This window comes from Corythoichthys intestinalis, chromosome 5 (assembly GCF_030265065.1).
Source record: "Corythoichthys intestinalis isolate RoL2023-P3 chromosome 5, ASM3026506v1, whole genome shotgun sequence".
Classification (NCBI taxonomy): Eukaryota; Metazoa; Chordata; class Actinopteri; order Syngnathiformes; family Syngnathidae; genus Corythoichthys; species Corythoichthys intestinalis.
The window spans coordinates 26479253-26551341 of record NC_080399.1 but is presented as its reverse complement, the minus strand read 5'-3'; the positions used below and the strand labels follow the sequence as shown (position 1 = coordinate 26551341).

Genomic DNA, 72089 nt, shown 5'->3' with positions numbered 1-72089 from the left:
TGATGTGTCAACACCACACAAATGGGTGCATTTCAATAAATCAAAGTATGGTAGAAACGTTCATTTGAATAGTTACATTAAGTTACATTCATTATTCGCTGCTCACATTTTTTTCTCAGTTTATTTGATAGGGATCATGTGTAAATAACATGAGAGAGGAACATAATCTGTTCGAGCAAATTTTTCATCCATAAATTCTCCAACACATACAGTACTAGAAATTACTGTCAGTAAAAGACTCACTAAAAATCTGACCACCGCCCACCCTCAAACCCCTTCTTTTTGCATGGTTGTATTCTTAATTAAAACAGTTTTCTGTAATGAATATTTTTAGGACAAAAAAATGTGTTCAGTTGTTAGTCCACTGTGTCATCATATTTTTGCTTTTTTTCCCCCCTTTTTGAATTGAACCATTGAAATGCATTAAATTTCTCTAACATTCTTAGTCATTCAGGTACACTTGTACACAGAAAAAAAAATCTTTTCTAGGTTGCTCTCGGACTCCTGATTGAATTCCTGTATAGTTGAAAGGCATCCAGAAAGCAGGTAGAGACTATAAGTCGGTGACTGAATGTAACGTTGGATAAAGGGAAAAAAGGAACACACTGAAGCTTATTTGAGTTCACAAGGTCATTTCCAGCTCGAAGGATTAAGTAAACTAAACAAAAAACGACACAAGCTGCAACTTATCAGACTTTCTTGCATGCCAGAGCCTTATTTTTATCTCTGTGATGTTTGGGAGCAAACCACGAGAGACCTTGCTGTCTTCTCATACATTGCAAAAAAAAGAGCTTCTCCTATGCCAAGAATTCACTTTTCTATCCATACTGGTGAACAAAGTGTGCACAGTAATACTGTTATGTTTAAAATCTCACAATGTAGTTGATTATTCCTCTGAGAGGGCAGCAAATGATGTCCTCATCCGGTTTGGACATTGTACAGGAAATAGAAGCTCACGTTACATATCTGAACATATACAGACAAAATTATGGGGACTGCCAGCTATCAGGTCTTGATGGCTCACAATAACTACTACCAGTTTTCCTAATAACCTCAAATATCGTTCTTCCATAGCAAAGTGGTTTCATGCCCACCAATACCCCCTAGAACTCCACACCTGAAAACACTGAATTACACATTTATATAGCGGCCTTTACTGCTTCAGACTCACCTGTGGGGCCGGATGTATGGGGGGGGGAGGGGCGGGTTTGGCACGGCCCACCCAGACGTGAGTCGTGCCCACACAATCAAAATGTCGGGAATATCTATTGTAGCGTCGCACTGGATATAGAGAACGCACAGAGAGTTGGTCTCACCTACTTTTTTATTGCAGGATTAACGGTTACTGTTGGCCGTAACCGTGCCGAAGAAGCAGTCACCAAAGCAAGCTGTTTTTCCAACCTCGTTTGTTATCTGCCCGCTCCCTCGCAGTCGGACATCCGGGCATTAATGACGTCACTAGCCGCAACAAAGAGTCGCCATACTGAAATGGGGGCAAAACACGAGTCACAAGCAGTTGCTCTGTCGTGCATTGTAGTACAAACGCGTTGAACTTTTGTTTTATTTGCGGTCTTTTTTCCGTCAGAATGACTAAAAGTTGCCGTGTTGCGGGTTGTAACACAAGGAAGAGTTCGGAGCCGCTTTTAAGTTCTTCATTCTTCCTTGTGAGAAGAAAAGGACAATCAAAGAGTAATCAGTTGAGGAACAGTAAAAGAAGAACATTCTCGCCAGTGGGAACCTAAACCCAGGTATATTTACGTTTGCAGCCGACATTTTATTACTGGTGAGTAAACTTAAATCGATTTTTTTTTTTGCCCCAATTAGCTGCTATGATTGAATAGACTAGGCAGTGGTTATTATTACCGTAACCGACAACTCGCAAAGCGGTATTTTTCTTTTGCCGTAAACTGCTCTGATCGGTCAATCGGTATATTATTGGCCTGGTGGGAATTGGTTATTTTGCCGTTACGTGTTAATTCTAAATAACGCTTGGAGGCGAATTACCGGTTACGGCAGAAATAATCACTTCGTATATACTACCAGTTTTCTTAGTTCTACAAAGTACATATTCCACGTAATTGATAAAGGTCAACTTAATGGGTGACTTTATGCGGTAGTTGTAGATGTTTCCGAACCCCACTGCAGGCAATTCCTTTGGATTGTTTATCCAGCTTTCAGCTGCGACTTTGTATGGGCAGATTTGCTGGCCAACACACGTTAATTTTAAGTTGTATCGCCTCCTCGCATCTGTCGGCAGTGACTCGTGATAACAATAAGTCATGTTTAAGACGTTTTTTTTTTATGAAAAAAAGACGCAAAACACAGCTGAAATATATGAATTTCAGACAATGTTTGTCTACGGATGTTTACCTGTGCGTGCCCCCATCTCAAAATGGCGACATGTTGCTATGTGAGATGACATCATCGTGACATCACGCCGACTGCGAGAATAAGTAGATGAATGGAAAAAAAAAAAAATAATAAACCCCCCAAAAATTAATGCAGCCTCAACGGGACACAAGCCAGTGTCCTACTTGTGCCCAAGCCCAGAGAAATGCAGAGGGTAAAAAAATGCCTGCATTGGGGGTGTCCCCTCAAGATTTCTTAGTGCCCACTCTGGTGGGTAAACCTAGATCCGGGCCTGCTCACCTGTCTGAAAATCATGATAAGATGACTTGATAAATTCACACTGTGAGGTGGATAGATGATCACAGCAAAGGAGAAGTGCTCACAAACACAGATTTAGGTTTGATTAAACATTTTAAAACCAACTAGTTGAGCACAGTATTTTCAGACCAAAAATACATTAGTAAGAATAATGCTCATTTTTTAATACATGAAGAACTCCAGTGCGTTCCAAGACTTTTGTAATTTCTCACTTGATAATAGCTACTGTGAGTGAGTATAGGTAGTCCAGAGGTTCAACTCCAGTGATCCCTCGTTTTCCGGGGTTAATGGGGACCAGAACCCACCGCGATAAGTGAAAAACCGTGAAGTATCGACATAATTTTTTTTTTTTTTTTTACCTGTCCTGTTCAGTTCTTTGGATACAGGACAATTTTTTGTTTTTACACGGACAGTACGTACTGTATATATTTTTTGTGTATACAGTGCAGTTGTTTGAAACATGTAAATTGAATATTAATGTATGTAAATACAGTAACATGCATAAGATTAATAAAATGTACTCACCACACTGATGATCTTGATAAATGACGAAAAAACTGCAGAACGATGGCGATGATGGAGATAAAGATAATTCCCTGAGAACATTCTGCATGAGCCAGTCTCCTCAATGTGGAGATAGTCACCCTCTTCAATTAATTTAGAAAGTTGGTCCTCAACATAATGAACAGTTGCATCATGGTCCGCCGAGGAAGCCTCCCCATACAACGTAACGCTGCGAAGGCCGAACCTTTTTTTGGATTTCTCGAACCAGCTTTGCTGGCAACAAAACCGCAATTTTCTTCACTCGAGGCACTGGTACTAGGCTGTGGTTCATCTTCGTCGTAGTCGTCATCACCGCCATCTTCGTTCAACTCTGCTTCAGGAATGAGGCCATCATACAGCGCTTTGGCTTTTGCCCGAATAAAGTTTGTGTCGAAACTCACCTTCTTTTCCTGACAGTCCGATATCCACACTGTTAGTGCATTTTCCATTTTTACATTCCTCTTGTTGCGAGGAGTCACAACTCGCTTAGTATCCATGGAAAGCAACATTGAGGCCGTCTTACGGATTTTCGCTTCGTCTTTTTTATGTAGCAAACGGTTGATTCATTTGGTCCATCATGGCGTCCAACAGACACATAACTTTGGCCAACTTTAAGCATGTCCACAAATTGAACTTTCTCGTGCACTGTCATCATTTTTCTTTTCTTCTTGGGTTCGCTAGAGCATTTAGCAGGTGGACGACGTTTTGGAGCCGTTTTCAACGACGTGACAAGTACAAGAAGGCGAGTGAGAGCGGTCCCCTTCGATAGCAGACAGGTTAAACATCTCGGCAAATCACTTTGCGATATTCCTGAGTGATGCTGGCCAGCGAATTAAAGCAGTGGATTTTGAGTTGGGCGGGCTCTCCTTGCCTTCTGCTAGCGAACGGGCAGCTTTAACACTATATTTTCTCTTTTTTTTTTCCATTTTTTATGAATATATACAGTGGGGCAAATAAGTATTTAGTCAACCACCAATTGTGCAAGTTCTTCTACTTGAAAAGGTTAGAGAGGCCTGTAATATTATCAACATGGGTACACCTCAACCATGAGAGACAATGTGGGGAAAAAAAACAGAAAATCACATTGTTTGACTTTTAAAGAATTTATTTGCAAATCATGGTGGAAAATAAGTATGTGGTCAATACCAAAAGTTTATCTCAACACTTTGTTATGTACCCTTTTTGGCAATAACAGAGGCCAAACATTTTCTGTAACTCTTCACTCTTTGCTTGGTGTAAATAAATCCAATGTTGGAGCAATTATTAGAAAATGGAAGACATACAAGACCTCTGATAATCTCCCTCGATCTGGGGCTCCATGCAAGATCTCACCCCATGGTGTCAAAATGATAAGAAAAGTGAGCAAAAATCCCAGAACCACACGGGGGGACCTAGTGAATGACCTACAGAGAGCTGGAACCACAGTAACAAAGGCTACTATCCGTAACACCGTGCGCCGCCAGGGACTCAAATCCTGCACTGCCAGACGTGTCTCCCTGCTGAAGCCAGTACACATCCAGGCCCGTCTGCGGTTCGCTAGAGAGCATTTGGATGATCCAGAAGAGGATTGGGAGAATGTGTTATGGTCAGATGAAACCAAAATACAACTTTTTGGTAGAAACACAGGTTCTCGTGTTTGGAGGAGAAAGAATACTGAATTGCATCTGAAGAACACCATGCCCACTGTGAAGCATGGGGGTGGAAACATCATGTTTTGGGGCTGTTTTTCTGCAAAGGGACCAGGATGATTGATCTGTGTAAAGGAAAGAATGAATGGGGCCATGTATCGAGAGATTTTGAGTGAAAATCTCCTTCCATCAGCAAGGACATTGAAGACCAGACGTGGCTGTGTCTTTCAGCATGAAATGATCCCAAACACACAGCCAGGGCAACAAAGTAGTGGCTTCGTAGGAAGCATTTCAAGGTCCTGGAGTGGCCTAGCCAGTCTCCAGATCGCAACCCCATAGAAAATCTGTGGAGGGCGTTGAAAGTCCGTGTTGCCCAACGACAGTCCCAAAACATCACTGCTCTAGAGGAGATCTGCATGGAGGAATAGGCCAAAATACCAGCAACAGTGTGTCAAAAGCTTGTGAAGAGTTACAGAAAATGTTTGGCCTCCGTTATTGCCAACAAAAGGTACATAACAAAGTATTGAGATGAACTTTTGGTATTGACCAAATACTTATTTTCCACCATGATCTGCAAATAAAATCTTAAAAAATCAAACAATGTGATTTTCTGTTTTTTTTTTCCACATTCTGTCTCTCATGGTTGAGGTTTACCCATGTTGACAATTACAGGCCTCTCTAATATTTTCAAGTGGGAGAACTTGCACGATTAGTGGTTGACTAGATAATTTTTTGCCCCACCGTATATATATATATATATATTTTTTTTTTTAATTATTATTTTTTTTTTTTTTTTTTTTTGCTGAAAAAAATCTGCGATAGACTGAGGGTGCGAAATTCGAAGCGAGGGATCGCTGTAGTTTTATTTAAAAAAAAAAATTTTTTTTCAACTTTCAAAGTCCATTTCCATGTTTCCTTTTAAGTTTAGGCTGAGGCTAAATGTTTTACAGTTATATCAGTTAAGAATGTTAACATGAACAGTTAGAGTTGTAAACGAGATAAATCAAAATGTCTTAGGGTTTTTAAACTTAGAATTTTAATTGAATGAGGGCACAATTAGATCAACATATCACATGTTGAAAAACAAATGTGTTGAGCATTTCCATTAGTAAATAAATGCAGTACAATCATGCATAAATGAAATTTTGAAAATAAATAAATAGATAAATAAATAAATAACAGTTACTTTTTAGAAGGCTGGGGAAGTCAAGAAAGGGAAGGTCGTGTGGTTTCTACTAAGAAGATAACTGGTTTACTCTCGTAGCCTTTTTATTGGCCACTTTTACTGTTACTGTTACTGTTACTAGGGGGCGACCACAGACGCTCACTCCATCATCATCCAGTTGGCACAACATTAAAGGCCCTTAAACAGCCGCACGGGGCTTCCTTAATCAAAAACTAATTGTAACAGATATCGAGGAGCACTTTCACTCAGCTGGTATCACGGCTCAAGGTCTAGAGATGCCGTTAAATAAAGCCGACACGGCATGGCAAGCTGAAGCATGTGTGAAATGCAACATGTGTAGCTGAAAATGAACAGATATGGAGATACTATGAAACAGTGGGCTAAAGGAGTTCCGATCAGGTTGAATTATTCTGAGACAAAACATTAGATCTGCCAATTCCTGAAAGTGAATACGGCACAGACTGTCAGAAAATCAGGAACATATCAGGACTTTTTTTTTTACCTTGTGAAACCTTATATATAATATTGAAGATAGCCCTTCCTCAAAACCCAGTGAGGTGAATTCAGCAAGACTTGCAGTATGTACCAGTTTAAACACTGTTTAATCGATTGGCCTAATCTGACAAACAAGCAGCTACTGCCTTTAATCAAAAGGGCGTAGGCTGATTATCAGCATGTGTGTTTTCCACTTAAATTAACCTTTCCTCAAACACATACACTTAGCATATTATACTTTGTTACCAGTCTTTCTTCCCGAAGAAGGTGAGAGGAATGTTTTTAACAGAGTGATGCATGGTGTCATTTCTATGCGAGCTGGCGAACACACTTGTCTTGTTCACTGCGTCACACTCTTTGACAACACTCATGGTTTGTATGTGAGAGAGAAGGCTGCTTGATGAAGCTGTCCTCTAATTAATTCCAACACCCTCCTTGGATTTGAGCGACTGGTAATTTAGCTCTGAAAAATTATGAGAGCACATCTATTTACATTAGCCACAAATTTGAACAAATATTTTCCACCAAATCCCCAACAAATAATAAGACATGTATTAACTGGAGAGAATATACTTAGGTCATATAGAATTTCAACATTCTCAAGATTTTAAGGCACATTAAAATCTAAACATTTACAATTATGAGGACCAATCAAGAACATAAAGTCTAAAGCACACAAGAATAGTGCTGCAACGATTAATCGATTAACTCAAGTATTCGATTAGAAAAAAAGATTTGAATTAAATTTGGCTGCTTCGAGTATTCGTTTAATTAAAGTGGCGTTGTAATGGTTTGTTTTGAAAATGTTTGCATTTAGTTTTATTGATTTGGGTGGATACACGGCCCTCTACTCTACCTTATTTCACATGGCTGAATCCATCTGCTCCCCGTTAAGACCAACATAAGCTAAGTTTTTGTTTGAGCTAATGTTTTTTTTAATGTATTCGGAATTTAGTTTATTGGTGAATTTAGACATTTTATGTGGAAATATGTGTCTGAACCATTTGTTAAGAGCATTGTAAAAACATGTTAGCATTTTATAGCATTTAAGCTAGCGGAATTTGCCTATGTAAATTAGCCAACTGTTCTTTTGTTGTATATAGATCCTCATTTATTTATTTTTTTATACTGTTTGAGGCTCAGCTAAAGAATTTAAATTTTTTATGTTCCTTATCCTATTTCTCGATTATTCGAGCTAAGTAGTTAATCGATTAATCGACTACTAACATAATCGATAGCTGCACCCCTACACAAGTACATTATTTTGTTGTTTTTAGATTCATTATTATGGACTTAGCCACGTTGTATTGTCATGACAGCCATGGTTCTATGGTCATAAACATCGTATAATTTTGTAGTGGAAGAAAGCCACGTTGTATTGTCATGACAGCCATGGCTCTATGGTCATAAACATTGTATACTTTTGTAGTGGAAGTAAATGGGAAAAAAAGTCAAACAATAAGCAAACTTCTCTTGATGATCACTGCTCTCATAAGACATTCCAAGATTTTATGCAAGCTATGAGTTGCTATTCCATCTCAAAATGGACTACCTGCTAGGTAACTGACTTGACTTAAAGGTAGCAAAAAAGAAATTAAGTACTATAGTCCCAATGATACATATGTGTTGCTTGTTAATTAGTTTGAGCCTAAGCGGGTTTTCCTATCAATTGGTCCGAGGTGGTCTGATGTCTGTCCCAGAAATACCATCTCCATTATGCGCCTATAGAAGGTAATTGGTTAGAAAATGCATGCACCCTGCACCTAGCTGCACTCCCCACTTTCCATGGATAACAAATGGGCCTTTTCTGTGGGAATTGAGACTAAACGATGGTTTCACTTAGAGAGCAAAGTGATTGTCCGTCTTCATAAGGGCGCTCTCCATCAAAGAGCAGTGACTCCCATTCCCTTCCCGTGTGTCTTTGATTAAACACAGCCAATGGATACCCCCATTATTAAGGCCCCACGTCAAGTCTTGCACCTGTATCTGGCGGCTTCTCTACCTCTTGTAATGGAGACGCCCCACACATCTGGTCGAGGGGCGCAGCGACCGACTCTGGGTGACACACATTTTGCTTGATTCTCATCAACTGAGGCATTTCTTATTGGTGAGGTCACAAAGCTGACCTGTACAGGGACATCAGTGGTGCTTTGAACCTTTGCCATTCCTAATGACTGCTAGATTTTGTGTTTAAGTCATGTTTCTTAAAGTTATTTAACATTGTGATACTATTCATTTTTACCAGACAAATTCAATTAAATAAGGGGACGGAGATGATCAAAAACAAAAGTTGGAAATCTTCAATAACTCATCCAAATGTATCAGTATGTATCAACATTAAAAGTTTAAGTTTAAAAGACATTAAAGATCAACCTGGAAAACTCTGGGGAACGCAGTATTTACGTAGGTGTGCTCACTGCATTTAACCGTTCTCCCAACTTTCAATAAATAACTGAAAATTCAATTGTGGCTCTCCTTTCCCCCATGCAATGGCATTACAATAAGTTACTATGCTGTAAGGACCCATAAAAAGAGGTTTCCTTTTTTTTTTTTTTTTTTTTAATGCTTGTTTTGCACCGCATTATGACAGGGAAACGCTCACTAATTAAATAAGAAATTTAAAATTTTTATTTGCTTGTACAGTGAATCAACAGTGGATGACTGCACTAATATACAACATTTGAGTTTTTCATTACATATATCAACTAGAACCAGCTGTCCGCTTGGGACTTTATATACCCTTTGTTGCCAAATATGAACATATTATAAGTAAAGAAAATATTACGGTATAGTTCAGGAATGGTTTCTGGTTTACCAATAAAAAAAATAAAAACAACGCTAAATACGATGGTATAACATGGTGTTTGATGGTTGTTTGTTTGCTTTTTAATCGAACCTGAAGTTGCTCAATAAAAAGAATTTGGACAAACCAACTGTGAATAAAATAAAACTTTCCGAACAATCATACAGCTGGATTGCAGCCGCACTGCATTTATAGAAATAAAAGTGAACTGAAACAGAGTTCACATGCAGGCAGACCAAGGCAACCTCCTCATAGAGAGTGCGGGAATGATAACGTTCACTCCCAAGTGAACAATCCGCAAAAACACAGCAAAGGATGATGACAGAAGAATGTGACTCATGTTCATTGGATGATAACAATTCCAACTCCAAATCCAGCACCTCGCTTTCACTGTAGCAATATACTGTGTACACACCAGGCTCTTCTATTGTCCGTACATTGGCTAATGTCATTAGATTATCTGTGAACTCTGCAGGCCTAATCTGCTGTTATAGGATTTGCAGCCACCTAGACTGATCTCATCGGTTTGGCAGAGTGACAAAAAAGAAGAAAAGGATAAGCAACCACATTCTGTAAGTGTTATTGATGTACCAGTCGCAACCTGACACTTGAGAAAGTCTGAAAAGTGTCATACTATATGCCCCTTTGTTTAGTACTTTTTTTTTTTTAAATGAAGATATCCTCAATGAACGAGAAGTTATGCGTATCCTTAAATAATAGTTTGCACCAATAACCACATAAGTATTAAATGTTAATACTTAAGTTGCATTCTTTTATATGCATATAGTCTATGCAGGGGTCGCGTTAACCGAATATTTTCCGTCGTTGACCGGTTTTTTAAAACGGTGTCGGAAAAAACTGAAGTCCATCTGTCATTTTGACAGGTTGCAATTCACACCCCAGACCACAGGGTGGCGAGTGAGCATATTAATTAGCTATTGTCTCTCTTGATGCATGACATCGTTGGCCTTACTCGGAAAAATGTCAAGGCAACTGAGTGTCCGAAGTTGAACTAAGGCTACATTCATACTACAGGTCTTAATGCACAAATCCGATTTTTTCGTGTTTTTCCGACTCAAGTGAGGCATTAACTTGAAGGTCTGAACGTGACAAGTCGCATAGAACGGGACCATTTCAAATCCGATCTGGGTCACTTTCGTATGTGGTCTAAATCCGATCTGGGCCACATTTTTCCAGACTGTCGCGGCGGTCTGTACTGTCCAGTCCAGCAAATCGGATTTAATGCAGCAATTACGTTATCAAAAAGCGAGAGACGGTGCGGTAGCTACGGTAGCGATGCAGCTGTACGTTATTAGCGCCTAGCTTGCCTTGAACACGGCTTTTTAGGAAGGGTCGGACTTGACAACAGTCATAAAAAAATAAAAATAGGTTTGAGAATAAGCCTGAGAATGATTGGTTTTCTCTCTGCTCCATATAAGCAATATTTCAACATTGCTTACACGGCCGAGAGTCGGGGCAAACTGCCCGCATGTGTGTGTGACATGCACGAACAGTGCGTGCATGCTATTGATCCATATACTTTGAATATAAGCCTAAACGGGGATTATGTATGCCTGTAGAAGCATCAAAACAAATGACCATACAATCACACATGCTGGCTGTCATCCGTCATTCCAGGGATATCATATTTTGCTTATTAAAAAGAGGACACAAATAACAGGCATAAACAATCCCTGTATAGGCTTATATTCAAAGTATATGGATCGATAGCATGCACACACTGTTCGTGCATGTCACACACACATACGAGCAGTTTGCCCCGACTCTCGGCCGTGTAAGCAATGCTGAAATATTGCTTATATGGAGCAGAGAGAAAACCGATCATTCTCAGGCTTATTCAGGCTTATCCTCAAACCCTTTTTTAAAATTTTTTTTAATTTTTTTTTTATGACTGTTGTCAAGTCCGACCCTTCCTAAAAAGCCGTGTTCAAGGCAAGTTAGGCGCTAATAACGCACAGCTGCTTGATGTGTGATGGCGTGGTGCGGATTCTCTGTTAAGCTTGTTCGGATAGAATATTAATTAAAGATGAATGAAAACTAAATATTATTGAATATGTCATTATTATCATTTTAAAAATTTAAGTGACGGGTAAAAGTAGATTATGACCGGATTTTTATGACCCTGTCAGTCAAAATGACAGACAATGAAAAAGTCTAGCGCAACCTCTGAGTCTGTGTATATATTTACATATATCAGCTTGATTTAGGGAGAATATCTCAGATTACTCTTTTCAAATTCTCCACTCTGAAAAGATGATTATGTTATACTGTACATTAAGATAATTTTTTTCATCAACAACCTTCACAATAACTCATTTAAAAATGTGTTTTCGCTCTACCTTCAATTTCACTTAATAGTCAACCTGGGGGAAAGAAGTACTTTTCCACAAGAAGACCTTTATTAAAAGACCACAACGTTGTATTCTCTCATGGCCACACATGAATGGCAGTCTAAAGGAAGGTCCACCAGACATGACAAATTAAGTGTATTTATACTGAAGTGTAGATTTTTGGGACTCGAGGACACTGTATTTTTCCTCAGTCTGCAAGGTACTCCAATCAAGAAGCCCGGCACTGACTGCGAGGCTTAATTGACGACCGTCTTTATTGTAGCGAAGGAAGGTCACACGAGTTGGGAAAGCTTCCCTATTTCTAAGCTGGAAAACCTTGGACGGTCCCGTCTTGTTATTGTGTTGTCCGTGATTCCAATTTTCTGTAATAGCAAACACGGCAGATTCACCCATCTTGTCTCAGATACAGATACCTTTTTATTGCCACACCGTAATAATATGTCATGATCCAACCCACTGTGCTCGAGACACTGAAGTAGGGTTTTACTATATAGTCTGTTACAACACTCAGGCACCATTGTGCAATATGTCATTATTTACTCTTAATTATTAAATAATAATTGAGTGTAAGGGCCACATCTGGCTATCTACCACTGAATTGAATGTAATTTTCAGGGGGGAAAGTACAATATGGGGATGAACACTATATTGTTATCAGGATTTTGTCCCTATCGCATATCTCTACTCTGAAGGCATCCTGGGTATAAATGTCAGCTGGCCTTTGTGCAGCTTATACACATTACCACATTAGAATAAGCGCGATTGTTCTGTACGTAACGCTGGGAGTGAAAGAGAGCATTTGATTTCAGATAACGTAGAAGCAAACAATTAACTCTCAGACCGGATGAGGCTCTTTGTCCATAGTCCTGAATGTAAGACCTCGTCTCATTTCAGGGGTGGGCTTGAGGAGCTCAAAACTACACTAGTGTAGATATAAAATGCCTCATTACAATTTGGCAGTTTATGTGATGTCTTTTATAGTTGGAATTAACTTTTTCTTTTTTTCCCTCCTTGTTTTGTGGTGTGAAGTCATACAAAATCCCACTTTATCAGACACCGCTATACTTTCTATTTGATTGATTTTACAATTACTTACTCTTTTAAATGAATACAAGAATGTGTCAAGTGCCAAATTTAGATGACAATTCAGAAGCATAGACTTCATAATTCCTATTGACCTGACACTTCGTCATTCTTTGCATCACGCCTTATCATTGGGGGCCAAGCTTCATTTAATAATAGCCGAAGACTGCGCACACTCATGTCTGATTTAAGCTTGGATTTTTTTAAAACTACGAAAGCTGTACCGTATACAAACAGGAATGATTGTCTCAGGAGTGATTTGTTCAAGGATTCAAGGTAAATATTATATTTTTCATACCATGCATGCATTTTGGAACATGAAAAAAATCAATGGGAGAATGGGAACAGCAACAGCATTGGCGTCAGTTGCCACGTTTACATGGAGCCAAATATTCCAATTACAATCGGAATATTTGTTCAAACCGAATAAATGTGTTCCATATAAACACCTCATTCGGAATGAACAGGCCCAAACTGAATGGAATTTCATTCCGATTCACAGGGGTGGAATATTTCTTTTCCCAAACCGATTAGAAGTAAAATTATATCATGTAAACAGGGAAGCGGAATGGTGTCTAGTTGCGTTCTTTCTGCACATGCTCCGTACTGACGTGGTGACGTCACTTAGTGACGTAAGTAACGTCACTTGCAACATGGCTTCCAAGCACAGCGCACCTAATTGGAGTCCGGCGGAAAGATTGTATTTAATTCAAACTTTAAAAGAATTGAAAATAATCGCTCGCTTAGACGGGCGTAAAACGAGGAACAGTGAACTATTTAAAAAAGTTCACGAGAGGTTACACGAAGCCGGAATAGACCGGATCGTTGACCAGATTAGAAACCGGTGGAAAACCGGCTACTTCAAGGCAAAAGAGCAAAACAGCAGAAGCGGATACGACCCCACAAACACAACAAGTGGGTTAAAGTTAAAACAGCAGCACTCCGACGATCGATCTCCATGTTTTGCAACGTGACGCTTTGTTTTGATTAATCTGCGCATGTCAGACGGCAGTTGTCAAACGTCCTTTCGGAATAAAGGCAGTCACATGTAAACGCTGGATCGGAATAGATGAAGTGACATGTAAACAGCTGAGCTGAAATTTCCATTCGGAATGATTTGAATCGGTATGAATAAAAGTCAGCATGTAAACGTGGCTAGTCTTTGACATATACACGTAAAATAGAGGCATAACTGCCCGTTTTTTTTCCTCTTTTAAGAAAGAATTGAGACAGTTTTATGTTCATATCTATAAAGAATTCAGTTATTTAAGCATTTATTCACAAGAATTTTGAACGGTAAAAGCCATTGTGGCAGCCCCATTATCATAACCACGAGTTAACAGACTAGCATCATTCTTCGACAGATTTAAGTAAATTCAAACTGCCCTTTTTTTGTCTTTTAACCAAAAATGGAGACTGTTTTACGTCCATATCTATAAAGAATTCAGGGATTTACGCATTTATTCACAAGAATTTCAACGTAAAGAGCTCTTTGCTGTGGACTTGTGTTAAGGCGGCGCCACAGTGAACTTAAAGACGAGCCGCACATTTGCAATATTTACGTAAAATAAATACTACCTGCACGGTATCTTTTGCTTTTAGCCAAGAATCAAGACTGTTAATAGGCATATAGGTGATTATCTTTGCATTTGGTGATTTTTGTGCATCTAGTGTAAAATCTGAGAATTTTTTAGCCATTTTAAGTTTTGTTATATTTATATAGAAAATAATTAATCGGGATTTTATTAGGGAACGTCTTTGAATTTTTTTTAATTGCTGGTGCTCGCGGAGACTCTTATATGGCTAAGGTAGGTGCCTGTTTTGATTTTAGGTGAGTAGCAGCTTTGGTTTTGAAAATATTTGAAGTTTTTGAATCGGCCCCGTTCAATCAGCTCCGTTCAATCAGCTCAAAGAGTTTTCTCAAATAAAAATGTTGATGTAATGTTTTTAAAATAATAGAAGTACAGAGATCCCTTGCCAATTCGTGCTTGGAAATTTGCGGTTTCATTTATACGCAGATTTTTGAGGTTCTTTATTAGGCTCCTTTGACACCTGTGCATTGTGTCATCTTCATCAAAGTGTGCAGGTGTTTGTTCATCATCATCATCATCATTGTCAGTCAAGGAAGGAGCAGCTGGAGCAGTCTAATGTGTTATTTTATTTAAAAATATCGATATATGCATGCATACATGTACAAATCATTGTTTTCTTTTACATATACTGTATCTCATCTATATTTTAATTTTTACATTTGCAGTGCTTAAAAAATGTATAAAAATATACAGATACATAAAAAGAATTAATTTTTGAAAATTATACTTGGGGGAGAAAAAAGGGGAAAAAAACATACCATATATATATTTATTTCCACTGATGTTAAATCTGAATAATTTATAATAATTATTTATTTATTTATTTTTAATGTAAATAGGCCCCGCCTCTACTTCTCGGATTTTCGATTTTCGCTGTAAAATGTAGTGCAGAGGGGAAATGTGTTTTTTGAACGACAAGAATAAAAATGTTTGGAAAATTCAACACTAACACTACAAATGACAAATACTGACAATGAATTTAAATCATGGTAAACATCATTGCTTTGATGAGTGCCTTTCTTCAAAACTTGCTGTTTTGATTGCATATGTCATCACCATTTAGCCCAAAAGTAGTCATGTGACAGTCTACAATTCAGGGATCTCTTTGTTCATTCATCAGCACCCTTGATTGTGCCTAAGTCATGGTTAGCTGCAGGCAGGGTGCAGATCGAGATCAGCGGATGATTGGGCACACACATTCTTAACATGACTGACCTGTGACATCTCAGGGGCTGGCCGGCAGCCTGTCATTATGCACACAATGCCGCGCTTTCTTTACTTCTTATCTTTGCCGATGACATTGAGAGTTTCTGCATTAACTCGTCAGCGAAAAGTCTCATCGTTAGAGGCATCGCCGTTATGTTGCATCATTGAGTCATCACCAAGTATGTCCGCAGTTCCGTGGCAGTGCGATGACAGAAAGAAACCGCTCAGGGCTAGCTCAAAGACCTCTTACCTCCCCAAGCACAGCACATGGAACTAAAGTATCTGTTGCACATTGTGTGCATCAAATAGACGTGTTTTCTTGCAACATATACTGAGCTCACACTTTGCTCTCCTGTCTTGTTTTGTTTTGTTTTTTACATCATAATACCTATTTATTCAAAAATAGAATGGTGGAACAAAGTAGTTTGACTGGGTTGCTTATTGTGCTGTGGTGGCTTAAATATGTCGGTGCCAAATTTCAAATGAAGATTGAAGTGATGTAATTGGTAGTACTAGTGGAAGACTTATTTCAATGTATTACTGAGTTACAAAAAAAAAAACTCGCCAAACGTATGTATCCATCCTGGATAACACTGCATGTAAAACTTGGGACGACACACCTGGTCTGCAAATCTAGTAGCACAGTATGCTGACATTAGTGTTGTATCGGTCGTGAACGATTCGTTCTTTTTGAACGAATTGTTTAGGTGAACGAGACCAAACTAATCACCTTCTGCAGCGATTAGTTCTAGGAAGCTGCGGCTTCCTTGCTGCGTGGGAGGGCGCTGAGCAAGCGGCAGAATTTTCTTAAATCGCACACGACCAATCAGACGCCAGCCTCATCACGGGCAGGGGAGGGAGCGGAAACAGAATCAGAGCGTCTGTCACTAACTTCCACATGTGGCCAATAAGCAGCCGGCGTGCAGGCAGGGGGCAAAACTGAGTTATGTCACTTCCCGTTCACTTACTCGGTCCTCTGGCTCCTGACCGAGCTTGCTATTAACTTGACAGACTAATGAGAGTGGAAAGGCGACATTGTACGGAGCAAACAATTATTTCTCGTCAGCATTTGACGATCTGAGATGAGGGGACGACAGGGGAGCGGACTGGATCCTTTATTTATCAATATTAGTGCAAAAGTGATATTTCAATACAATCATTTTAATAATGATTTGCAATGAAACTGTTTTGTATCAAAATGTAGTATTGTTTTCGTTTCAGAACAATACATTTGACAACCAGCTATTTACACTTTAGTTTTAACGATAGTTACCAAAAATAATAGTGAGGAGCATAAAAACAAAAACACAACAGAGCGTGAGGTAAATATGTGTTGGTCGTTCCATATCTAGAAATTAAACTTTCAATTTCTCTTTTTATTTGCGTGACAGCAAGCGTGTCACGTAGATCATGCTAGATCAAGATCATGCTAGAGAAAGTCCGTGCGCCCCCGAGCCCAAATCCACAAAAGGAAAATGTTTAACAGTGTCCTAAATCAAATTGCAAGCATGAGCCATGACTTTGATCCCATAGAAATATGACAGACGATGTGAAAGTTCTCCCTCGCTATAGACCCCAATCACCAACGTCACACAATGACGTGTCGCTGTATTGTGCCGCCATATTGTCCGTCATTGTGTGTCCGTATTCTCAATGTTCTCAATTTATCGTGCAATTTATAGTGCAATTCATGGAAGCCCCGGTGCTTTCGGACGCTGTAAACTCATTGGATGTGTTGCATTAAAGGCGTTATGTGGAAAAGCTTCGGTCGATCCATTCGCCAAATCCATATTTGATGCCTAAATCGATATTTTTCAACCCGCTGTCTTTGCCGTCTCTGCCTGACATCTGCTACCCTGATACAACTATCTACAACTATCTTGTCCACAGAAACTCAGCCTATTCTCACGAAAGTCTGAAAGACTTTAAGAGCAGCACTCTAAGCAACATTACCCCGTGTGACCCTTTACTTCCAATGTTCTAAAATGGCGACAATCAATTAAAAAAAAAAAGTTGACTGCGATAGCCGACGCTTCAAGGATAGGTGGATATTGGACTATTTCTTCAATACAATACGCAACAACTGTGTCTGCCTCATTTGCAAAGAGACAGTTGCTGTTTTCAAAGAGTTCGATGTGAGGCGATATTACCAAACATGACACGCTGACATGTACGACAAAATTACAGGGAAGATACACAGAGAGAAATGAAAGCAACTTGAAGCTAGTTTAATTTCACAGCAGCAGTACTTCGCTAGAGCCCGAGGGTCGAAAGAGAACGCCACAAAGGCGAGATTGTTGAAATCATGAATTTAAAAAAAAATAAATAAATCAAATGTGACACACAGAAGGGCTTGCTAAAATTTGTTTAAATATATTGCTCTACGTAAATCAGCCAAGGTAGCACCCCCACATTTTTACCACACCTAATCTGGCCCCCTTTGCAAAACGTTTGGACACCCCTGTTTAACTGATGATCCGTAGACGAGGCCAGCTTCTTTCACTTGGCACCAACTAAATATTATTCAAAAAATAATGATGGGCGAAGAAATAAACATCTTGAATTTGAAACTGTATGTTGTCAGCGATTAGCCTCGCAATGATCTTAATTGTGGTTGTCAGCCCAAAACCCTCTAAATATATATTAAATGCATCCTACCAGATATAAAATGACTAATACATAGTCTGTGGTGATCGTTTGGTGCCCAGTTTTCTCGTGGAATTGCAGCAGTCCATCTCGCTTTCCTCTTCGTGTCTCTCGGAATACGGTAGAACTTCAAGTCTCTCCGTCTATCTTCTCTGTTACTGCAACCAACTGCCACACACGCCTTCACAATTTTGATTATTAATGTTAACGAGCAGAAAAACACGCCATAATAGGACGAATGTATGTAGCGGTAATGTGTAAACACGACGAGCTGACGGACAATATGGCGGCTCAAGTCAGTGGGGCGGAGTTTTGACGTCATGTGATTGGGGTCTATTGCAATGGTGGGGTAGACTCGAGACGAGGCAGCGAAAACAGAATGATATAGTCTGTCACTCACTTCTGAATCTATGACGAGCGGCCAGTGAGGAGCCTGTGTGTAAGAGGGGGAGGGACCAAGCAATGTCAATTCCCGTTCAGTTATATTCCTAAGCGGTCTTTGAAGATTCGTTTGGCAACGTCACTTCCCGTTCACTAACCGAACGATTCATTTGGGTGGGTGGGGGTGGGGGGATGAGGTGGGCGAACGATTCGGTGAGCGATTTGTTTGAACAAGTCTTTTTACTGAACGAACTGGAATGGATTCGTTTCCTCAAGTGAATGACATATCCCGTCACTAGCTGACATGTCACAGATGCCTCCGGGGTCCTTGATTTTTATTTTTCAATTATATTTTTAACAACCTCAAAAAAATGCTTAAATCTCACTCAATACGCTGCTTTGACGTAAGATGTTGGCAGGATGATAGGTGCATTCCTCAATAGCTTAGTTTTAACACTATCTCTGGGTGTTTTCTCTTTTCAGTGTGCGTGTATGTGTGTCCATCCACAATCAAGTGCAAAGTGAATGAGAGTGCTTATGTGTTAATATGTCATTTTCAGCAATCAGTCAGTGCTGCCTTTTCTCTGTTGTTTATGGCCATGCCACCACAATTACAAGCAAGAGAGGGGGGTGCAGGAATAAAATGTCTGTGAAAGATTGATAGCTTTGGTCTTTAGTTCAATTGTAAATTAGAATAGCAAGTCCCCATGGGATACAAGAGCTCTATTTATGATTAAGAAAAAGCTTCCATTATGGAGTGCCGCTTGGAAAAGTTTGCTCCCTCTTCACAAACAGGCAATTAGCTTGATGGAATGGGCGCTACTTTTTTTGCCGACCCACTTACGTGAACTCATATTATGACCATCAGTCTGATAGTTTATGATATTAATTTCATGCTGTTTAAATAAACTCAATCCTTTCTTCCCAGCACTAAATCACACACTCTATAGTGTGCAAAGTTGGAATCAGAATTTAGCTTACCACAACGGTAACGTCACATGTGTATACGATGTGATATGTGCAAAACTTTTAGCGATCATCTGTTAAAGAAACAGAAATTCACAGTAAACTGACAAAAACTGACAATTGGTTTTGTGGTCCAAAAGAAAATGAATGAAACTGGCCTTGACAAAGGGATAACTTAATATTTTGTGCCTCACCCTTTAAAGGAAATCACAGCAAACATTGTTTGAAACTGTTAATGCGCAAACTGCTACAATTGTCTCAGGTTAGAAGGTTGCCCACCCTAGACACCGTGTTTCAGTTTCTTCTAAAGATGTTCAATAGGGTTTCGATCAGGGCTCATAGAAAGCATCTTCAAAATAGTCCATTGTTTTGGTCATAGCCATTCTTGATTGTTTTTAGCTGTTTTATGGCTCATTATGCTGTTACGAGACCCATGACATGTAACTGAGACAAAGCCTTCTGACACTGCCGCACATTTCTCTGAAGAATGCCTCGAGTGACAAACTTGCTTTTCTGAGATTGCATTGTACCCTGCACAGATTTAAGACAGACCATTGCAGAAAAGCAGCTTCACAACAGAAGTGAGCCTGCTGTTTGTTTCACAATGTGTGCAGTGTTCTTTTCTCGGTGAACAAAGATGTAGCAAAATTCGGAGTACTTGTGTTTAAAATATAAAAGCCAAAGATGAAACTGATGAGAATATGCTGAAGTGCATATTGGCAGGCCACAGCATTTTAAGAGTAATGCTCTTGTGATTGGTAGTTTGATTGACATCTAGCGTTAGTTCCTTTTTTTCACTGGTTCATACAATTAGGCTTCCATATGTCACTACCACTTGCGCATTCCAATGGGATTTTTGGGGAAAAAAATAGCAAGTAGATACAGATATAGGTATATATAGGTATATGGAACAAACCTATGATGCGTGGAGCGAATGATGTTTACGCTGCATGAGAGAAAACACAACTGAGCATCGAATATGAATGTGATGGCGGTTCATGAACAAAAAAGGAAGATTTGTATGACAGTTTTGTCCATGAACAGGTTTGTTCCTGAGCCGAGGTTTGAATTTAGCTGCTAATAAGAGCGGAGAAATTGAACTCTAATGATGTCAAACCCAAATGTCTGCTGTTTAGGACAAAAACAACTTAATGTTTCAATTCCCTTGGAAGGGAATGTGTCTCCCTGATATCCACGTATATTTAGTATTATTATCCATTCCAACAAACAGAAGTTTCGGATAACATAAGGTCAAAGAAATTCTCTAAAGAGAAAACCTGCATTGAAATGTTGATAAACCTTTAAAACTAACAGACCATCCATCCATTCATTCATTTTCTGTTGCACTTATACGTCACAATATAGGTGAGCTGGGGTCTATTCCAGTTGTCTTTGAGCAAGCTGCAGTGTCCACCCAGGACACATTTCGACAAGGAGCCATTCATACCCGAGAAAAAAAACACTAAATCTTCACTGAAGCTAACATACATGTTTGAAAATATAAATACCCAGTGGGCCATACTTTTCCCATGCTTGAGTACCACACTAGATGACCAAATGTCACAAATCCCTTTTGAAACCTACTGACACAGTATGACTTTATGTTATTCACTGTCACACTAATAGCTCGCAAACATGTGGGAGAGGTCTCCAGTTACAACATGTCACTTGACAAGCATTTTATTTCTTCCTAGTAAATGTGATGCTCCCAGCTACTGGCTGCACATTGCAGTGTCCAGTTGCAAAGTGAATATGTGTTTATTTGTCACTTCCATGTAGTCCCTCTACCCTGCACTATATATATGCTTTGTCACTATGGATAAACGCGCATAGCTTTTTATATATTATATATTTTTTATAATTTTTTAAATATATTATGCTAGCTCACACAAGAAATTTTCACTCTTTTATATTGCATCTGTAAATATTCTTTATGTATTAAAAGTGTACTTTAATCAGAAGTCCTCAAGCATAAACAGAGCTCATCTCCTATTGTACAGCAATCTGCTAAGAGTTGTTCTATTCTTAAATCAACAATATAACTATACACATGTGCATGGGCGTCACCAGACATATTTCCAGTGTTGATCTGCAGTGCCCCAGTTTAAATTTCCCCGGTTAAAAAAACAAAAAACTTTGGACTTTTAAGTCGACACAGCATTAATTACAGAATGCGCCTTTTTAATTTATAAATTAATATTACTCTATTCACTCCATGTACACAATCTGCACATCGCTGAAAAACAAAAACCAGTCACTTTTTTAGAGAAACTTGCCTTTTGATTTGATTAATATACAGTGAAGAAAATAAGTATTTGAACACCCTGCTATTTTGCAAGTTACAATTAGGTTATGTTATACAATAAGACGTCATGGTTTGAAATCATGCATGGCACGAAAGGTCCCCCTGCTTAAACCAGCACACGTCAAGGCCTGTGTTAAGTTTGCCCATGACCATTTGGATGATGCAGAGGAGTCATGGGAGCAAATGTGTGGTCAGATGAGAATAAAATAGAACTTTTCGGTCATAATTCCACTAACCCTGTTTGGAGGAAGAAGAATGATGAGTACTATCCCAGGAACACAATCCCTACTATGAAGCGAGGGGGTGGTAGCATCATGCTTTAGGGGTGTTTTTCTGTACATGGGACAGGACGAGGGCACAGTATTTAATGATAGGATGACTGGGGTCCTGTATTGGGAGATTTTGGGGAACAACCTCCTTCCCTCAGTCAGAGCATTGAAGATTGGTTGTGGCTGGGTTTTCCAACATGACAATGACCCAAAGCACATACCAGCAAAACCGAGGAGTGGCTCCATAAGAAGGTTCTAGCATGGCCTAGCCAATTTTGAGACCTAAACCCAACAGAAAAATTTTGGAGGGGGACTCAAACTCCGTGTTTCTCAGCGACAGCCCAGAAACCTGACTTATCTGGAGAAGATCTGTGTGGAGGAGTGGGCCAAAATCCCTCCTGCAGTATGTGCAAACCCGGTGAAAAACTACAGGAAACGTTTGGCCTCTGTCATTGCAAACAAAGGCTACTGTACCAAATATTAACATTTGTGGTGGTGTTCAAATACTTATTTCCAGCTGTATGTCACAAATAAATAGGTAAAAAACCTTACATTGTGATTTCTCCATTTTTCTTTTTAGATCATCTCTCTCACAGTGAACATGCACTGATGATGAAAATTTCAGACTCCTCCATGATTTCTAAGTGGGAAAACTTGCAAAATAGCAGGGTGTTCAAATACATATTTTCTTCACTGTATAGTTTAAAGCGCTAATTTTCATTTTTATGACAGATAAGTGCTGGGGGGAAAAAATGCTCACTCTCCAGTGCCATGCTGTGCCCTAGTATTGTATTAGTTCTAGTGACACCACTGCACATGTGGACAAAATTGCTGTTGCCCCTCTGAAAGAAAAACCCATAACGGCCATTGAAATCACTTGCAGTTTAGGGCACTTTCACATTAGACCAAGAGGACCAGGTTTCGTTCGAAGAGGTACCTGGCAACAAAACTTGCAAATGACTTGCTGAAATAGTTCAGAATTCATACTGCGACATCCGAACTTTCCGAGTCATCATGTGGACCAGGGATCTGCAAGTCCGGTTCTCGAGGACCAGACTTGCAGACCCCTGACGTGGACGAAAGGCACACTCACTGATTGGACAAATTAAGAAAGCGGAAATACCACCCTCGTAGAAGAGGGGAGGTGAGAGAGTGTGGTGTGTGCTGCATGTAATGCTGCATAAGCACACCCTGGTCCACTTGCACTCACAAGCGAAGGCGGGTGCGCTTAAAGCAGCTCAAGACCCACGATTTTTTAGTGGACCAGAGTTCATTTGTGTGGTCCGCTCTAGTGTTCAGATTTGCGTTCACATTTACAAAACGAATCTGAGAAAAAGAACTCTGGTCCATTTAAAAAGGACCAAACAGTGCTAGTGTGAAAGCGCCCTTCAAGGGATATGGGGTCTCGCCTATTTTTCCAGGCATATGGTATTATTCAACAGCATATTCAAGTAACAATTTTCCATTGAGTTGATTTGTATATGTATCTCCTATTGTGTTTGCATCATGGCTGTCTGGTAATGTAACGCTGTCCCTCTAAAACCCCCCACCCCCCCACCCCCCGCTCCAAACTGAAGTTCTCCAGTTTAGAGTCAGTATTAGAGGCAGTTCATTAAAAGAAAAGCGTGTTAACTGATAGTTTCACTCACATGCATTTATAAATATAAATAAAGTACATGACATTTCCTCACACATGTAGTCTGCGCAAGTGCTAAGTGTTAGCTAAGCTGTAGCATTACATGCAAAGTTGTCTTGATGGAGTGGTGAGGCAGGCAGCGGAGGTGGTACACAGGAGGAAAGCATTGCTGCACACGTCAGAGTACAGGATGAGCTTGGGTTAGGTCCACACTGGCAGACAGGAGACATTCGATGATTTCGCAAATATAGGAGAAGGTATAGGTTCAGAAAACTTCTCTGACTATTCATAACCAGATAATGACAATATTGCATGATTAAAAGTTCACAATAGTGGAATTTGCATGTGTCCTGCCCCTTAACTCAATTGCTCCCAAAAACGTACAAATACAGTGCCTTGCAAAAGTATTCGGCCCCCTTGAACCTTGCAACCTTTCGCCACATTTCAGGCTTCAAACATAAAGATATAAAATTTTAATTTTTTGTCAAGAATCAACAAGTGGGACACAATCGTGAAGTGGAACAAAATTTATTGGATAATTTAAACTTTTTTAACAAATAAAAAACTGAAAAGTGGGGCGTGCAATATTATACTAGGCCCCCTTGCGTTAATACTTTGTAGCGCCACCTTTTGCTCCAATTACAGCTGCAAGTCGCTTGGGGTATGTTTCTATCAGTTTTGCATATCGAGAGACTGACATTCTTGCCCATTCTTCCTTGCAAAACAGCTCGAGCTCAGTGAGGTTGGATGGAGAGTGTTTGTGAACAGCAGTCTTCAGCTCTTTCCACAGATTCTCGATTGGATTCAGGTCTGGACTTTGACTTGGCCATTCTAACACCTGGATACGTTTATTTTTTAACCATTCCATTGTAAATTTGGCTTTATGTTTTGGATCATTGTCCTGTTGGAAGATAAATCTCCGTCCCAGTCTCAGGTCTTGTGCAGATACCAACAGGTTTTCTTCCAGAATGTTCCTGTATTTGGCTGCATCCATCTTCCCGTCAATTTTAACCATCTTCCCTGTCCCTGCTGAAGAAAAGCAGGCCCAAACCATGATGCTGCCACCACCATGTTTGACAGTGGGGATGGTGTGTTCAGGGTGATGAGCTGTGTTGCTTTTACGCCAAACATATCGTTTTGCATTGTGGCCAAAAAGTTCAATTTTGGTTTCATCTGACCAGAGCACCTTCTTCCACATGTTTGGTGTGTCTCCCAGGTGGCTTGTGGCAAACTTTAAAGGAGACTTTTTATGGATATCTTTGAGAAATGGCTTTCTTCTTGCCACTCTTCCATAAAGGCCAGATTTGTGCAGTGTACGACTGATTGTTGTCCTATGGACAGACTCTCCCACCTCAGCTGTAGATCTCTGCAGTTCATCCAGAGTGATCATGGGCCTCTTGGCTGCATCTCTGATCAGTTTTCTCCTTGTTTGAGAAGAAAGTTTGGAAGGACGGCCGGGTCTTGGTAGATTTGCAGTGGTCTGATGCTCCTTCCATTTCAATATGATGGCTTGCACAGTGCTCCTTGAGATGTTTAAAGCTTGGGAAATCTTTTTGTATCCAAATCCGGCTTTAAACTTCTCCACAACAGTATCTCGGACCTGCCTGGTGTGTTCCTTGGTTTTCATAATGCTCTCTGCACTTTAAACAGAAACCTGAGACTATCACAGAGCAGGTGCATTTATACGGAGACTTGATTACACAGAAGTGGATTCTATTTATCATCATCGGTCATTTAGGACAACATTGGATCATTCAGAGATCCTCACTGAACTTCTGGAGTGAGTTTGCTGCACTGAAAGTAAAGGGGCAGAATAATATTGCACGCCCCACTTTTCAGTTTTTTATTTGTTAAAAAAAGTTTAAATTATCCAATAAATGTTGTTCCACTTCACGATTGTGTCCCACTTGTTGTTGATTCTTGACAAAAAAATTAAATTTCATATCTTTATGTTTGAAGCCTGAAATGTGGCAAAAGGTTGCAAGATTCAAGGGGGCCGAATACTTTTGCAAGGCACTGTACGTTCTATTTTTAATTGTTTCAGTGTCCCAAAGACGTATTTATATGTCTTTTACGTCTTTTTTTCACAAGAGACATCTCTAGGTTCTGATTCAACTTAGCTCCAAAGCACAATGCTGAAAATCCATTTTAAAGCAATAAAAATGGCCACTGGAGGGCAGTAGCGCATTTGGTAAGACCCGTGACCTGATTCAACGGAACAAACGGCAGGGCCGCAGGCAGAAGACAACCGAATGGACGTCCATGATGCCAGGCGGTGGACGACCGAGCAGAACAACCGGGAGGACGCTCGGGATGCCAGGCGTTGGAGGACCGACCAGAACGACTGGGACCACCAGTGCAGCGGACGATGCTGTTGAGTCCGTGCCGCTCGCGTCCCCCGCACCCTCCAGTGTCCCGCACGAAAATGTCTACAGCCAAACCTCTGGAACTCTTTAAAGTAAATATTCTGCTCATCAACACTGAATAAATATTGAACATACAAATGTTGAGGGGCAGGCGACGTGACGCAGAAGACGGTTTCGAGGCGGTCTGGCCGACTTTTGATGCCGCACAGAGAGTTTTAGACTCTGGTGGAGAGAGCTAGCTGTGGCGGCTAGCTTCAAACTGGCGTTGAGCACTGCGTTCAAGGTCTGCAAAGCCCTCCAGCCCGATTTGTTTGCCATGTCCTACAACCAGCCAGTGGAAATCCATAGAAGATTTCTGGCGTCTATGGAACTTCCCAAACTGCATTGGGAGCCTTGATTTTAACGTTATCATAAAAAGCACCGAGGCACTCTCAATCAGTGATGATGTATCGTGTGTGAACTGTCTTGTTATTGAAAATTAAAGATCAAAACAACTCTTTTGACACCAAATCTGTGCTTTATTCTTCATATACTTGAAGTGTGACACGTAAATAAGTCACAGACTCACAGCAAACATATGTACACAATAAATGATGAAGTGCACCAACCAAAAATGCGACATAAAGTGATAAAAAGTTGGCAGTTTTTGACTGGGTCACCGCTTCGTGTGGCCACTCGATTCCGAACACACACGTCTTGGTGGTTCTTCCATTTTTTTTTTTCAATCGCCGACCTTACCATTTGGCAATCACAATAATGTCTTGACGAGACTTGCTCTTCGATGATACTCCCGTCGGCTTGGTCCATTTTTGCGTGTAGAAAATAATGTTTGATTCTATTCTACAATGGCGGTGATTTCGCGCTAAACCGGAAACAACAGTCTGAGCGGACCAATCACAGTCCGTTTTCGCCACGTCATACACGTCTACGCGACGCGAAGGTTAGAAAATTCGAGAGGCGCGCGCCAGGCTACGGCGCAGGGTCGTAACTCGGGTCTTCCTTGACGGCGCAGGTCTGACGCGGAAGTATAACTCGGCCTTCAGTTATGTTCTTTGGCTGCTTTGCTGCATCTGATGCATGCTTTCGTGAATCTGTGCAAGGTACAATGAAATGTCAAGACTTTCAAGGAATTGTCCAGAGAAATATGCCGCCTAGTGTCATAGGAAAGCTTGGCCTCGGGCTCAGGTCATGGGTCTTTCAACAGTGTAACAAACCAAAACTTAGCCAAAAATACCTAAGAATGATGATGAGAAAAGCGTTTGACTATTCTGAAGTGGCTTTCTATGAGCACATATAAAAATTCTATTGAACATCTGTGGAAGGAGCTAAAACATGCCATCTGGAGCGCGCACTATTAAACCTCCGACAAGTGAAGCAGTTTGTTCATGAGGAGAAGGCCAAAATACCTGTTGACTGGTGCAGAAGTCTCACTCACTTACAGAAATCTTTTGAATGCAGTGATTGTCTTAAAAGGTTATGCAACAAAGTTATAGGTACCATAATTTCTGTCCAGGCTTACTTTTTTTTTTTTTTTTTTTACTTTATTATTATTTTTAATCATATTGTGGAACGAAAATTTGAAAGTAATAGCTGATTTTTTTCAATTTTACAGATTTTATTAAGTTTCAAGTAATTTTAGTGACCACTGTTGGTTTTTCTTTTATCAACAGAGCGGTACCAACAATATTGTTCATGTGTGTATCAACAATATATGAACATCTAGTCCAGTGTTGTTTTTATCAGCCCTATTCATTTTCGTCTTGTTCCTAGTCTTTTGGACGAAAATACTGAAAAGTCATAGTCATATTTTAGCCATTTCAAAATGTGTTCGGCTATTCATTTAGTTTTAGTCAACGAAAAAAGACAAATTTAATCTTGTTTTAGTCGACAGTTACTGAAAATGTTTTCATCTGTAAACTTCAAAAGTTTTGGTCCATGAACAAATAAATTTAAAGAGCATATGACACGAGAAAAAAAGTCTTAAATAGCATTATTATGTGAATTAGAATCATATTTTGAGACGATTCGACTATATACAACAATTTAGCAAAGCACAGATGACGAGAAATTAGTCTTTTAATCTGCCGGTTAGCCACGCCTACCATTATAGGGCTTTAGCGTCCCCAACAGGTGGCTGACGTCTGCGGTAGACTGTGCTCATCGGTTTTACTATTCAGCCCATTAAGGGGGAATTATTCAGAACGAGGAAAACGCGACGAAGAGAGCCGCAAAATGTCATTGTTTCCGTCTCTCTACTCCAATATTTTTACAGGATATTCTTTTTATCCAAGTATTTTCCCCAATAGCTATATAAATGGCTTGAGAAGGACGAGTCAGCCCGTCGAGGGGGAACTATTCACAACGAGGAAAACGCGACGAAGAGAGCGGCAAAATGTCATTGTTTCTGTCTCTTTACTTCAATATTTTTACAGGATATTCTTTTTATCCAAGTATTTTCCCCAATTGCTAAATAAATGGCATGGTCATGACAAATAACAGTCTTGTGCTGAATGGAATATGAAATAATAAAAATGCATTTATTCAGGACGACATGGCAAAATTACTCCATAATGCTCAAAGCTGTCGACTTCACCTTTACTTTCGCACCTCCCGAACGATATTTTATGACACCTAAATCGGACATATGTCATTTCCCTTCCCCGGCTTCGGAGAATGTAAACAAACCAGAAGGCGTGACAGCTAGCCGACATGCTAACCCGAACCGAGTGATGTTTCAAAGTCTTCCAAGCGGAAAATCACACATAACTATCCTGGATTATTTGACATGACGACCCGGTTGTCGATTGTCTTTGCGGATCGGCAAACCGCCCGGCAGAGAGCAATTTACAGTTCGTTCCCCGGAGGAGGGTGGCTGGAGTTGTTGTGCAGCTAACGTGCTGCTGCTAATGAGCATTAGGAGAGCTTTTTACATGGCTATCAATGATCAAACGTAAGTAGTCCTTCATTTAAAGGAAGTTTGTAGTGTTTACTTTGTAATCGCTGTATTCGTATTTGACATAATACAAAACAAGATGTTTACTCACTTCCTCGAAAGTCCAATGGTCCCACAGTAAATATCCACGGTAAATGGGAACCTTTTGAAACTCCAAAAAGGCGCATACGCCTCTCCCTCATACAGAATGATTTTTCTGCAGCCGTTTGGCTGGCGTGATGCGAAAAATAAAAGTATTAATCCGCAAAATCAGCTGAATCCTTCGTCCTCATACACAACAGTACACTGTAGCGTGAAGAGGACGTCTTCTACCGTACACGTCACCGTGCCCTCCTCCTCAATGCAAGACCGAAGCCGGAAGTCACTCATTTTCAAGGCGCGGGATTCAAAAAACTAAATAAAAATAGCGATCGCTTCCACACACATCCAAGTGGCCCATATCATTCAGGGGCATAAAATACCGCGTGTATTATGAAATAAACATGCTTTTTCGTGTCACAGGCACTTTAAAAAATAAAGGTTTTCTAACAATTTAGAATGAACATTGACGGACGAGCACATAATTGTAGAGTGTACAAGGACATCACCATCTTCGTGATAATTATACACACTCAGGAAGAAAACTACAATATTATCAAATAATTTAACTGTATGCAACGAACTGTATGTAATCTTTTTTCCCAAGAGTTTAAGACAACACTCACAATGCTAAATGCTAATGTGAATGCTATTGTAACGCTACAAGTTACATATCATGTCTGATCATCCCTTAGCACATACCTTTAAAGGCTAAAGCAACTTGTCATATTCTTTAGCCAAGATAAGAAAACAAATCTTACCAAGCAGCACCTGACACGTGTTTCACAAAAGGCAAGTCTGGAGCAAGCGTGTGAGTGGGGGTCCAGCACGTCACATGAGTGACATGACCAAACACTGCTAACTACACATACAATAAGAAAATATCACACATTGTGAAATTATGGCGGAAACAAATTTTTATCTAGTTTTCGTCTCATCAGACAAAAACTCGCATTCGTCTCATTATGTTTTAGTCTCCCAAGACGCCTTTTTCTCATCAACGAAATCGTTATCGTCATCGTTGAAGAAAACAACACTGAGCGAGTCACATGCTTTTTTGCCCATCTAGCTATATTGTAATAGTATTTAGGATCCTAACAAACAGAAGCAATGGAATCATCCTTTCCGTGGAGCTTCTATTTTAATGTTTCATGTCACTCCATGTGGAAGGCAAGAACATCCGTGTTAACTGAGTCTATCTGGTGGCCACTTGACCTGTTCACGCCATGCTTCTTAAGTCTTCTTCTTACAAGTGAAAGTGATACTCGCTGACCTTTCAGTTTGCCTTGAGCTGTTGTCTTGGGATTTTGTCCTACGGCTCACAATCTGCCAGAACCCTTCCCCGTGGAATTTCCTTTCCAGTCTCTGGAGAAAAATGTCCTTGTTGACAACTTCCTTTGCAGTTTCAACAATCTCTGCCTGCCAAGACAGTTTTTAATATCCAAAATTCTGCATGTATTTTAAGCGTCCTCAACATGCCAACTGCAGCTGTACCAAAGTACTTTCCAGAACATAAAACAAAAATAATGATCACTAACCAAAAATATTCTTCATTTCATTTCAATCACCTTTTTCTTTGAAGCACTTTCTGATGAACAGGGAAAAAGAATTGAAGACTTCATTGGTGGATCAAAAATATGAACGTTGATAGGTCAAACTGTTTTGTCCAGTGATCTATTTTGTTTTATTAAATCTGGAGTACTCAATGGAATCACAAGTGATTTACTGAGACTCGCAACCATTCGACATCTACACGCAATAGCTTAAACTTAAACGGTTCAGAAATTATTTTACCCTGATGTCTGGTAAATGCAGTGGTACACTCGGTAGCAAATTTGTTGGACAAAATTGTTTGTGAACTATACATCAAAATGGCCAGTCACCTTGAAATGGCTGCTGCAACTCTAAATGGTCAACTGCCTGTCTTTTTTTCCACTGTTTCCTGGGACTTTTTTCTGTGGGTCTACCAATGGTAGAAATTTATACCAAATTTTATGTTCAAGGTGATGAGGGAATCATATGTAATAACACATATAAATAGGGTGTGGCGAAGCGCTCAAAATGATTATTCATTTAGTTTAAGAATGAGTAACGTGTAGCATTTTAAAGAGGGTCCATAGTGGAGTAGCCCAACTGCTACATATGTGTCTTGTATGGTTGTGAGCCAAGTGTTATTCTAGAGTAGAAAAGTACTTTGGACATAAATCACATCTTACATGTGGGTAGGTAGTCAGAACTTTAATAGGTGACATACTTACAATAGCTAAACAAGCTACAAGCTCATTATCTGCCTGAAGCTCTTTTTTCCCCCTCATGTAGAAAAAAAATCCTCTTGATACTTTGCATCACAAGCCAGACAAGTGTTGTCAGCTCTATCACAGCACAATGTGTGGCCGCCCTCGCTTTCATGCTTTGGCCCGAGGGCACATATTCCTCTGCCTGCTGCTGCTGCTGTTGTTGTTGTGAACATTACACCCGTTTATAATACCATCATCCAGTCAGCCGCTCGCCTTTCTGCGCCACTCCTCTACTGCTACTGTTTACTGCTTCACTTCTTTACCTGCTCATTCATCTGGACAATATGGACTATTGTTGGACCATCATCTTTTGTAGGTTCATCTTATAATTATTGGCTATTGTTAGTGTGGCAATTTCAAAATGCCTGAACACTTCATTTTTTACAAGGTGGTGAAAGTGTACGGATCAATGTATTGGATTGCATTTTTATAATGATGGGTAGTTATTAGAAATTCAACAGAACACAAGGTTTTAGAGAGAACAGACAAAAAGAAAATATAAACTTAACCACGGTTACCAGTGAGGACAGTGCAGGGAGATATCATCAGGACAACTATACTTCTAACACTTGTCATAATACATCATCAGGTGTTTAGCAGCAATACGATCCAACATTTGAATCCATCTAACGCTCATTTCATTGTATGATCAATGGTGTTTTAATTCCATGACATCCTCCAGGGGGTCTTCTTGCCTCATGTTGTTGTTTCTACGCGGCCTCCTAGAAAGTTTTTTTCTCTCTCTCTCTCACCAAGAAATTCTGTACCCTCCATCTGGTTACTTTCATTTCCAGGCGCAAACACACACACACACACACACACGCACAGAAGGAATATATATCAGTCATAGATAGAAAATTATAAAGATGTTAACTATGCATCATGGAGGACAGCATAAGCATTTTTCTCTTCCGATTACTCGAAAGTGTTCAAATTGGGACACACAGAGGTAGCTTTTGCAGAAATGACAGACAGTGATTTTGTTTTGAGTTATTTTTATTGCAAGGTTCTGAATAATGATTAAATAAAATACTCAAAATGGCATGAAAATAGCTCCATATTTGTACAAATCTACCACTTATGCGAATAATTTACTCAAAGTACTTTGTAATTTGTATAAATCTGAAGGTCACAAACAATCAACTGTCAAATTTGACAAGGAATAGACAAGGAATGAAAAACTAAAATAATCTGGACAAAATCACAAACCAGAAGCATGTACTGTAACAACTCTGGGTTTTCCAATAAGCATGAAAGCCCCACTCATTACTACTACAAATTAGTTTGGAATCCCCAACTTCGTAACTGTGAAGTAGACTGAAAACCACTCGTTCAAAGTAAGCAGTACATAGTACAAATATCTTCCTGTTAGGAAATAAAAGGAAAAAGCTGTCACAAAAGTCTACATTCATGTTAGGACAGCTGAAGAGTGAATTGATTACTTGTGACCACTGCTTGCAGCTTTGCTTTCTCACTCCACTTGTCTTGCTTATGTGTATTCAGTGTTTATGCTGCTGATTCCACTAAGCAACACCAAGAGCAGTCTGGCTGTTGGCCTAAAGAGTGATCATTGAGACAAATTGATATCTATCTGTGCAAATTGCTACTGTCATCCGTCATTGGCAAATGGACCGCTGAGCTATGTGGGCTCTTGAGGCTAACATGAATGTAGTAATTTAGCAGGGAACACAACTTTATGAATGAATCCAGAACACACACTCATAGACTTTGCTTATTTTTGTGCACAGGTCTGTATATGAACAAACACACTCAAGCACACATTTGAACTATATTTGAGATACAGCCATAAAATAAGGAAAATGCCCATTTTGAATCTAAACATCAATGTTGCTATATTTATATACTGTAAGTGATTTAAAAAAAAAATATATAGTGTATTATTATGACCGTGGGCACAATTTTGGATACTTTAATTTTTGCACACATTAACTTTCTATACTTATAATATCATAGGTCTGCCTTTACAAAGTTAAAAATCTTTATTCAACACAATTTATGAATATGATGGATGTTTGTTATACTTAATATATATTTGAGCTTATTTAGAAAGTCAAAAAGTAATATGTAATATAAATGCATGTTATAAACTGTTATCTTTGGTTTTGGTGCCATAAAACCATGATGGAATATACATAATCATAACTATTTTACATTACTTGGCAGATCCCTCTAATGTAGGCTTCCAAGTTTATCTACATTTGTTTGTGGCAAAACATATTTCGCGTTTTGTTATATTTTAAATATTTACTTTAACAATTTCAGACAAAACAATGTCAAATATACTTGTGATTTAAAATGTCAATCGATGAATATAAAGAGGGTATAAAAAAAATCTGAATTGAAAACGAAGATTATTATAATATTATGCACAGAATATTTGCGCAGATCTCTTTACCTTTTTGTGGGTTTATGTGCGTGTGTGTCCGTTGATGATGTCACTCAGTCCCACTCTTGAAGTTGATTAGGCCGGTTAACCTTTGCTCCTGTGCGGCTCTGCTGAGGTTAATCAGGCCGGGAACTTTGCAGACCCCCAGGGTCAGTGGTCCGCTATCTGTGAACAGATAACATTAAAGTCCGTCCCCCCCACTCTACAAACCCTCCATCATTTTCTTTCTTTCATAAATTTTACTTTGTAGCAATTCTCACAATTTTGATGGCTTATGATTTATTACAAACCATCAATAGGATTTAAATATATTTTTAAGATGACCTCAAGCAGATTCGTGTGTATCCATAGTTTAGGTAATAATACATTCTATTAAATAATGCTTATTTTTTTCTACTAATTATATTTCCTCATTACATTTCCTATGTATTAATCGATTGGCTCTCCTGCCAATCAACGCGTCATCTCTGTCGTGCGTGTCTGTGCGCGCGCGCGTGACTTTGTTCTACAAACAAACGAGCATGGGAAATCATTATGTTGTGTTTGTGTGTGGGGGGTGTAGTGGTGTGTGTATATGTAATCGGTAAGTATGAAGTGCAAGGCGAAATCTGTCTAGTCTTAATCGATTGTTGTTTGCAGACTTCATGTCGTAGTAGCATGCGTGTGTGCTCGTGTGTGTGTGCACGCGTGTGTGTGTGTTCATCACGCTGCCTGAAGGTAGAAAACTGCTAATCACACACAATAAACTGTTACAACCCGCAAGGAAAATACAATAAATAAAATACAATAAAATGATTAACATACAATAAATGAATGAGGTTGGGTCGAGGTGTATCAAATGACTGCAACATTATTTTTAATGCAAGGAAGGCGATTTGATCATTTAATTAATTTTATGATCACATGCAGTTAATTGGAATTTTAAAATTAAACTCTTGTATATACAGTAGTTTGCAGCAAACTCACGTCATGGTTTGATCCCCCCCCCCCCCCTCAGATCTATGACGCCTGAGTGGTGTTTCATTGCCCCCAACTTATCCTGGACTGTTTATTATATTATACTATATTATATTAAAAGTAAGTCAATTAAACGGGCTCATTTGTGTTATCGTGCGTATCTGTGCATGCTTAAGTGAGCCATAAGCGTTGAAATCATGTATGTCGTAATGCATGCTGTCCATACATGCAAGACTGTACAGACAGGTGCCCCCCCTCACCCAATCCCCCTCCTCCCACCAGCACCCCCTCCCATTCTGCTCGTTACAGCCCACACAAAGCAGGTTTTTGCAGCTTGCACGAAGGAGAGAAAAGGCGCTAGGGATGTATCTGTTCTTCTTCGACGTAATTCTGGACAAACATTTGAAAAAGATTTGATGCAATTTCCAAATGAGTTTCTTCAGAACTCTCTGCAAAGTTTTTGTACTCTCAGACATGACTGTTTTGCAATAAACGACGTGTTGTTACTTGTTTTTCTTTTTTTTTTTTTTTCCCTTCCAAAAAAATTAGTCTCTCTTTTTTGCATGTGGGGGAAGAAGCCCGACTGACTCCCGCTACAAGACAAAATTAAAGATTTGAAAGGGGAGAGAAGATGCACCCCGCCACGGACGAGTCAGCAGCGTATGCATTTGGTAGGTGTGCTGCCGTAACAAACACACAATCACAATTAAAAAGGATTTCGCATACACAATTTGGATCATAATTTAAGGTGGAGATAGATAATGCATGCATGCAAAAATAAGCAAATCATGAAGCCGTTTTATTAATATTATTATTATTATTATTTAGACCTAATTCAAACATTTCTCTCATTATTTTCTTTTAATAGGGCAGGCGTATAGTTTCGGTGCTAATTTACTGCAAAAAAAATTGGGAACTTACCACAAAAGGAGTCTACTACGTCCGAAGTCGGCAGTTATAGAAGCTTTGCAGAGCCTCCCTTGATGCAGAATCTGGAAATAAAGCAACAAAGTCGCTGATAAGCAGAAAATTATTTTTAGAAGAATTTAAGAGCGGGTAAAAAAGCGCTGAGACGCGATTGAAAAATTAATCAAATCAGTAAATCCAAGTTGGCCGGGAGGCTGTATCGTGGCTGGGCTGAGTTCCTCTGACGCTGCAGCGAGCGAACGACTGAACGCGGGGAGCGTGTAGACTGTGGAGCGTCAACACTCTCCAAGTTGCAGCGAGCGCGCTCGCGCCATGCAATGAAACGAGCGTGCATGCAGTATACTTTCATACGCTGGGGGGCAGCCATACACTGTGCTTGGACGACAATGCATGGCGCACACGCACGCGTACACCCACAGACACGGAGCGCTTTAGTTCAAGTGTCACAGCCTGTGGTCATGAATGAGGTCATAGCCAGGCATTTAATACTCCGATTTAGATTTTTTTGAATATATAATTCTTTTACTAAAGCAGCAGGTTTGTTGATTTTTTTATTTTTTTTTTTTTACTAAAAAGTGTCAGCTCTTTGTCTTGTGACTATTAATCTGTTTTACCTATATTTTTGTTTATTATTATTTATAATATTTTTTTATTAGTTATGACCAATTTATAGGCAAATTTTTGACCTGAAAGACTCCCAATTTGGCATTTTAACTTCTTGAGCAATAGGGGGATGTAGTATAGTTTTTGTATTTTTATATTGTTAGTCCACATTTCAATTTGTGTGTGTAAATGGAAGATTACTGTGACTCCACTTTTCTTTGCATCCGTCTTTTTTTCCACTTTGTGTACCGCTGATTGGGGCTGGTTGGATTGATAGGCAGAATACACCCAGGATAGGTCATTCTCTGGTCAATGTCAAGGCAGATAGGCTAAAAAACATTCTTTTTTAGTGTTTTAATTGTTTGTATTTTTATTTAATTTTTTCATATTTTTTATTTTTGGATTTTTCTTGTAAACCAGAATGTGAATTAGTGAACTAATATTATAGCAATGAGTTATTTGGTTATATTTATCTAGTCATTTATTCACATATGTTTCTTATGTTCAAAATTATGTGACATGTGTGAATGACGTGAAACTTCATATATTGTTTACTTTATCAATTGTTTTAGCTGATAGTGTAAGTGCAAAATTTGGTCATGGATGGAAAGGAATATTTGGGGGGAAACGCTTATTTTGAATAAATTTTAGTTTTAAATATTTGAAAAAAATTGTATTGGTTTTTCAAGGACTTATCATTCTCTTGAATCAATTTGACATTTTTGTTTGTCCCATTGTACAGAATTGTCCTCTCTTCTCGTTTTATTTCCTAAATTGTATTGCAAAGAAGGGAAAAAGAAGCTACGGGGCGATAATTGCTTTCATTTTGTTATCAAAGACATTTTGAGCCCTATTTTTCATGTACGGAATAGCTGAGTAGAAAGTACTCCCCTCCCTTCGTCGCCCCTTCTTCCAGGAAAGTCGTCTTCTTTTAGGACCCGGCGGCCCTGGCTCGACCTCAGCCGCGTCTTGGCTCGTCACCAAGTAGCACAGCCGCGACTCAGCAGCCAATAGGGATCGAGTAGGGCGGTCCTACACACACTCCGCCTGCCTTATATGGCAGCTCGTCGCCATGGCAACGTGTGCTAAGTTGCAGCAGTCGTGTCAAAGTTCACTATATAGAGAAGCTCAGCGAGCTGATCAGAGAGAAAGCATTCTGCCAGCCGTGCTCCTCTTAAGCCCAAAACCTCCGACCGCCTTTTTAACATATCTCCACACTTTGATTCGCCTTTCTTGAACCGCGCTTGTATCCTTTTTTTCATCGAACGGAAGAAAAAAAGGAAGACACCACGAGGAGGATTCTAGGAAAATCATCACATTTGCTGGCTCAAGAAGCGGAATTTTTCCTTCTCGGTGGAGAGAATTATTCCAGACTCGCACCCGGAGCTTGTTGGTCCACGTTACAGCGCCGGTGTTCTCCATCCTCGCCCCCCCTTTCCTACCCTCCTTCCTCCTCCTCTTCCTCCTCCTCCTCCTCCTCCTCTTCCTCCCTCCAAAAAGCCAAGCCGGTCCATGCTGCTTGCGCGCTCTCGTCCCGGCACTCGGCCCACCTTCCCCGCCGACGGGGGTGCTGGATGGCCGGCAGTAGGAGCCCCCTTGACTCGGCCTCGCTGGTGAGAAGCAGCCTCCCCCTCGTCGTCTTCTTCCTCCGCCTCCTCGTCGTCATCGAGTCGACTCATTCCCGGAGCGGAGCGTCGAGCGCGGCGCCTCGGCTGTGGTGACATTTTCCCCCGTTGGCGTGTGGAACGACGACCCCCCCACCCCCCTTCCAAAAGGTCAACAAAGAGACAAAACGGCCAAGCAAAAAGTTTCCCCCCCCGTTGACTGAGAGGCAGATATGGCAATGGTAGTGTGGAGAGGCTCCCAGGACGACGTGGCGGACACCCAGGGCGCCCTCTCCTCGCAGACCCAAGGCGGGCTGGCGCTGGGCAACGCGCAGCCGGGCCAGCTGGGTCTGACGGCCGCGCAGGTCGCGCCGCCGGCCCCGCAGACCCCCGCGCAAGGCGGCCCCAACAACGGACAGTCGGCGCCCGGCGGTGGACAGGGCGCGCAGCAGCAGACCGATAAGCAGCCACAGCACATCGAGTGCGTGGTGTGCGGGGACAAGTCGAGCGGAAAGCACTACGGCCAGTTCACCTGCGAGGGTTGCAAGAGCTTCTTCAAGCGCAGCGTGCGGCGGAACCTGACCTACACATGCCGGGCCAACCGGAACTGTCCCATCGACCAGCACCACCGCAACCAGTGCCAGTACTGCCGCCTCAAAAAATGCCTAAAGGTCGGCATGAGACGGGAAGGTATTGGGACTTTTTGTTTACCTCACATTATTGCTTGGTCTTCTGCGTGTGTGATGCAGCGGGTGCTCCCTCGCGATGTGGCCGGCAGCAGCGTGCCTCGGTGCCGCCTTGTGCCGGCACTCGAGTCGGGGGAGCTCCGCTGGATCCTTTTTTTTTTTTTTTTTTTTAACCAATATTTTCAACCAAAGCAGCCAACTATAACTGAATATCGAATATGTGCGAACGTAGAATACAAAGATTCGATCGTGGCACGTCCACCACACTCGAGCTCTTTTGTTTACCGAGTGTGCGTAGAGTATTATGGGCAAATACAATAGTGTGGGTTAAGGGTTCCACATGCAGCGACGGCTTTGTGCCGCCGTATCCGTTTGTGTCTGTGTATGTTAAATGCTGCCATTTTGCAAGCCGCTAAGGTCGCCGGTGCTTGACGTGCAGAATTCAGGCTTCAATATCTGTAGTCTCTCTTTTTACTGCAGCCGTGCAAAGGGGACGGGTGCCGCCCACGCAGCCGCACCACGGCCAGTTCGCGCTGACCAACGGGGACCCGCTGCACTGCCACTCGTACCTCTCGGGATATATCTCGCTGCTGCTGCGCGCGGAGCCCTACCCGACGTCCCGCTACGGCAGCCAGTGCATGCAACCTAACAACATCATGGGCATCGAGAACATTTGCGAACTGGCGGCGCGCATGCTCTTCAGCGCCGTGGAGTGGGCCCGGAATATCCCCTTCTTCCCGGACCTGCAGATAACCGACCAGGTGGCCCTGCTGCGACTGACGTGGAGCGAGCTGTTCGTGCTCAACGCGGCGCAGTGCTCCATGCCGCTGCATGTAGCCCCGCTGCTGGCTGCAGCCGGCCTGCACGCCTCACCCATGTCGGCGGACCGCGTGGTGGCCTTCATGGACCACATTCGGATCTTCCAGGAGCAGGTGGAGAAGCTCAAGGCACTGCACGTCGACTCGGCCGAGTACAGCTGCCTCAAGGCCATCGTGCTCTTTACCACAGGTGAGAGAACGACACGCCGTGGTGTTGCCTTCATGGTCGGCCGAAAAGAGCAGACGGAAACAGCTCGATCATAGCGCCATTCTTGCTTTCCTACTCTGCCATTTGTTACTCGGCGTCTTGTTTGGGACCGGTGACAGATATAAATGATGTGTGTTGGGGGCTGGGGGCCTCAGACGAACCGGGGGGAGGGTGTGCCAAAATAATAGAGACAATCCTATATACATTGCACATATAGTTTGGGAGGGAAAGTCAAGTTTGAATGCTATTGTCTTGTCATTTGAGGAGATGAGGCATCTAAACTGTAGAAATACTGTTTACAAATATACAAGGGGCTCTCATGCTCCTCTCTTGGAAATTTTCATTACCAACCCCCCTCCAAAAAATCCCCGCACGTAATAATTAATTAGGTTATTTTCTAATTTATATTCGGTAAATGTGTTCCTCCCAAAATAAATACTAATAACTAGTCATGCATATGTTGCACGTTTAACAAATATTGTAATTTAATAAAATATACTCTGTATACGTAATACATGGCAATAAATTGTCGTTACTGATACGTACTGTAATGTATACTATAATGTCTTTTAATAATGTCAAAAATAAAAATTGAACCCTATAGGTATTTTTTTGCACAATATATATATTTTTTAATGACACAAATATATACCAGTAGGTTCTTGTTATACTCAAAACAACAAAAGGTACTAATTTATACTGCCCCCGGAAAATATTTAAATTAACTCGTAATGCAGTCACCATAAAATTATTTTGATATCCGACACATATTCTACACAATAAATTATATACAACAATATATATTTAGCACACTCATTAGAAATTTTAATGCAAAAAAAAAAAAGTAAAAGTAACTAGGGAATGTATTTTAGAATAATAACTTTTAATATTACGTCAGTATATTTGATGTAAATCTTAAAATACACTTTTAATCGTAAATGTATCGCACAGAAATAGCAATTGAATGTAAGCCTAGGTAATGCGTCAGTTGCCCAAATAAAAAAATATGTATTACTATATTAATCCACATTCTGCAGCTTATCCTCACTAGGATCTCTGGTGGGTTGTGCCTATATTTATTTTATCAAAATATATCGTCAGCAACTGATATAAAAGGTGAAATAAAATAAAATAAATAAAAATAAACAAGGAAAGCATTTGTTGCACATATATTCTTTTTTTTAATGCCTTGGGAGCTGTATAAGCGCTTTGGGCATCGGATGAATGGACATTTCAACACACACTACTTTATTTCCTGAAGTGAAAAAATAAAATAAAATAAAAGCTATAAATACAATGACAGATGGCTTGCCGTAAATCCAGCACAATAAACACACTTTAAGTTTAAGGGGTAAACTCATGATACAGTTTGACAGTGATGATGGGCTCTCTGTGAAGTTAAGGGGGTGGGGGCTTTCCTAAAGGTCAGACCACCATAACAACCCTAGACCCCCTCTTTTTGCACCTTGCTCTCCTCCTTGGCTACACCAACACAGCATCAATTCCATGTATATTGCATTGAAAATTGAGGTGTGCGTTTTTTGTTTGTTTCTTTCTTTCTTGCCCCCTCCCATCAACCCCCTCACCTCCCCCACCCCCAGACGCGTGCGGCCTCTCGGATGTGGCCCACGTGGAGAGCCTACAGGAAAAGTCCCAGTGCGCCCTGGAGGAGTACGTGCGCAGCCAGTACCCCAACCAGCCCACCCGCTTCGGCAAGCTGCTTCTGCGCCTGCCCTCGCTGCGCACCGTCTCCTCGTCGGTCATTGAACAGTTGTTTTTCGTCCGCCTGGTAGGTAAAACCCCAATTGAAACGCTCATCAGGGACATGTTGCTGTCGGGGAGCAGCTTTAACTGGCCTTACATGTCCATTCAGTAAAGAAGACACAAGATGGGGAGAGGGTGGTGGCTGTGGTGGTGGTGATGATGATGATGATGATGGTGGTGATGGCGGTGTGTGTTGTGAGGGAGGGGCCGTTGGCTGGAGATGACTATTCAATGATTTTAGCTGCTTCTTTTTGCTCAGAAGGAATATTGGAAGGACAAAAAACTGATTATTCCTTCCTCCTTCCACTCCCCCAGAATGGACATTAATTTACTGACTGACTGAACTGAAAAGTGTTGTTTTTTTTAATGAAAGCAACAACAGGAACAAAAAAGAGGAAACATGGGATTTCACTGAGGAAATTTTAAGTATTAAGTGCATTTTTTTGTTTGTTTAAAAAAAGGAAGGGAATTTTGTTTGTATTCACTTGTGTCCTATGTCCAAATGTATAGTTGTGCGTGTGTGTGTGCGCGTGTGTTACTTCCTCTATTTTTTTCTCTGGTTCCAAACCGGCTTAATATGTGTCTGTGTAGTACACAGGTGGTTGTGTTATTTTTCATTCATTTGGAGAATAATGTGTACAAACAAAAGAAACAAAAAGTGAGGAATTAAAACCACAGCAATAGGAGTTGTTCTAGACTTAAAAGCTTCATGCTTGCAAGCGCACTTATGTTCCCAACTAGTGAGGCTCATGAGCCACAAAGAATGATATCGTGTTATTTGTTTAACAATTGGCAGCCTTAATCTCCTTTAGTTTAGAATATTAGATCTATGAATTATGATTCCTGGGGGAGGTCATCCAAGTTTTAAAGCCAAGCCGATGTGGTGTTTAATAGCAGTATTAAATGACTAAACAATAAAACAAACCCTCCCCTTTCTCAGAATTAAGTGCCTGACAAGCATGACGTGATTTCTCGACAGTAACGTGTTGGTGGGGGGAACGGTCAGTTTCCCCCCTGATGTGCACCCTTAAGATGAGTGAATCGGCCGTGCAAGCATGCCGATGTGAGGCAGTATTGTTGTAAATATAGGTCAACTTGTTTCTTTTCTACCAGCTCTTATGTGGCCGAGAGCAAATCTGTGGTTGCCATCTTTTTCGCTCGTCTTTCCAACCGAGTATCGGACTCAGTAGCACTGACGAGTTCTGTACATACATATTATTATTATTGTTATTATTAATTACTATGATTATTATTATTATTATTATTACTACAACCACATTTTATTTTGTTTTTCTTTTGTTTTTCTGTTGTTTCCGTTTGTTTGTTTGTTTGTTTGTTTGTTCGTTTGTTCGTTTGTTGGTTTCATGTATATTTAGACTGTGAATGCATGGCCACAGGTCGCTAACCTATTTTACCCTATTTGCTATATAAATGTAAATGTTCATTCTTTTTATTGAAGGGTGGGATGAATTGAGGGCGGGGGGAAGCTGTATAGGTATAATCTGTGCGTTCACTACACACGATCCCTTGTATTTAAACACACACATACACACGCACACTAAAAAAAAGACATATGTGAAAGTTCATCATCATATGAGGACTGAAAACAGGGTGAGCAGGACTTTAGGGGTGCTAGGACGCGAGTGTGTGTGCTTTCGTGCGTGCGTGCGCGCCTGCGAGCTAGTGAGTGTGTTTGTGTGCAAGTTTTTGTTAAATTGTTCAGAGGCCACAATTACTCACACGTTAAAAAAATCATAATGAAAAACGGGATCACACACACTCTCTCTTTCTCACACATACACGTGGACCAGAGAATGATACATGATTGTAATTATGAACCCACCTTTTTTATATAAATATATAAAAAATATATGACTGCAGGGTATTGATAACGTATAGATCCTTTTTTTAAAATGATGATCATGATTATGGTTTCATTGCAAGTGATACCTGTGAGCGTATGCCTGAGCGTGTGTGTGCGCGCGCGCGTGTGTGAAAGTTTCTAATAGTTGAACACGATTCTTGTTCGTTCGTTTGTTTGTTTGTTTTGTGTTAGCTTATTGTACAACGAGCATTCTGCTGTAAATTTGTTCTTGGTATTAAATTATAATTTATGAATTTGATATCTTTTCATGGCTTTTATTTCCTCACTCCCTTGTGATGGATGAATGGATGGATGAGTGTGGGAAGGGTCCCTCTCGCCATTTTAATTGGGATGAATGCAGTGTTAGCTATATTTTATCTAATTTATTTCTCAAGCAGTTTCTGTATTAGACTCCTCCCACCCACACCCCCAAAAAAGTCCACTAAAAACACAATAATTCTCAAATTTCCAAGAAACAAATAGTTGTAAATAGTTTAAATAAAAATTAGTCCTGTGGTTTATTCGCTAATAAGTTAAACTTTTACGATTTATGCTGCTACTTTGTTACGCATGCGTGCATACTTAAATGACGATGATGATGGTAGTGATGCTGGGAGTCATTTATCCAATGTCTGAGATCAAAATGATGTGTTAAAATCGTAAATCACGCACAATCACGACAGTTGTGTCAGCTAGATGCACCTTTAAGAAAGTTATTTTTTCTTACCACTACAAAACAACAACAACAACAACAACAACACTTGGATTAAACTGGCATGCCAATTTTATTTAGGCATTGTGCGTGAGTGACGTTGGGACAAGAGGGGCGAGATTTGTTTAATCTCAAAAAGAAGTTTAGAGAATAATCCATCAAAAAAGGTTTTTATTCAGACTATGAGTTGACAGTTATCATTGTGAATATATGTAATCATTGCTCCCCCTGAAAAACTAACAACAACTGATTATCACATAAAATTCCACCTGTTGTCATGCCTAAAATTCCACTTCGTTGGAATTATGATTAAAAACACTTTACAATTTTTATATTTGTTGTCAACACAAAACGTACAAGAACGTCCCTAACTATTTTGAGGCAAATATCTGTAACATGTCTTACTTGACCATAGCGATGATTCATTTACACGCCGGCACACACAGTCTGTCATGCAGGCTAGAAATGTAAGAAAACATTGCCATCTAGCCGCAATGCTCGAAAGTGCAGCCACCTCGTGGTGCTTGGGAGCAAGAGTTCATGACACGTACACATTCACGCAAGGTCAACCACCCCCTACCGCCACCACCTCCGTGTGTGGTTGTGCACGTCAAGATGCAAACTTCACCGAAGTTTATTAAGTAGGCCTACAGCCAATAAAAGACACCCGTAGATGTCAATGATATACTGAGTGAAGTTTGCATTATTCTATCGAGCAACACGGTGGACTAAAATATTAAGAGCAACTTTTGCAAGTTTGTTAGTAGAGGCAAAAATGTTGCAATTAAAGTATGCAGGTATACCTATAATAATTTGGAAAGGTCCTCTTATTGTATGTCTATTTGATGCAAACATTCACTATTAAAAATAATTTTAAAAAATCATATTTATGAGCAATGCTCGTTCACACAAAAATGCAAACTCACACAATTTCAATACAACATTGTTCACTGTGCGTATTGAATTACATGTATTGGTTGACATGACTTACTTTAAGGCATAATAATAATAATCTCGACGACATGTTAGCTTGTATGCACGATGAGGCGCCACAGATACGACAATAAACTCATTTTTGAGTTGAAAACCAATGAAATTGTGCATTAAAGGCTGAAAGGAGTTAGTTTTCCATTCAAATCACACAAACCACTATTATGCACTCTTACATTTGCAATTATGGAAAAAAAAGACAACCTTGATTTTCGTTATGCATTTTTACAATAGGTGGAGGGAATTTAGATTTATGCACAAAACACGATAATACACCGTGACAGTCATTGAAGCACGTGCATGCAACCTTTAATTCGTTTTAGAAAATATTACAACCTTGATTTGTGCTTTCTCATTGTACAATAGTAAATACTGTACAATTGTTTAAATATATATATATATATATATATAAATAATAATTAAAAAAAAAAAAACACTGTGAAGACCATTTGAAATACTGCATACACTAAATAAACACATGCGCGCGCACACACGGTCTGACACTCTGTATTATTTATAAAGGCCTGCATTAACAAGGGTGCTTATACATTACCGTGGTCAGAATGACACTTAAAAGCATTTTAAAGTCATCAATATAAAATATTAGGGTACAATATTAACTGCAACCATGCAAGTAATCATTATGCAAACTCTTATTAAAATGAAATGATAAGAAAGACTTGATTCCTTTCTTTTAAAAAAAAAGATATTATATATATATATATATATATATATATATATATATATATATATATATATATATATATATACTGTACATCTGTTCAAAAATGCGTTTCAGTGGAAACGATTTGAAAAGATACACTTACGTCTGAAAGTCTGAAACACACACGTACGTAAAAATGTTTTGTTGCCTCAAAATAGATTTTATTGACGAGTAATTATGCCTATACTCCACCTCCACATTTTTAAATGCTTAAGATATTAAGTTGTTGCACTTCACAGCATTTTCTAAAATATAATCTTGGATGTGTACTGTATTGCTTTGGTCGTTATTAGAGTCATTAAACATTTTGAAATGCAAAAAGCAATGATAAAATGTAGTTAATTGATGGTTATTTGGGGACATTATAATTTACCTGTCCACTTTTGGAAACCTGCTTCAATTCTGTGAGCCCCCCAATAAAAAATAGAATAAAATAATAAAATTAAATTGAATTTTTTTTTTTTTTAATCGCGTTTTCAAGCAAGCCAATTGTTGGTTTCATTTTGGTAATTTGATTATTTTCCAGGGCAGTCTTCCTCTTCCTCCCCCTCATCGTCGTCGTCATTACCACCAATAATATTTTTAAATATGACAGCCCACACCTTATTAGTCGCATGCAGCTGAAAAACCACAACAATTCTGTTTTAATAAAACAGTTAAAAATGTTAAGACCTTTTGTTCTCAAAAACATCGTTTTTTAATATGTTACTTTAGATGGCCTTTTAAAAAAAAAAAAAAAAAAAAAGACTACCCATGATATTCATTCATTCATTTTCCATGCTGCTTTTCCTCAAGAGGGTCACGTGTAGCACCTATGATATCAATGTTTAAATCATTTCATTTAAAGATACAAAAACAAAGAAGAAACAAAAATATTTGTCTGTCGTTTGTTAATTAAACTGCAGGTTCTTCGTGGTAGCAGTACCGTTATACTGTATTATCATCTAATTTTTGTTACCGGACTGAGAACAATGTATAAAAATACAAATCACATTTGAAAGAAGATTATTATATTTTTATATTTAAATACAATCTCACATTTTTACCCCTGAAACATACATGTTTCCATATTTCCCCCCTCTATTCTGAAATTAATTATTCCCCCCCCCCCAAAAAAAAAAAAAAAATCCCTTACCAAATTTTCTCAGCACACTACAGTATACGTCCACGGAAATAAATAACCATGTGCACTTATATTAACAAAAAAAGTAATTTAAAAACTGAGGGGTAGGGGAGTGCGTATAGGCCTATAAATTAGGAGGTTGCGAATGTGATGATGTTGTGCGCTCAACTGTAGAGATGACAACCCCTCCACCCCCACGTCCACACCCTCCCCTCCTCCCGCCGCCGAGTGACCCCCACAGGACCCGGTGAGTGGCGCCGGGCCCCGCTGCACTAATGACCAGCGACGGGGAAGACGAGCGAGAAGCGGCCGCCAAGTGGAGGGTGGCATGTGAAGCCGCCTTGCCTGGCCCGCCGGCCAACCAACGGCCCCTCGTCTGTTGGCCACTCGCGGGGTTTCTCGTGGTGGTGCAATAGAGGTTCTGTGCTGCAGAGGGCGCTCTTTAGCACCTTTCACCTCAGGCATGCTCTTTCACCTGCTTGATTTTCAAACTTTATTCTTTGAATTACAACAAACATTATTTTCGTGTGAATGTTTTTACACTTTTACAAAAAAAGATGTAAGGGCTCAACGAAAAAATGAAAACAAATAGTTTTAACTAATTTATTGTCTTTCAATTTATATTCATGCCATTTCGCCAACTCGTTAAAATAATTATTTTTATATTGGATTATATATTTTATTTTTTATCAGGGATAACAGTTTATGTGTTGGTGTGACAATTAAATATAAGTGAATGTAATTGACTGACAATGTGCTGTAAAGGGGAGTTTACTTCAGTCATTAAGATTAAATTGTATTGATTTACGTTACACAAGTAAAATATTATGCATCAATTGTTATGAATATTGGATTATAACTCACAGCTAACGAAAAAACCCAATACAAAGTATTACAAACATTTTGAATAATAACTTTATATCGAAATGAGGAAGTAGCCTTATGAAATTATTTTCTGATGATACAGGTGTTTACCAAACTTGTGAGTTTCCATTTTGAACTTAAACATTGAAAGAAAATAACTTGTCAACTCTAATGTGATTTCCTGAGAGGAAATTCGAGGCGACGACAAGTTAATGTTTCTAATAAAATAAATAATTTACGTGTTTGTTTTAAAGGGTTTCGATGCTTCCATCCGATTGTTTTGTGAAGTCTTCGTATACGCCAAATACCCCTTCATTCTTGCTTTCAAATGCACAATAAGTTTGTATTCTACAGTCGTGACATTACAAGTATAACATTGACGTTCACGGGGAGCGAGGCCTGACTTAAATATTTTAAAATTATTTAACATTTGTCTCACTGAGCCCGTCCAAAATGTCCGTTGGACTATAAAAACACCCCCGACATATTAAAGCAATTTTTGGTGATTTCAGATCAGCAAAATTATAATAACGATTATGTCAGTCCAATCGAAACGAAATGATTGCCGTGTTTCATTACAAAATATTTCACGTGCAAATTTTAGCATTTAGTTGGTACGCATTACCGCTCAAATAAATGAAATATATAGAAAACCATCCAAAATAATGAACGCCTGAATGTTCACTAGACAAAAAAAAAAAAAAAAATCAAATTTGTCTCTCTTAAATGTCAGCATGCGATTATCTGTATGAAGTGAATGGCGCGCTGAGAGTTTTCATTAAAATACATTTGAACATTTTGCTAAGAATATTTTGTTGATGTAGAAAACTGCAACAAATGAATTTCAATGAGAATAATTTCCTCTGTAAATGTCAGCATAATGAAATATTACTGAATTTAACATTTTATAATAATAATAATAATAAGCAATTGAGTAATTTCGATAATGCCTCCTTCTGGAAATGTCATTATTAGGCGGCATTCAAAATTTTGTACAATCAAAATAAAATGACAATTTGAAGAACAAATTTTAGCATTGTCTAGTTTTGCTGAGAAAAATATATATCACAAATCTATTGTCTTGGTTTGAGTGATGTATTTATTTATTTATTTATTTATTTATTTATTTATTTTCACATATTGAGGTGGATAATTTTAAGTGACCTATATAAAGTCTGTATTTTGTTTGTATTAGTTTCTTTCTTGAAGTTCCAAAGTGTACAAAGTCAAAGGGATTTGTTCTTGTTTTACTTTGGTGGATTGAAAACTGAAGGCGAACAAGTTGCGATGCTTTAGTTTCCTTTTTGTTGTCTGTTTTTTGCTGGCTGTTGACGAGGGTGTGTGTGGACTGTGTGGCGGCGGTGGACAATAACGCGCCAATTGTCGATGTTATGTGACCCAGCAAATGCGAGGGTGGCTCTCGTGGCTTTGCGATGTAATTATGCAAAACACTTTGCATAAAGACTTTGCCATCCGATCTAATGATAGGAGCCTTCTGCCTGCATGCATGGAGCCAACCAACCAGCCATGGGACGGCTGCTAGCGCTGCACAATGCCTGGCCAGCAGGTATAGCACTGGTGCATTCAATTACACAGACAAAAAAATTAAACCTCACAAAAAATGTATATACCATATAGTATTATAAATCACCCCCCCCACACACACACACACACACATCATATTAATATGTATACAATATATATCACATATAAATATATTATTTTAAAAAACGTATTTAAGAGTCACTAAAGTCATTTTCCGATATTTAGAACAGTTTAATTCATAAAATACTAGTAGGTCAAAATGAGAATGTGTCCTGGTTGAAGTTTGCTCTCTGTGTAGTTTTTTATTTGATTTTCATCATTTTTGCAAGTGAGTTCATTCTGCAAACGGCACTTTTTGACACCAATAAAATTGGTCACGGTGTGACATCACACCAAGCCTTATCATGCAAGTACCTTCCTCCACGTCCACTAATATTGCGAGTGTTGTGCACCGAGAAAACTCATCTGGAGGTTGGTTCGTTCTAAACTGTGGCACATTTAGCATAAAGTACACAGATAAAGGTATATTTAAATCTATAAAATACATGCGCATTTGCTGTTGCACCAGCATACGCCCAATATGTTTGTCGCACAATGTTCCTGTCATTGTCACTTTTTTTTTTTGTGTGTGTTTTTTTTTGGGCAACCTCTGCACCTCTTCCGCCAGTTAGGGCAGTTTCACTTTAGACCAAGAGGACCAGCATCCGGTTGGAGAGCTACCTCCCAACAACACCTGCAAATGACTTGTTGAAAAGGTTCAGCATTCAGATTGCGCAAACCAAACTTTCCGAGTAGCATCACGTGGACAAAAGACGCACTCATTGATTGGACAAATAGAAGAGGAAATACTTCCCTCCTGGAAGGAGAGGGAGCATGCAGCGTCACAGCACCACACTCTGTAATGAAACATAAGTTAAGTCGTCGCTCTGCCAGCGGCAGGGTTGCTCCCTCCCAACTTTATGCCGAGTGAACTGGAGTATATAAAAAAATGCATGGGGGAAAATTAAACAACGAAAGGGAACCGGGTGGTACCCTAAGCCACACTGGCGTATGATCGCTCTCACTCTCGTGACTTTTTGGACAGTCAAATTTTCGCCACTTCCAGGAGAGCGAGACTCATGAAACAGCCGCCCTGAGAGGCTCCGCTTGTCTCGACCACTGTCACTCTCACACGTTCCAATAAGGAACGGCACAGAACCGCCACATTAGAACCCGATTCTGTGTATCAAATGCAACTCCTTAGAGCAGCACAACAACATTTGGCATCAGTAATTGTCTGTCATCTTGCCATTGTTTTATTTTTAATAGCATGTAGTTCGGGGCTCCAGGCTGTGACGCTGCACATAAAAGTAGCAAAAGCGCACCCTGCTCCGGTTGCATTTACAAGTGAAGCAGGGTCAGCTTAAAGCGAACCGAGACCCACAATTTTTGAGCGGACCAAAGTTTGACTGTTTTGTCCGAACTATAGTTTGGATGCGGGTTTACATTTACAAAACGAAGTGGACTAGAAAAGAACTCTGGCTCATTTAAAACGGACCAAGCGGTGCAAGAGTAAATGCGCCCTTTGTGTCTAGCCCAGGGGTGGGCTAACCGTTCCTCATTGGCTGCATTGGGTCCTGGTCTTTGTTACAACTGATCCGGCACAGTCAGTTTAACCAATGAGGGGTCCAAGCAAACAAGAAGCACCTGACTGCAATCAACTGATCGCACTTGTAAGACACCAGACTGGTGGTCAGTGTCCTCTCGATAGGTTGCAACAAAAACCCGCACCCACTGCGGCACTTTCTGGAATAGTTTACCCACCTCTGGTCTAGCTAGCCGAAAGGCACTTTGCTCAGCTTGCTCGCAGGGAAAAGTCGGCCTCCTTGCCTGGTTCCCGATGGACTGGTCTGGCTGGAATTATTTAGCATCATCCCCTCCCAGTTCAAATGGAGTGGACGTCTATCGCTGTCAATGTCAACCAGTGAGTTAATAATGGAAATTTAAAAATAATATATCATGGTGTCTGTTTGAACTGGTGTGTGGACCTAATATCCACCGGTGCATGCATATACAATCATTAAAACACCTTTGGTAGCAGCCTACTGAATACATGTGACATCATGCATGTTTTTCCTCTCCGAGCCTTCTCCAAGGCTTTGAGGTGTACTCTGCTATACGCATGTGTGTGTGTGCACTTAATAAACACTTGCAGAGGTGTGAATCTGAGAGCTTTTGCAGTAAATGAAGTGCCAGAGAAGCCAGGGACAAAAAGAGATGTGCAGCTGTCAGGGGTCACAAGCAGGCAGAGATTGCTTCAAGAGGAAAGAGAAAGAAGAAAACACCACACACGACACACGTGTAGACTTTGCTGCAATTCAAGCTGAGATCAGTGAAGGAAGGATGGAAGATAAGAAGGACTCTGTGAAGAGGACATTTGTGTTGTGGCCTTCAAATATGGAAACACATAAGGAATCAAACTTCAATTCGCTTGCACAAAACCTAAGATGAAACCTCCTTAAAGTGAACGAAAGCTCAGCCAAGTGTTTCACGTCGCAAGCACAAAGACAAGGAATCAACTTTAATTTTTTTTTTTTTCCCCTTCGTTTTTTTTTGGAAGACCATCATAACAACAAGCAGAATTTGGAAGAATTATAATTCTTACCATTTTATACCAAATCGTATGAACCTGCATCAATCCAGGCAAAGACATTAACCACAGAAAAATCGACACCACATTTTTAAACTAGGGCTGTCAAAATTATCGCGTTAACGGGCGGGAATTGATTTTTTAAATTAATCACGTTAAAATATTTGACTCAATTAACGCACATGTCCCGCTCAAACAGATTAAAATGACAGCACAGTGTCATGTCCACTTGTTACTTGTGTTTTTTGGTGTTTTGTCGCCCTCTGCTGGCGCTTGGGTGCGACTGATTTTATGGGTTTCAGCATAATGAGCATTGTGTAATTATTGACATCAACAATGGCAAGCTACTAGTTTATTTTTTGATTGAAAATTTTACAAATTTTATTAAAACGAAAACATTAAGAGGGGTTTTAATATAAAATTTCTATAACTTGTACTAACATTTATCTTTTAAGAACTACAAGTCTTTCTATCCATGGATCGCTTTAACAGAAGGTTAATGTTAATGCCATCTTGTTGATTTATTGTTATAATAAACAAATACAGTACTTATGTACAGTATGTTGAATGTATATATCCGTCTTGTGCCTTATCTTTCCATTCCAACAATAATTTACAGAAAAATGTGGCATATTTTATCAATGGTTTGAATTGCGATTAATAAAGATTATTAATTTTTAAGCTGTGGTTAACTCGATTAAAAATTTTAATCGTTTGACAGCCCTATTTTAAACACTTGGTTTGAATATATAAAAATCTCTCGAAAATAACCAAAACATATTTCTACATTATTGTTGTTGTTGTTTTTAATCTACCAATATTCATCTTTAAATCGCTATAATTTATCCGCATATTGTCATTTTTTTATTTTGACATAAAAAAATAATAATTTATTATCTTATTAATATATCTATGTTTTTGCAGACGTTGTGGTCCTTTTGGCTGCATCAAGCTCTGATCACCAAAACTCACTGGAAGAGCTCTAAACTGAGTTTGAAAAAGTTGGGATAAAATCAGCAGCTCCAAATCTGAGATCATGGTCCTCAGTCGCAAAAGGATCGAATACCCTCTCCAGGTCATGGATGAGGTCCTACCCAAAGTGGGCGAGTTCAATTATCTTGGGGCCTTGTTTGTGAGTGAGAAAAGACCGAAGTAGGAGATGGACAGTACTGGATGTGTTTGTGTGAGTGTGTCACAGTTTGTCCAGTTTTGTAAACAACATGGTGTGTTTTTTTCCGTCAGTGCTGTGATTCCTGTTGACCTCACTCAAAATCTTCTGCAAATCCCCACGTTTGCTCCAGTAGTGGCCTCTTTTCAGCTCTCTGCTGTGTTTCATTATTACACTGGAGGGTTCTCAGCAGGACACAAAATGGACGCCAAGTTTTTTCTCCATCTGATAGACTATCTGAAGATGATCCTTGTCATTTCTCAAGATGATCTTCTTCCTCTCAACAGCAAATTTAATAAAGACCATAGTAAGTTTGCTAATTTCTTCTGCTAAAATAACTTTTTTGTCATGCAAAAAGTCACAATAAAGGACCGCGTGTTCAAATACAAATTAATTTGTATTTTGCTGGCTATAATGCTATAAGCAGGAACAAACATTTAGAATTTGCTGGTTTAAGGTTGCATAAATTATGTAAATACCCCTAACAGAAGATAAGGGAAAGATTGACTCAATTCTTTCATATTGAATAAAACAATTTTCTCGGAATTGTTCACGTCCTCTAGTTTTCCATGTTCCACGTTTATAGAAGTCTCAAGCCCCGTTTACACAACAACGGTCTGAAGCAAAAACGCAAAAGTGGTGCCTTTTTTTAAAAAAAAATTGGTGGGGGGAAATCTGCGTGCACGCGGAAATGCAAAAGTTCAGGAAACTTGTAGTATGCATGTCCAGTCGCTGAGTATCCAGCAGCCCTTTTAGGTGAGGAAATTATCTCGTATGTTCTGAGTGGAGTTTTGAAGGAAAAAAGCCAGTGTTCCAAAGCCCTTCTGGGTGTTATAGAGCCCTGATCAGGGCTTTGACAGCTTTTGGTCCAATCAGACAGTTGAACATGCTGCTCCCACTGTCACTTTCAATTTTGGCACAACCTTGCCAAGCTGGGATGGGGGACAGGCAACACAACGCTCCACTCAAAGCTCATATTTATTCATCTGACAGCTTCACTCATCTGGACTTAATGACGCTTTAAAAAAGGATCTTGACAACAGGGTTGCAAAAAATATGGCTCGCGATCTACATATGGATTGCTCGGACAGAGTTTCCCTAAACATTGATCGCAATTGACCAGTAGTTTTTGAAGTCTAACAGCATATACATATATATTTTTTTTCAGACAGTGTCAGTCTATCACGTCCTCGTGTGACCAAAAAAAAAAAAAAATGGTTGGTAGTCTGCCCCTCCGTTCTTGCTATTGGACTTTTCTTTTGAGTGACACACAAGGTAAACCAGTCAAGCTGTAGCGAAGGGGATCAATGTCAGAGCCCCTTATAAGCTACCCTCCCTGGTATCTTGTCTGATTGATATACATAACAGCAAGTCAGATATCGTTTTTGCATGACTCACAACATGTACCACATATCCAGTTTTGTTTCCCTGTGCAACAACAGTACCCCCTCACCCAAACACACGTCATATCGCGACACTTTCAAACTTTTCATAACACCATGACACTAACTAAGAAGGAGCTGAGACCGTGGGAATGAAAATCCCACATGTGTGGACAGCAATTCATTTCTCTTTACAGTGCTGACTTTTTTTCTTTTTAGAGCATATGTTTTATTCTAAGTTAATTTCCATTCAGGCAAGGCAGGTCATCAGATAGTTGAAAACCTAATGACCAAAAATATTCTCGATTACCAATTTCGTTAAACTATACAATCATTTTATGGTAAATATTAATATAAAAATACATAAATGAAATAAATATTTTAAATGCAATTTATTCTAAATAAATAAAATTTAAAGACCATGAATGATAACTTTTTTATATAAATACACTTCAAATACATACAGTACGTACATCATTTTATATTTTTTAAACCTAATGTAAGAATGACCTCACTCATCCGCCTGAATTAAAGATCTAATGCGGCCTTTGAGCTCACGAGTTCAACAAGCCCTTACATTTGGAATGACTATTGAACTGTCGTCATAGTTGATCGGTTACCAGGCAAGTATACCCTCAATGACAAAGGAAATTTGGATGAAACAAAATATTATGAATGCTGGAACATGTGATTGAGATCCATTTCCGTGGCCAAATGTATTTTCCCCTATCATATAAAAGAAAAAGAGGTGTTATCAGCATCATTAGCAGATGCGCTGCTAGACAAGGAGCGTTATCGCATTGGCCACGGAGTGGGAAAAAAAAATGTTTCATTGTGAGACACATACTAATCAAAACAGCGTCTACACATTTTTTGTCTATTTCTTTGGCTGTAGTGTTTTCAAAGCTCACTTGTGAGAATTTTTTTTCTTCTTTTGCTTTGGATGGCACAGCTAGTGTGGCTAAATAGATGACGCGCATCACAAAGGAAAACTGCTTTCTAAGAGAGTTACATCATGTTTCTGACTATGTGAGGGTAAGTCAATAAGCATCGGCACTCCATTTTTATCATTTGACACAAAACAATACAAGTAATATTTAGAGGCAGAAACTTACCACAAGCAAGGAGGGTGGTGCCATCTAGAAGCCAACATAGAATGCAACCAATATACAAGCAATTACCGTATTTTTCGGACTATAAGTCTTTTTTTCATAGTTTGGCTGGACGTGCAACTTATACTCTGGAAAGACTTATGTGTGAAATTTAGGGCTGTCAAAATTATCGCGTTAACACACGGTAATGAATTTTTTAAATCAATCACGTTAAAAGATTTGACGCAATTAACGCACATGTCCCGCTCAGACAGTATTCTGCCTTTTGGTAAGTTTTACAGCAAGGTTTTTTGTGCTGTCTAACAGCGAACTCTTGTGGTCGCTTTGCGACTTGGTTTATTGCTTTCTTGCCAATTCAATATGGCTGCACGACGTCTCGGGCTGACGCCTACGTTGTAATGTTGTGCTTATATGATCCTTGGACAAGATTTGTCCGTAAGTATGGTTGTTGTAAAGAATGTACATATTATGTTAGTAAGCGAAATGTTATATTTTTTGTATGAGACGCTTTTTGTTTATGTTTAGTGAACCTGTATAGCGTGCTAAGCTAACGTTGTTGCTAATGCAATGCTTGTGTACTTTTTTTTGTAGTTTCACTACGGTCTAAAGAGGACAGTGGTTTGAGCCCATTTTATTAATAAATCAGATGAAAAAGGAAGAAGTCTGATTATTAAGGCGTCGTTCACTAGCTGTCTAGCTTTGGAAAAAGTACACGCTTCGGAGTGAGGACAGCACAGACAGATTTAAAGGACAGTAGAGTGAAATGCCCACTACAGTCCTTATGTACCGTATGTTGAATGTATATATCCATCTTGTGTCTTATCTTTCCATTCCAACAAATTATTTTACAGAATATAAATATATTTTACAGAAAAATATAGCATATTTTATAGATGGTTTGAATTGCGATTAATTGCGATTAATTACGATTAATTAATTTTTAAGCTGTAATTAACTCGATTAAAAATTTTAATCGTTTGACAGCCCTAGTGAAATTATTAAAACATTATATCATTTCACATGTTCTTTTGGTGTTTTGGAGTGCCACTGATGGTTTGGTAAACTTGTTAGCGTGTACTTTATGCTATAGCTATCTGAATAACTCTTAATAGCTATGTTACGTTAACGTACCGGCCACTTTCGCATTTCGTTGTTCATGCATCATGTAACATTGTTATACTGAACAGTTATTCAGCATGTTGTTCTCTATTGTATTATTTTAAATTGCCTTTCAAGATGACATACCTATTTTATGTGTTGGATTTTATCGAGTAAATTTCCCCCAAAAATGCGACTTCTACTCCGGTGTGGCTGATATGTTTTTTTTTTTTTTCCCTATTCATTGCGCATTTTTGGCCTGGTGTGCGACTTATAGTCCGAGAATTACGGTACTGTAGAACAAAAGTGCAGAGACTTACTGACTTACCCTCAGGTGTATACACTGTATATATATATATATATATATATATATATATATATATATATATAATATATATATATATATATGTACTGTATGTATGTATGTATGTACTGTACATATACAGGGTGTCCCAAATAATGTATACACTCTTTCGCAGATTGAACCCATTGAATCAATAATGGGAGCCAGACTAAACTTTGAAGAAAAAATATTCATTCTCAAATGCCACTGGAAGTATGAAAATGCAGTTCAAGTGTGAACATGTCAAGTTATCAGGTGCAAAAGGGTGTATATATTTTTTGGGTCACCCTGTATCTATATGTATGAGATATATTATATATATATACATGCATGTGTGTATAATAAGCTGTTTACTGTAGACTATATGCACTATACATAGAGTACTGTATAGGCATATTGAATATCTATATATTTATCTCCACTGCTGGACTAATCCTGCCTACCAGCACGTGTTGATGACATCATGCGGTCTGCGTTTCCCTTCGTGTTCAGCTGTGTGTGTGTGTGTGTCATTAAGTGAGCACTAATGAATGGTGACTGGGAGACTGGCTGGCTCCCGCCGCTGACCTCGGCTATTATTAGTATGACCTCCCCTTGGCCTGACCAACAAAACCAAACAAAAAAAAAAACAGTTTTTGATATGATTGCTGGGCGTACACTAAGATTGATGAAGTGATGGCATAACTGCTGTTAATCCACCAATAATGCAACAATGCTAAAAATAAGTGGGCCCAATTTGCTTGACCAATTGCAACAAAGCTCAATTTTTGCCTGCGACTGTGTTCAGCATCACAAACCTCTGCTTGAAGCGTTTCAACAAGTATTATAAATAAGCACAGGTAAAGCTTTGCCATTCTGGCATGTCGTTTCAGTGCAGCCATCGGCGGGGTTTGACTTTTGGAGCTGGGGGGGCACAACATGTTGATGACCCCGACACGCAGTGTCTAGTGTTGTATCGGTCGCGAACGATTCATTCTTTTTGAACGAATTGTTTGGGTGAACGAGACCGAACTAATCACCATCTGCACTGATTCGTTCTATGAAGTTGGTGCTTGTTCACTGCGTGGGAGGGCGTTGAGCAAGCAGCAGCGTCTTCTGACATCGCACACGACCAATCAGACGCCAGCCTCATTGCGGGCAGGGGAGGGACCGGAAACAGAATGAGGGCGTATGTCACTCACTTCCACGTGTGGCCAATGAGCAGCCAGCGTGCAGGCAGGGGGGCAAGACTGAGTTTTGTCACTTCCCGTTCAGTGACTCGGTCCTCCGGTTCCTGACCTAGCTTGCTGCTAACTTGACTTTCCAGAAATGAATATGCGGTGAACGAATCAAAAAATGAAAGGAAAGGACTTTGTCACATATTTGTTAACGTGGAGCCTATCAAATGCAGCTCAAAAAGACAAAAACACCACACAAATCTAGCGAGCATGGTTTAGTGTACTACTTTTCTCAACAGACTCGCGACTACCTATTACCACATACTATCAAATTTACAGTAATTTAAAACACGGGTAGCTACGAGGCAAGCAAAAGCTGAGCTGCGGTCGCGTGACGGCAATGAAGGGGGCAAAGAACTGTCACTATAAGGAGGCTTCATGGCAGCGATATTTACCTCATATGTGCACAGAAAAAAATATTTAGTATGATCACCATAATACTGATTTGCAATGAAACGGTATATACATGTCCATTTTTTCCAAGTGTTTTATTTATTTTTTTTCCTGTCAGGTGTTGGTTGGTTTGACAAATCATGTCAATCCGTCCATCATGTGCTACTCAAGCGCCCCAAAACAACGCACATGGACACGGGAGATGTCGCAATATGTCTACATTTTTCTTAACAGACTAATGAGAGTAGAAAGGCGATATCGTAAAGAGCAAACAATTATTTCTTGTCAGCATTTGACGATCTGAGATGCGGGGACGACAGGGGAGCTGACCTGATTATTTTATTCATTAATACCAGTGCAAAAATTCAATACGATCACCATAATACTGATTTGCAATGAAACTTTATATACATGTCAATTTTTTCCGAGTGTTTTTTTTTTTTTTTTCGTGTCAGAGCGTGTCGGTTGGTTTGACAAATTATGTCAATCCGTCCATCATGCGCTACTCAAGCGCACCAAAACAACGCACGCAGACACGGGAGATGTCGCAATATGTATACATTTTTCTTAACAGACTAATGAAGGTAGAAAGGCGACATCGTAAAGAGCAAGCAATCATTTCTCGTCAGCATTTGACGATCTGAGATGCGGGGACGACAGGGGAGTTGACCGGATTATTTTATTTATTAATACCACTGCAAAAATTCAATACGATCATCTTAATACTGATTTGCAATTAAACTGTCAAATATCAAAATGTAGTATTGTCTTTATTTCAGAGCAGCACATTCGACAACTAGCTATTTACATTTATAGTTTCAACAATAGTAACTAAAAATAATAGTGATTGGCATAAAAACAAAAATACAATAGAGCGAGAGGTAAATATGATGTGTTGGTCGTTCCATATTTTGAAATTAAACTTTCGATTTATTTTTATTTTCGTGACAGCAAGCATTGTAAATGTGATCAAGAACATGCTAAAGAAAGTCCGTGCGCCCCCGACCCCAACCCCAACCCCGCGCTCCCCCCACAAAAGGAAAATGTTTAACCGTGTCCTCAATCGAAATGCAAGCACGAGCCATGACTTTGAGCCCATAGAACTAGGACAGACGACGCGGAAGTTCTCCCTCGCTTTTGCAGCAGCGGGAGGGAGACGAGGCTGTCTGTGAAAGGAGAATGATATTGCCTGTCACTCATTACTGAAACTACGACGAGCGGTCAATGAGGAGCCTGTGTGCAAGAGAGAGGGAGGGACCAAGAATGTCATTTCCCGTTCAGTTATACTGCGAAGCGGTCTTTGGTGATTCGTTCGGCAACGTCACTTCCCGTTCACTAACCGAACGATTCATTTGGGCGGGGAGGGAGATGAGGGGGGCGAACGATTCGTTGAACGATTCGTTTGAACGAATCTTTTTACTGAACGATCCGGAATGGATTCGTTTACTCAAGTGAACGACAGATCCCGTCACTAGCAGTGTCAGCAATAAAATTAACTTATAAAAATATTTATAATAAGTTGACAATGAGCATTTTTTGTTTCCCATCATTCTTGAGGGGAATTCTAAAATCAGGCTGCTTAGGACAGCTATACTTTTCGCCAAGATCGTCATCCATTGAATATGGTACGCCCACCTGTGTCGTGCTAATGTAGTTACCCAAGTCAAAAATTGAATCCCCTGGGTGGAGCCATATTGAGGTTGATTTGTGTCTTTATTATTTAAAGACACAAAAAAGTCACTTCAATCAAATAAATGTGTTTGAATGCAGAAATACATTTTAAACTCATTTTTTAAAATGCATGTGAAAGCAATTTTTTTTTTTTTTTTGATTGACACAATTTTTTTGATTGAAGTAATGTTGATTTGTGTTTGGGCCAAATTTTAGCTAGGACATTTTTGTCTTTATTATTCGATCAAAAAAAAAAGTTTTTTTTCAAAAAGAAAAATACCTTGAATTTAAAAAAAAAAAGAAAAGAAAAGAAAAATTTCAATTATAGAAAACGTTTTTGAATGTAAAAAAATTTTTGAGATTGAAAAATTTGCATTTGAAGACTTCATTTTTCATTGAAAAAGTTTTCTTTGATCGAAGCAAACCTTTTTGTGTTTGGGCCATATTATGGGTAGGACTTTTGTGTCTAAATCATTCAATCCCCAAAAAAGTTGCTTCACTCAAAAAAATATTTTCAATCAAAGAAAAAAATCATTTTAAAAATAAAATTGCCCTCCCCTAATTTTTTTGTTTTTTGGGGGGGAAAATTATACGGAAAGCAAATGACCGTCTAAGTTGCTAGTCACATGATCTGTTTGAAAAATAATTTTGACCCATTAATTTTTTTTCTTTTTTTCATTTTATTCATTTTTGTTGCAGTTTTATTGCTTTACAACTTTTATATACATAGGAAAGTCAAGTACATGCAATTACACTTTTCGGCCACCAGGGGGGCTTGGACCCCCTGGCCCTCCCTTAAAATCCGCTTATGAGTGCAGCCCTCCAGGTAGCATCCCCTGGATTTGTGCAGACTCCTGCTCGAGGAGGTCTCTTTTCTCTATACGTGGTTTGTCGAGGACTGATCCTGTTGCCAAAATACAGCCCTGTATAGAATAGATTTTACTCTGTGTTAGAGCAATGTGACGGAAACAAGACTTCTCAAACAGCCACTGAAATCAGACAATTCTGAAGACTGCCCTGATCTCAATTTTCGAACCAAGGAAATGATATATGCTTACAAAAATTTAAAGCGTCTGCTTGGCTCACACCACTGTATTTATTGGTCTCTTTATGGTGAAAAAGGGGTTCTATGTGTACGCTGGCCTTTCCCTATGTCCCAGAAACGTGTGTTGTGGTAATGTGACTTGTTTTATATCAATACTCATGTTCCTTACAATTGTCAGACGATCAGCACGGGGTGCACCCTGTCTCTTATAAGAGATAGGTGTCTTGTTTACTGTTCCAGGTGTTAAAGTGAAATTTGAATATGAACTGAGGTGTGTGTTTAAAAAAAAAAAGAGTTCTGTATTTTTAATGTTTATTTTATCACTGCTGCACAGTTTAAACCATGGGACAATGTTGATTGTAGTTCCAGTTTTGACCACTAATATTGTTGGAGAAATCAGACCAGTTAGCTTTACCAGAGCTCAAGCTCATGTTGTAATGGGCAGCTAGTTTGACACCATGTCTTCAATGCTGAGTTAATGTCCTGAAATTATGAGAATAGCAATTAATACACAATTATCACTTGAATACTGCAAACTCAAAATAAAAGAGTTACGACAATCCAATTATTTAAGTTAATTTGAGTACTGTACACTCAAAATAAACAAGTTACTGTAATCCAGTTATTTAAGTTAGTTTGAGTACTGCCAACTCAAAATAAACAAGTGACTATATTCCAATTATTTAAGTTAATTTGAGTACTGCCAACTCACAATAATTAAGTTAATCAAATCTAATTCATCTAGGTCAACATAAATTACTTTTTTTGAGGCAGCAAATTTGCTTTTTTTTTTTTTTTTTTTTTGTAAAGTCAACTTGTATTATTTTACAGTGTACCCCAAGTCAGCTGGGTGCAAGGTATCCACAACCCTAACAAATATTGAATGAAAACTCAGTTTGATAAGATAGATGTACAGTACTTTTTTTCCCCTGTGGAAATGTTATTTTACCCCTAAATCTATTACCTGGAAACCAGTGGTACCCCACTACTCCAAGTCATCTGTGATAGGCTCTGTAGGAACACGAGATAACAATTAAAACAAATAAAACAATACAGAAGGCGAAGTTCCACACCAGAATTCTGTAGGATAGAGTCTTTTTATGAGTATAAACAATCTTACACAAACAGTATGCAAATAATATGTACAAGTAGCATGCAGACACATTTTCTAATATTTGAAGCTAAATTCAGATTTTTAATGAAATCGTGGTTTGTTTGTTTTTGTCAATAATTTAATATCCCAGATTAAAATTTTGTGCAAAAAGTGACTGTATCCCCTAAACAAATCATTTTTTTCTTATTATATTTTGGTAGAAGATAGCATTTAGTGGGCAATAACATGACATGAAGGAATCCTCACCAGAAATGATTTTGATAGTTTTTGTAGTTTGTAAAAGTATTTTGCACTAGGGTATATGTGTGAGGCGAACTGAACTGTGTAACAAATTACAATTGATTGAGTATGAGGATGACATTTTTGCAAGTAGCAGTCAACAATAACAATTCACAGGATTTAGCACAAAAGCTGTTTGTATGAAAATATATGAAATCAAATTATTTTTAATTATATTGGTCATCATTATGATGATGATTATAATCATATAGCTTTTTGCACATAATCCAACATTTCTGTGACGGATATAGTAAGAAAAATTAGAAAGTTGCTAAATATCCACATTTTATTGCACTGAGAAATTTACCGATTCTTTCAAAAATGGGTTGTTTGGTGTTCTATTTAAAAAAAAAAAATAATTTCACTGAAACGAAAAACAACTCAAAGGTGATTATTTAATTTCATTAAACATTTTAAATGTCTATGAATGCACGCCACAAATTTACTAAAAACATTTTTTTTTTTTTATGTAAACAAAAAAAATAACGACTTAACATGTGAACGTGAAGATCAGACACTTGAAGCACGCCGCACACCGGATGAAGAGAAGCAGGCAGGGATCACGTGATGACAGCTGTCGTCATACTCACACTTGACTGGTCGCTCGTGTGCGCTGCTGACCCCGCCCCCACCCGTTCAATAAGGTTCACCAGAAGGTTGGTTCTGACCCACAGTTTGCGTGGGTGGACTTCCACGCACGCAGAGAATGCACATGAAGGGGCGGATCGGGTCACAATTAAAAAGCCAATCACTCGGCCTGTATGACATTTTAATCACTTAGGACTGGGGAGGCCGGGGTGCAGAAGACAGATATTTACCCTCCATTGTGGAAAACACAGGGTTTATTATAAAAATTGCAAATAATACAAATAAAATCAATATATGCCAGTGTGCCAGATTGCCAAAAATACTGACTTTTAATTTAATAGTGTTTTGATAAAAATACTAAATTTTAATTTAATAGTGTTTTGACATTAAAATATAAATTTTCCATTCAGGAAAAATGAATGTGATTAAAAATATTTTAATGCTCAGTTTTAATCAAGGGGTATTCTTTCAATAATCAGTCTGTTATAAAAATGAACATCTCTATACATTAAGCGAGGTACCCAAATACTGCAAATAAGATAAAATAAATGCTTTTGGTTATTGTTTTAATTAAAGAATAAAACATTTTTATTAATAACAATAATAATAATAAAAAACAAACATTTCCACCTTAAATGTTCCTGTTATAATCAATAATAGGGTAGTGGTTTCATTATTTTTATAAAGGACAAAACATTGAAAGTTATTAAAACATATAGTACAATACATCACACTTTACTAAAAACAAGGATTCAGTTTTACAACAATTAAAAACCTGCTGAACTAACAATATAAAAAAATAAAACAATTTCTAATGACAAATATATTTAAAATGTGTTTGTTAATGAAGAAGTTGCCATAATAGTGTCGATTAGCAAAGCATGAGGGCTGCAGAAGTGAGAGAAGCTGCTGATGTGACGACAATGAGTTAAGTTGAACCTTTGACACACTTTAAGAGCAAAATGCTGGAAGTCATCATCCTGATCACGTGGGTAATTATAGAATAGATGATTACTTAGCTGCTGTTGCCAACAACAACACTTGGAGCTCATCTTGTCTGTGTCAGAGCCACTTTTGTCCTAAATTTGACCTTCCAATCTCATTTCTCAACGTGGCAAATCATCTTTTTTTCCCCTTCAAATGGCTCCACAATTCCCCCCGTTTAGGCCAGTCTAGCAGGCCTCTTTACTTTATAGCGGGCCACACTTCCCCCTTTGTTATGCAGGTGTCTCCAATTACCTGTTGGTTTAGCTCTCATTTGGACACACTGCTTTCTGAACACAACATGTGAGGCAACGTGTCCGTATTGATTGTCACCAAGACCACGCACTCCTCCTCTCCTCCGCGAGCTGGCTGGCATTTCATTATAGACAAGAGGAAGCGATAAGTGCTCAGAAGGAGCTGTGGAAATCCGTAGCGTTGCTAAGAGACAGAGATGGTGCCAAACTTTCATCAGGAGCCTCGACTCTGACCTTATGCAAATGAGCTTGTGACAGCAATCTCAAAAAACAAAAAATAATACTACATAAAAAACACTTTTGGATGGGATTGATGTACTGAATGAAAATTTCTCCGCATCACTTCATGTCTGTGACCTCTGCCCCAACTTTGATGTTTGATGAATAATAATTAATTCAAACTAATAAGACAGGGGTAAATATGCAGTCAATGAAGTCTCACATTATTATTATCATTTTTGTTAATGTTCAATAGTTAAAAAAAAAAAAAAAGTCTAGAGTCTGGAATTGTTTTCGTTGTATGCACTTTATGTTACACATTATGCCACTAAATGGTCATCAGTATAAAGCTCCAATGGAATATGTGCAGCATAATTAGAGACCAGAAGTGTCATATCGCCCGGTAAATTTGTTACCACTGAGGAGAGAAAATACATTCCTAATATGCTTGAAGATGAAAAAGTATCTGAACCTTTTGGAATTTCTCACTTTTCTGCATAAAATCACCATTAAATGTGACTGATCTTTGTCAAAATCACACAGATGAAATAACAGTGTCTGCTTTAACTAAAACCACCCAAATATTTAAAGGTTTTCCTGATGTGGATAGTATTCAAACAATGACAGAAGGGGAAAAATAAGTAAGTGAACCATCACATTTAATATTTTGTGCCCCCCTTTGTCAGTAATAACTTCAACTAGACACTTCCTGTAGCTGAAGATCAGTCTGGCACATCAATCAGGACTAATCTTGGCCCATTTTTCTCTACAAAACTGCGGTAGTTCAGTCAGATACCTGGGATGTCTGGCATGAATCGCTGTCTTTAGGTCATGACACAGCATCTCAATGGAGTTCAAGTCTGGACTTTGACCACTTTGCCACTTCAGAACATTATTTTGTTTTTCTGCAACAATTCTGAAGTTGATTTACTTCTGTGTTTTGGATCATTGCCTTGTTGCAGCATCCATCCTCTTTCTAGCTTCAATTGTCTGACAGCTTTTCCTGCAAAACATCCTGATAAACTTTTAAAGTCATTCTTCAATTAATGATTACAAGTTGTCCAGGCCCTGAGGCAGCAAAACAGGCCCAAATCATGATGCTCCCACCACCATGCTTCACAGTGGGGATGAGGTGTTGATGTTGCGAGCTGTTCCATTTTTCCTCCACACGACGTTGTGTGTTACTCCCAAACAATTCAACTTTGGTTTCATCAGTCCACAAAATATTTTGCCAAAACCTCTATGGCGTGTCCAAGTCCCTTATTGCGGACATTGAACGAGCAACAATGTTTTTTTTTTAGATGATGTGTGCACAGAGATATTGGACTGTGCCAGTGATTTCTGTAAGTCTTTAGCAGATCCTTTAGGGTTCTTTTTACCTCTCTGAGTATTCTGCACTGAACTCTTGGCGTCATCTTTGGTGGACGGCCACTGCTTGGGAGAGAAGCAACAGTGCCAAACTCTCTCCATTTGTAAACAACTTCTCTGACTGTCGACTGATGAAAAATGTAGTGGACCAAACATACACGTGGACTCTGGTGTTTCAACATAGGTGAAAATTCAGTTTAATAAAAGTCACAAAGACACAGTTTAACAAAATATCTTGGGCCCAACATAAAAGAGGCCAACATAACAAAAGGCTTCAACCAAACTGACTTGACCTCTAGACACATCTCTGTGGCCGTTTAAATCAGGGCGGACTCTACTAACGACCACCTGAAGGAGGTATGACAAATTAACCAAACATTGTCAACTTAATAAAACAACAGATGGAAAATATACATATATTCAAACAATGATTAATTAATGTGCATTTAAACAAACAGTAAAAACTTTACTCCAAAAAAATCATAATTAAATCGACTTAAATAACTCCCCCATCAGAATGGTAGGTGCCAGATCTTACACAGCTGTGGTCATTACCTCAAATTGGCAAATAAAATCTAATAAGCATCCAGACAAATATTAACTAAAGTGTGCACCCATTAAGAAAATACATGTCCAAAAAATATCACATAAATAATTAACTAAATCTTGAAACACTCAATTGTGGTGGTAGGGGTAGCCACCACAATCCACACTTTTAGAGATTGTGAGATGGTATTGTATACTTTCCCAGCTTCATACAAATCAACAATCCTTGATTGCAAGTCTTCAGACAGCTTTTTTGACCGAGCCATGATGTACATCAGACAATGCTTCTCATCAAGACAATTCTTACCCGGTGTGTGTTTTATAGCGGGCATGGCAGCTTTAAACCGTTCATCAGTTATTGGGCACACACCTGACTTAAAATGTTTGGTAAAAATGGTTTTAATTGCTCTTTAAGTCTCCTTAGGCAGAGGGTTCACTTACTTATTTTTTCCCCTTCTGTCATTGTTCGCATGCTATTCTCATTAAAATATGAAAACCTAGAAATGTTTGGGTGGTTTTAGGTGAAGCAGACGCTGTACTTTCATCTGTGTGATTCTGACAAAGCTCACATCACATTTAATGGTGATTTTATGCAGAAATGTGAGAAATTCCAAAAGGTTGATACTTTCTCATAGCACTGTAAGTGCTTAACGTGCAAAGACTGAGGACAATTTAATATGAAAGTGCTGCGATATATTGTTACGCTATTCCTCAATTTAGTTATCTGTATTTTTTTTGGGTGGTGCGGGCAAAACCAAGCCCAAGTTTGCACTTGTGTAATTGTGTTCCACGAGTCATTTCTCTGTCACTACCTCACATGGGGCAAAAATGCATTTACAGTGTATCACAAAACTGAGAACACCCCTTGCATTTCTGCAGATATTTAAGTAAATCTTTTCATGGGACAACACTGACAAAATGACACTTTGACACAATGAAAAGTAGTCTGTGTGCAGCTTATATAATAGAGTTAATTTGTTTTCCCCTCAAAATATCACCATTAATATCTAAACTCCTGGCAACAAAAGTGAGAACACCCCTTAGAAACTATGTGCATCCCTAAATGTCCAAATTGGGTACTGCTTGTCATTTTCCCTCCAAAATGTCATGTGACTCGTTACAGGAGTGCTGTCAGCAATGCTGCAAAGATTGAAGAGGTGGGGGTCAGCCTGTTAGTGCTCAGACCATATGCGAAACTCTACATCAACTTGGTGTGCATGGCTGTCACCCCAGGAGGAAGTCTCTTCTGAAGATGGTTCACAAGAAAGCCCGCCCGTCTCATCAGACCATAGGACATGGTCCAGTAATCCATGTGCTTTGGTGACATATCTTCAGCAAACTGTTTGCGGGCTTTTTAAATATCTGAAGAAATGCGAGGAGTGTACTCACTTTTGTGATACACTGTAGACGCCAACGCAAGTTGTCCTACTTAAGGTGATGAATGAGATGAGATAGTTGGATTTTTAAACAATTTATTCATACATTCTTGCAGTACAAAAAAAATTGGAAAATTAAAGATTTTGACTCATTCCTTTGTAATGCAACCTTGTGTCCCAGAGGTCCATTGCTTCCTGTATTCTTGATTTGGTTTGCACAGACAATAGCAGATGTTTTGAGCCCATTTTTCATGAATAAACTGCTACGGTTGTCTCCGGTTAAAAGGTGCGAGGTGCCATGTTTCAGATACTTTGATCAAATGTTTAATACTCTTTCGATCCGATCACAGCTCATAGAAAGCCAATTTAGAAGAGTCCAATGTTTTGCTCTTATCTTTGATGGTCTTCACATTTCACTGTACCCGGGGGGAGAATCAAGACATCGTGTGCCTGATGAAGCAAAGCAGCCCTAGAACAGAATTCAATTTAGTTTCATAGATTGTTTAACAGAAGGTTCTTAATACTCTTGAGCACATCTGCAAAAAAGAAAAACAAAACAAAACAAAAAAGCTACCAACACTGTGCACATGTACTCGCTACGTCATGACATTAAGCTAAATTAAACGACCATCATCTTAACTGTACTAGCTTGGGGGGGGGGGGGGGCATTTATGATCTATGGAAAACAGAGACTGCATTATTGATAGAACAGCTTTGGTATTGCTAAAACGTGAACCACACTCAAATCACTTGGGAAATCGGCATGTTATGACAGAAAGTATTTTTAATGTCAATGCATTGCCTATGGCAAATACATTCATACATAATTGTAATTCATATCCTAAGCCAGTCCTGTTTGATTGCCTTTTCAACAAAGAAAAATGCTGTTTATGATGCTTCTCATTGGCCGTCTTTTACAACATGCTTGAATCTCAGTGGCTAAATCTGCTGCGTGACATTTAGTGGCACGTTTCTTCACATGTGAGATATAAACGTGGAGCACCTTTCTTGACCTGCCTGTCATTTAACACAAGCGTGATAATGATGCTGTAGTAAGGGGTTACTTACACAGAGGCCAGGGAAGGTTATGACCCACCAGAAAGGCTGTATCGGGTCCATCAGGAAAGGATGCCGATAATGGCCTTTTAGGTTTCATCTACCCGGCCCTTCACCACCAAAGTTAATCAATAGTGTGAGTGAATCAGTGCTATGAGGTTACTGTATGAGCAACTGGTGAGCTACAAGACAGTTAATTGGCAGGTGAAGAAGTGTACTTTTGTGTCAGATGAAATCCATCGAACTAGCACTGTAGGACCTACAGTGCTGTAAGTTATTCAGAAAAAACATGTTATGATCACAGCATTGAACACATAGGTTCACTTCGGAGACAGTAACAAATGCAGCTGGAAGTATGTTTTCATATAATGAGCTAAGTAAAATATACACTGAATTCTCATTGCTTGGTTTGAGTGTGAGCATTCCAATTTTGTGGTCTTGCTCTCAAGAAGAAACCAGGATGTGCCTCAAATTCCACAGCATCAATATCTTCAGATTGGAATTACTGCCAGCCTGACGTCATCCAAGAATCCTGGTGATGTACACACCTACACTTGTCTGCACAAACAACAACAAAAAACATTATCAAAATGGTGAAGGCGTGTGTGGCGGTCGGTTGCAATAACAGAGAAGATAGACGGAGAAGACGGAGAGACTTGAAGTTCTACCGGATTCCGAGAGACCCGGAGAGAAGAGAGCGAGATGGGCTGCTGCAATTCGACGAGAAAACTGGGCTCCAAACGATTACCACAGATTATGTAGTAGTCATTTTATATCTGGTAAGATGCATTTAATATATATTTAGAGGGTTTTGGGCTGACAACCACAATTAAGATCATTGCTAGGCTAATCGCCGACAACATACACGTATGTATGTAGTGAGAGTGCTATCGCTAAACCATATACACATTAAAAGCCCTAGCTCCATTGACAAATGACATGAAATACATTAGACTTGACAGTGGATGTTAGCAAGAACAAAAGATTTTGAATTGAAAATTTCGTAACTCACCTTTCCAAGCACAAGATAGATTCCTGCCGAATTTTCGTGGACGAGGACCTGTTTCACCCAACCAGCAACGAAGTATTTATAAGCCTCCAAGCTCTTAAAAGTTTTTCAAACTTTCGTGAGACTAGGCTGATTTTGTGTGGACAAGATAGTTGTACATATCAGGGTAGCTAGCAGATGTCAGGCAAATACGGCGAAGACAGCGGGTCGAAAAACATCGATTTAGGCATCAAATATGGATCTGGCGAATGGATAAACTGAAGCTTTTCCACATAACGCCTTTTATGCAACGCATCAAGTGAGTTTACGCCATCCGAAAGCACCGGGTCTTCCATGAAATGCATTATAAATTGATCGATCAATTGAGACCATTGATAATACAGACACAAAATGACGGACAAGGGGGCGGAACCATACAGCGAGCACGTGATTTTGTGACGTCGGTGGGTAGGGTCTATAGACCCTACTCACGTGACGTCACAGCCACGCCCCCGCGCCATGTTGTCCGTCTACTCGTCATGTTAATGAATTAGCGCTTCGTAAATTCCTCCTATTATGGCGTGTTTTTCCGCTCGTTAACATTAATAATCAAAATGGTGAAGTCGTGTGTGGCGGTCGGTTGCAAAAACAGAGAAGATAGACGGAGAGACTTGGAAGTTTTACCGTATTCCGAGAGACCCTGAGAGGAGAGCGAGATGGACTGCTGCAATTCGACGAGAAAACTGGGCTCCAAACGACTACCACAGATTATGCAGTAGTCATTTTATATCTGGTAAGATGCATTTAATATATATTTAGAGGGTTTTGGGCTGACAACCACAATTAAGATAATTGCTAGGCTAATCGCCGACAACATACACTCAGACGTTGTGAATGAACTACCTGAAAATATATAATTATAAGGGGATAATAAGACAGTTGACAGTGGATGTTAGCAAGAACAAAAGATTTTGAATTGAAAATTTCGTAACTCACCTTTCCAAGCACAAGATAGATTCCTGCTGAATTTTCGTGGACGAGGACCTGTTTCACCCAACCAGCAACGAAGTATTTATAAGCCTCCAAGCTCTTAAAAGTTTTTCAAACTTTCGTGAGAATAGGCTGATTTTGTTTGGACAAGATAGTTGTAAATATCAGGGTAGCAGATGTCAGGCAAAGACGGCGAAGACAGCGGGTCGAAAAACATCGATTTAGGCATCAAATATGGATCTGGCGAATGGATAAACTGAAGCTTTTCCACATAACGCCTTTTATGCAACGCATCCAATGAGTTTACAGCGTCAGATAACACCGGGGCTTCCATGAATTACTCTATAACTTGCACGACTAATTGAAAACAATGAGAATAGGTCTAAAAAATACGGACAATATGGCGGCCGGATACAGCGACACGTCATTTTGTGACGTAGGTGAGTAGGGTCTATACTAGCATGAAACAGAAAAACATATTTTTTAAAATTAAAAACATGATCCTTTTCACCCGATTCTGGTGATCAGCCCGATTTACGATCACATGATTGGATCACGACATCCCTGTTACGGTCCGCGAATTTGGCAAACAAAGGTGGACCCCAAAACTGACAAATTGAGAGGCTGCAATAGGTTTATTGTATACAAAACAAAACACACAATCGCGAAAAAGATAACAAAAAAAGGGGCTGTGACAACTTATCGAACTCGAACTAACCCGAGGGTAAACCAAGGTGACAAAAGTAGCAGAAATACACTCAAATACCTGCACAAGGTAGAGGATTCAAAACAAGGACGGCAGACAAACTAACCAAAGCAGGGGCGAAAACAGCCAAATGTGACTAACAAACTCGAGAATACCCCAAGCATCCGTTGGCGACCAGCAAGGCAATATCTCGGCAACCCTTGCTTGCGTTGCCTGCGTTTAAATACGCCACTGATGAGAATTGGATGCACCTGCTTCCAGGGAACACCGCCCACACTCTGAAACGAGAACAATG

General features: G+C 39.3%; 1 protein-coding gene and 1 long non-coding RNA gene across 3 annotated transcripts; one reads left to right on the top strand and one right to left on the bottom strand.

Annotated features, from left to right (window-relative positions):
* Positions 1–29860: 29860 nt before the first annotated feature.
* On the bottom strand, positions 29861–36028 carry LOC130915734 (uncharacterized). The gene is made up of 3 exons (XR_009063132.1): positions 35758–36028; positions 33889–34044; positions 29861–32253 (listed from the first exon to the last, which is right to left on the bottom strand). It is a non-coding gene; the product is annotated as an uncharacterized LOC130915734 (long non-coding RNA).
* A 1417-nt stretch (positions 36029–37445) lies between these two features.
* On the top strand, positions 37446–45663 carry nr2f2 (nuclear receptor subfamily 2, group F, member 2). 2 transcript variants are annotated; one of them, XM_057837607.1, is made up of 3 exons: positions 37446–38660; positions 39119–39664; positions 41284–45663. In XM_057837607.1, the coding sequence occupies exons 1-3, from the start codon at positions 38204–38206 to the stop codon at positions 41556–41558; spliced, it is 1278 nt and encodes a 425-aa protein (XP_057693590.1). In that variant the 5' UTR covers positions 37446–38203; the 3' UTR covers positions 41559–45663. The 2 variants fall into 2 exon arrangements, with proteins under 2 accessions (XP_057693590.1, XP_057693591.1); XM_057837608.1 differs by having other exon boundaries at positions 37448–38660; positions 39137–39664.
* Positions 45664–72089: the final 26426 nt, after the last annotated feature.

Excerpts from the sequence above, each read along its gene's own strand:
- nr2f2 (XM_057837607.1), top strand. The coding sequence starts at position 38,204 with ATGGCAATGGTAGTGTGGAGAGGCTCCCAGGACGACGTGGCGGACACC. Across the intron at positions 38,661-39,118 it reads GGTCGGCATGAGACGGGAAG|TCTCTCTTTTTACTGCAGCC; the intron begins GTATTGGGACTT and ends CAATATCTGTAG. Across the intron at positions 39,665-41,283 it reads CATCGTGCTCTTTACCACAG|ACGCGTGCGGCCTCTCGGAT; the intron begins GTGAGAGAACGA and ends CCCCACCCCCAG.